Here is a 72,089-nt window from a genome sequence, read left to right as displayed (position 1 = left end):
GTGGTTGATTGAGAGTACATAAATGCTTTTTTTTGGTGACCTCAATCCTAAATAATAGTATAAATTCATTATAACATTTTGAAAATGATTTTATTGAATTTTTTTACTAATTTTAAAAAAATAGTATAATCACAACCAATTGATTAATCGAATATTTAACTAGTTAACCTTTGGATATAAATTCGATTATAATTATTAATTTTTGTATAACCCAATTATTTATGAATTGCTCTAAAGATCGGATCGAAAGTTATGAATCTTGTTGTGAATATAAATGAGTATGGGTCGAGGATATGGATATTTATATATTTAAATACAAAAGGTAATATTAATATATATATTTCTCTCTTTATATATTAACTCATATATTTTTATTTAATATTTTTTATTTTTATTTTTTTATATTAATAAGATTTTTATTATTATTATTTATTTTATTTTATATTTTATCATATATATATATATAATTATATATGGAACGAATAACTTCATCTTCTTTTACATTAATTAATTAATTAATTAATATATATATATATATATATATATATTAATTTCTATATTTTTATTTTTATTATTATTTTTTTTATATTAATTCGATTTATTATTATTATTTATTTTATTTTATATTTTATTAATTATTTTATCATATATATAATTATATATTAATAAATAATTATATATATTAATTATTTTATAATCTATATTTATATAAATAAATAATTATATATATACATAATAATTATATTTATATTAATTATTTTATAATTTATGTAATTATATTATATATAACAACATATTTACAATAAATGTTTTATTATTTACATATTAAATTTGAAAAAAAAATCCAATTGAAGAAAATTTTAAATTAATGAGCAAGAAAATCTACTTGAAAGCCCAAACTTAAATGCATTTTGGTAATGCAGGATAAGCCTGTAAAGGTAGGGCACACAATTTCTTCAAATCCCAAGAGCCCACTAACTTTACAAAATAGTGAAAATACACACACACACACACAAATCTGAAGAAAAATTTAACTTCTCCTTTTTCCTTAGATTATTTTCTCCGAACCCATCAAACTAACAAAAAAAAAAAAAAAAACTTAAATTAAATTTATTTAACATAAATTAATTTTTGTAATAAAAAGTTGCTTATAAAAAATTATTTGAGTAATTCAGAAAAAAAAACTTGAATCCAAACACACATAATATAATTGTAGCTTCACCAAAATTAAAATCAAGAGTTTACGTAAAATTATTAAGTTTACGTAAAATCGTTGAGTTTACGTAAAATCGTTAATCGATTCTAAACTTATAAAATTTAGATTTTACTAGAAATTGTAAAAGTTTAATATGAAAAAAAAACAATAGTTATATATTATTATTATTATTATTATATATATATATTTATAATTAAGTATTTAATACTTAGTCAATTTAAAAAAATTATATATTAAATTAAAAAATATTAATAAGTAAATAATACAATAAAAAAATATACCTATAAAATTAATTATATTAATTTATTTAATTAAATAATACTTTTATTTTTTAATTCTAAATATAAAATTATTTTTAAAACATAAAATCGTTATAAAATTAAAATTATTTATAAACTCTTTAAATTGTAAATTTAAAATCGTAAAAGTTAAATATTTAAGAGTTACTTAAAATCAGACTCATTAACCTAATGTTAAATCAACTCGAGAATTTAACCCGTTTATGTTTAATATCTCAAATAACCCAATTTAAGAAAATAATTTTAAGAGTATATATAACATTAACACTTTACAATAATTAAAATTAGTATTTTCCATTAACCTAAACAATAAATAGTTCATATTTAAATTAAATCCAGTCAATAGAATTCTGTCTTAAAGAACGATAAATCTTATCAACAATAATTTAATGGGTCATCAATACAGTTTGCTAAGATAAAATAAATAATTTTAGAACATGCTTGGTACGTAATTTTTTTACACAGGAATACGAATGCGAATGCGAATGCGAATGCGAATGCGAATGCGAATGCGAATGCGAATGCGAATGAGAATAAGAATGAGAATGAGAATGAGAATGAGAATGAGAATGAGAATGAGAATGAGAATGAGAATGAGAATGAGAATGAAAATAGAGATGGGAATGAAAATGAGAATAAAAATGAAAATGAGAATGAAAATTAGAATAAAAATGAAAATGAAAAGTAAAAAATCAATAATTTTAAATCTATAAGTTAAGTTTTGATGAGAAGTAAAAAGATCAATAATTTATGATTATATAAAACTAGCAGTGCATGCTTAAAAGATAAACAACTACCAAGCTTTGTTAACATTAATGAGACTTTTTTATTTCCATTATTCTAATTCACCTTAAAGCCTATTATCCATGAACTAAATTGTTCTTGTTTTTTCCTCTTATCCTATTTAGACTTCACCTCTTTCTATATTGATATTCGGTATTACATCGTTGAATGGAATTATTTTATGAGATTCTTGGAAATGATGGGTCTAGAAATAATCAGATTTAGAACTAAATCTGAATTTAAACAAAGAAATATGTATAAGTTTATTGAAAATTTTATTTGTTAATTATTTCGTTCAAATATTAATTTAGAAAAGATAAGGTTGGTGTAAGACATAACTTTAATAATATTTTTTGGATCAAATTCAATTTTAACTCTATAAATTGGTTTCGATTTAATTTATTTAAATAGCATAAACTAATCAAACTTAATTTTATTATCTTTTTATTCTTTCTATCATCAAATTATTAATTAAAATTCAAAAATATTATTTATATTAAATTATTAATTTATATTATTATATATTAATACCTTCAATTTTTTTTATAATCATATTTCTCAAAATCATCCACAATAATTAATTTAATACTATCCCATTTAAGTACAATTTGAATAAAAAATATGTCCACCAAAAAAGAATAAAAACAAATGAAAAAAGTGTTTTGATGAGATGACAAAAAATAATAGCATTTCCCAATTTCCTTTACTATTTCTATGTGGTCTATTCCAAGAAAGCAAATCCCCCAATTATGCTCTAATTTGATTAAAAAAATTATAATTTCTTCCATAAATCAATGAGAATGAATGATCAAATAACTAATAGTTAAGTATTATAATAAGTAATAAACTCTGAATTGAATAGAAGCAACAAAATTCTGTCAATTCAACCATAGTTAAAAATGGATATAGCCTAACAAAACACAAAATTACCCATCACAAACTGGTGATGGTTGAGAAGTTGGATCAGCAGACGAGGACCCGACCCGACACCCTTCTAGCATGAAAACAATATCGGACATAATGGGTCGGTCCATGGGATCTCGGGCGGTACAAAGCAATCCCACCTTAACTCCAAGCAAAAACTCCTCCCATTCCGAAGATTCCGGATCAAGTTCAATCAAACCCGGTTCTAGAAGCTCCGAAATTTGCCCTTTTTGCAATTGACCCTTAACCCACTTCACAATATCCTCGTTTTCACCAAACATAGCGGGTCTTTTACCCGTAAGCAACTCTAACAACACAATCCCGTAGCTATAGACATCTGATTCCTTTGTCATTGTAGCCTCGGGCGACATGTATCCAATGGTCCCCAAAGTAGTCTTTGATGTAGATGGTTCGGTTGAAGTTCGATGAACAACGAGCTTATCGAGACCAAAGTCCGATAAATGAGCTTCGAAATCAGCATCAAACAACACGTTTTGTGGTTTAAGGTCCCCATGAAGGGTCCCAGAGGAATGGAGGAACGCCAATCCTTTGGCGATCCCCAGTGCGATCAAATGTCGCATTGGCCAATTCAACACATGCCCGTCTTGATGGGAAGCTTCTCGGAGGAGTGTATCTAGGTTTCCGTTTGGCATGTAGTCGTAGACGAGTAAACGAACATCGGGCGGTCCAACGTAATAACCTCGGAGAACGGTTAAGTTTCGATGTTTCACGTTCCCTAGAGACTCAGCTTCTTTCCTAAACATATTCTCGTCGAATAATCCTTCGGGTAAACGTCGGATCGCTAGAACCATTCCATCGTTGTAAATTGCTTTGAAAACCAAACCGTATATTGATCGGTTTAGAACATTCTCTTCGTCGAATTGTCTCGTGGCTTCGATGGTCTCGGCTAAGGTTATCTTGTTGTTGAACATAATCAATTTCGGTACCCCACTTTCGCTACTAGCCCGACTTCCACTTGTTCGACCCGGGCTAGGTTTCTTTTCATCTGACCCGTTTTGCCTCTTTCTCCATTTTAGGAAGCTAAAAATGTAAAAACAACAACAAGACATAAACAAACAACCCCCGGTGGCAATCACTACAATCAACAGAATAAGCCTCTTTCTACGGCCGCCGGAAGTTCTCCCCTTGCAATTCACAGTCAATGGCCGGCCGCAGAGATTTCTGTTACCGGAAAATTCTGTCGGGTTATTGAATCTTGAACCAAGTTTCAATGGGATCTCGCCTTCAAGGTTGTTATTTGAGACATTAAAGTAGGCCAGACTGGGAATCAATGTGAGGTTCGCCGGAATTACTCCGGTCAGGTTGTTTCCTGAGAGATTTAAAGTGGTGAGGTTTGACAAGCTAGACAGAGGATATGGGATATTGCCGGAAAGAAGATTGGAGTCTAGAAACAGAGAAGATAAAGATGATGATTTGGAGATGTCTTGAGGTATTTCACCGGTCAAGTTATTTTGACCTAAATCAAGCTCTGTCAATTGAGAAAGACGAGAGAGATCAGATGGGATTTGGCCGGTTAGAGAGTTTGACCGGAGATTCAAGATTTGTAGAGAAGAACAGTTCCCAAGCTCCGGCGGAATTGAGTTTGAGATATGGTTGTTTGATAAGGAAAGATATATTAATGATTTAAGAAAACCGAAGTTTGAAGGAATATCACCGGAAAAAGAATTTGATGAGAGGTTTAAATATCGGAGACCCATCAAGCTACTGAAACCTTCCGGAACATCGCCGGAGAAATTATTCTCCTGTAAGGAGATCACTTGGAGATTGGGTAATCCGGCGAGATCAAATGGCAGCTCGCCGGAGAGATTCTGTTTGCTCATGTCGAGCGTCGTTAGCTTGTAGAGCTGTCCAACAGTCACCGGAACTTTATCGGAGAAGGCGTTGGAACTGATATTCAGAGTCGCTAACTGTCTCAAGTTCCCGATATTCGTCGGAATCTTGCCGGTGAAACTGTTCCCGCCGATATTCAACACAGTTAAATTTATCAAGCTTGTGAATTCCTCCGGGAACGATCCGGTCAGGCTATTGTCTCTTAAATTCAAGGTTTCGAGCTGAGTGAGATTGATGAAACTAGATGGAATCGATCCAGAAAACTGATTTCCACCTAAAGAGAGAAACTTTAAACCCTTAAGCTGACTTAGGAATTCGGGTATCTCACCGGAAAATCGATTTGCTTCAAGATCAAGAACATGAAGAGAACGACATTGCGTAATCTCAACTGGAATAATCCCATTAAGTAAATTATTCGCCATCTTTAACTCTTGCAATTTCAGCAAATTCCCAATTCCTCCCGGAATCGAACCGGGGAGATTATTACCCGACAAATCCAAACTTGTTAAAGTCGAAACATTTATAAACAACCAATCAGGAAAAGCGCCATGAATCTGATTCTGCTGAAGATCTAACACTTGAAGAACACTAAAACAAGAGGTTGTTTCAGGTGGGTTAATCTCCGTCAATGCATTAAATCCCAGACGCACGATCCGCAACGAAGGAGATGAAGGCGCATTACAAAACATCGACGACGGGACAGAGCCGGAAAGATTATTGTGAGAGAGTGAAACAACTTGTAAGTATGGAAGGACTCCAATCGCCGCCGGAATCACGCCGCCGATCTGGTTTCCGTCCGCGCTCAAGTGTATAAGCGAAGAACAATTAGCGAGTGCAGACGGAAGTGTTCCTACGAGAAGATTGTTATCAAGATAAATATATTGAAGCTGTTGGAGAAGACCAAAACTCGCCGGTATCTCGCCGGAAAACTTGTTGCTCGAGAAATTAATAATCTGAAGCTGAGATAATCCGGAAATATTCCTGGGTATTTCTCCGGAGAAGTAATTTGACGATATGTCAATGTAACGGAGACTTCGAGGGAGATCGGCCGGTACTTGGCCGGAAAGATGGTTTCCAGTGAGATTAAGCATCTGAAGACTGGTGAGATTGGAGATTTCCGGCGGGATGGCGCCGGAAAAAGAGTTGTCTTGCATCAAAACAGAGTATAATAGATTGCACTGAAATAGAAAACGAGGGATGGTACCATTGAAAGAATTGGAACGAATACTAAACTTGCGCAGCATAGGCAAATAACCAATTTGATCGGTAAGGGGTCCGGAAAGCTGGAGGCGAGGTAGCCGGAGCTCGATGACACGACCGTTAGAGGAGCAACCGACGCCACGCCAGTCGCAGGGAGCCGCTGGCGTCGACGAATCCCAACCGTCGAGGGCTCCAAGTGGATCATGGAGATTTAGCTTGAAGGCCTTCAATACTTCGAACTCTGGCAATGTAATGCCGGCAGAGCATTTTAGCAAAGAATCTGTTAAGACAAGAAGTAGAGAGAGAAGAGTAATGCCGGCCGCCATGGAAGGGGATTACAGTAGTGAGATTTTCAAATTTGGGTAGTTTGTTTTTATTATTGGGTTGCGAAAAGGACCGGCGACATGAGGGCTCCTCTCGTATGTTTCTTCTCTGTAGTGCGCATGCTTTCTCTTTCAATATGAGAGAGAGAGAGAGTGAGCTCTTTCCCCAAAAACCTCAAGCGGCATTTTTTGGTTTTTGTGTTTTCAAAAGATTGGATAAGTTTAGGACCCAGTGTTATTAAGTTTGTTTGGTTTTAGTTTTACTTAAATAAACGGGTTTCAAAAAATTGAATAGATGTTCCGAATTATGATTAGTTTTATTATAATTAAGAGGAATGATAGAGAGCGCGACTCTGAGACAGCGACTGGCAGCGCGATGCCTACGTGTTGTGCTACGTGGGTTGACAGGTAGAATATTCTCTTTTTATTAATTATTTTATCTCTCTTCTTATTAATTAATTTCTCTCTCCTTTTATTAAATAATTTTTCTCTCTATCTCTACAAATTAATTTATCTCATTTATCCATATTCTCACGATTATTATTTTACTCATTTATTTGATATTTACTATCTCTCGTTTAACGATTAAAATAAATCAATAATTTACAACAAATTCTCACATTAAATATTTTAATAATATTTAAAATAAATCAATAATTTACAACAAATTCTCGCATTAAATATTTTAATAATATGTTTAAATAAATTCTAAACCTAAACCTTAAACCCTAAACTCCAAATCCTAAACTCTAAAACCTAAATACTAAATTCTAAACCCTAAACCCTAAACCCTAATTAATATCAATGATTAGTTGAATTATGAATTTATCTCTTTTATTTTTATTTTATTTTTATGATTTTTCAATTCCTTTATTTATCAAATATTTTTTATGGCCTCTTTTTTCTTTTTTTTATTATTTTTTTTATATTGACTTATTAATATTTTTTAGTTTTATTACTTATAAATAAATGTTTATCTAATATTTTTATTTTCACGATTAATTATTTTCTCTCCCGTAACTAATTATTAATAATAAGAGAGAGAAAATAATTAATAAAAAGAGAGAATATTCTACCTGTCAACCCACGTAGGCACACCACGTAGGCATCGCGCTCCCAGTCGCTGTCTCAAGTCGCGATCTCTATCATTTTTCTATAATTAATTACTTCTTTCCCACTAGTTTAATTTAAAATTATTTTATTATTTTTTTTAAATCTACCCAAAATTATATAAATTAAAAATACTTTTTATATGAAAATAAAAATAATTTCGATAAAATAAATTATTAAACAATGAATTTTGGATCAAATTACATATAAATACAAAGTTTTAATTGGTCTAATATTACTTATTATTATATATTTATTTTAAAAAATAAAAATATTAAAAAAAAGTTATATAACCAATTCATTTAAGTTTTCATATTTTTTATATTTATAATCATTTTGATTATTTAATAACCAAATTCGAGAGTGCATTATTAAACATTCGATTGCACTTTTAGGCATAAATCCTTAGTTTTTTTTATTACCAATGTTTTTGTTACTCAACCGACATTCTCTCTATGAACGAACCCTTAAATTTCTTACTAATGTTTGCGTTTCACTTCCGCTTTATTTACCAATGTCCGCACACTCACATATAATAATTACTTCTTTTAGAGGGTTTGAATTCTGGTCTTTAGTATGAAATGTTAACACTTTAACTGGTAGACTATTTATGATTGTTGAAATAATTTTATAATTGTGTATGTATATATATATTTTGTAAGTTAGATTTTGAATAATTATATAAATTATCTATTAGGGTCTAATATTACTTATTATTATATATTTATTTGAAAAAATAAAAACATTAAAAAAATTAACTAACCAATTCTATCTATAATAATTTTGATTATTTAATAACCAAATTCGATGGTGCATTCTTAAAAATTCTTGGGTATGATCATAAGCCCTAAATCATTCTTCATGGATAAACTTTTAGATTTTTTTTCCAATGTTTTATTTACTCTAAGCCGACATTCCCTCCATGGACGAACTCTTAGGTTTTTATCACCAATGTTTTCAAAAATCAACTAATTGTTGTTAATTACTCATATTTAACTTATACATTGACTAAATGTAATTTTACAAACTGTTTTATTTCTAAATGTGTACAGGTGTTGCTGTAATGCGGATCTACCATGCCATGATGATCTTTTTGGACTATATGTTAATGAATGGTTTTAGTAATTTTAATTATTTTATGGACAAGGTTTGAGAATTATATTTTGAAAGTTTGAATTGAATTGGAATTGTGTTTTTATGATGTTTGAATTGAATCATGTTTTGTTAAGAATGTATGGTTAATTAGTACGTATTGAAATTTCTTTTGTATATTATATAGTGCAATTTTCTTTTGCATTTTGTATAGTGCAAAATAGTTTATATCTGATATTACGAATAATATAGTGTAAAATAGTTTATATCTAATATTGCGAATAATCAGTAGAAATATTAAACTGTTAATGGAAAAACATATTACAAATGTTAAAAACACTATTATTGCAAAATCAAGCACGAATACTTTTACAAATGTTAATGCAAACTAATCGTATATATACATATTATTGAATATATTAAAGAAACGATTGCACAAACTATCACAAATTTGAATTTGTTAATGCACATTAATCATATATATATTTATATATATTATTAAAAATATTGAATAAATACTTACATAAACTACTACAATACAATTTGTATTGTATTATTTTCATATATTAAGCATTTGAATATAATTTAGATTGAGTATTGCAAACTCAAGTAAGGATACATTTGCAAGAGTTAATGCAAACTAATCATATAAGTAATATATATATATATATTTATATATATATATATATATATATATATATATATATATATATATATATATATATATATATTGAAGTAATTGTTGTAAAAATACTATGACTTTTAATATAAATATTAACGTAAATGTTATTGCAAAACTTTTTTAACCATGATCAGTTACAGTTTTACAGAATAAGAGAATGTTTTGCAGCATTTTGGGTTTTGGTGCAAAACTTATGGGAACTAGTATTGTAATCGATAATACAAATTTAGTGGACCGTTTGTTGCAAATCGACAAATTTTTTTTAGTATATATACTATAATTTAATGGACTGTCACCTAGAGTTTCCATATTCCAAATTTAGCCCATTATTGTTCAAGTTAATTAGCCAATCCTATTTTGAATGTGTAGTCCCCGCATGTTATACATATATGTTGGTTATTAACATTATAGGCCGAAAGGAATATCAACAATGTTAGATTCATAATACCAATTACAAAATTGAGATATTTGACATTATTCTCACAATATGTTAATGATACCATATTTGCTTCTAAACTACTAATTCTTACAAGTATCATCTATTTTTTAATCGACACATTTTTTCGGAGCAAAATATAAAATACAATTTGTTAATGTTTTCATCCATAAACCTATATATAAGTAGTCTCATTGATCCTTTCAGACTACTCATAATATTTGTCTAAAAATAATTTCATCCAACTAGAGTGAGCTAAACGCATTCTATAAAAAATAATAATATTTTCAATACTTAAACTAAATAGCATATACTACGATTTAGAAAACAAGGCATTATGATATGAGGTATTAACATTTGATTAATCTTCTAAAAGATTCAAATAATAATTTTCTCATCTTAATTTTTTAATGATACCATAACTATAACACAAATAATTAGAATGTAGGACGAAAGGTTATAATGATACTTAGCGTAATGACTCAAAAAGTTTCTTTTAACAACCCAAAAGTCAATTTAACAACACAAAACCCATACTTATTCATTTGTTAGCGTAGCAATACAAAACCCTTATCGACCCATAAGTTAGAATAATGACGCAATGTTCTTCAAAAGTTAGCATAATAGTGCAAAGTTCTTAAGATTTAAAAGTTTTTTTTTGGGAATTAAAGGAGAACTAGCATGACACCCAGAGCCATAGTCCTCCGCTTAAACTCAAAACGCTTCCAGATGGAAAAAGATTCAAAAGTTAGCATAATGACATAACTTATTAATTTGTTAGCGTAGCAATACACAACTTATTCATTTATTAGCGTATCAATACAAAACCCTTATCGACCCATAAGTTAGCATAATGATGCAATGTTCTTCAAAAGTTAGCATAATAGTGCAAAGTTCTTAAGATTCAAAAGTTTTTTTGGGAAATTAAAGGAGAACTAGCATGACACCCCACGGCCATGGTCCTCCGCTTAAACTCAAAGCGCTTCCAGATGGAAGAAGATTCAAAAGTTAGCATAATGACACAACGACCTTAAAGTTCAACCCAATCGTTCAAATCATTACTTAATTTCAGCACAAACACATATACAATAATTTAATAATTTTATCATATCATCAAATACATCACCTATAGTCATATCATCAAATATATCCCATATCTTCAACATTTTATATAATTTAACTTTCATTACCAACACTATAAGAATTCATTATATTGTCAATAATTCTATTCACTAACATTTTTGATCTAAAAGAGAGTCACAACAAGTGTCGCGCATTCCTAAACTCATTTAGTAAATAATGGTCAACACCCCTATTTATTATATATATATATATATATATATATATATATATATATATATATATATATATATATATATATATATATATATATATTATATTTGTTACAATCAAACCTCCTTAGAAAAAGTTTGATCCTCCAAAGTTTACACAATTACATACTCAACCAATTTAAGATACTTCATTTACAAGTTTTTATGTGCCTTTTTTTTCTCAAAATGATTACTTCACTAAAGTTTAACCTAATGGATGACTTGTCGACGAAACACTTATTTCTTTCTGTCCACAATTCAAATTGAGTTCTCCACATATGTTAGATAATTTCCGAGTTTCAATGGGTGTATTCGTTAACATGATTAGTAATAGGAATGTACTTCTTCAACATTGATACATGAAATATATTATGCACTCTAGCTAATTGTGGTGGTAATGCAAGTTCATAAGTAACTTTCCCAATTTTCTTCAATATTTTGAATGTCCGACAAATCTAGAATTTAACCAATCTCGTTACTCCCCTCATTGGTGATATTTTAATAAATACATGATCGCCTTCATCAAATTCAAAATTTCTTCTACGATTATAAGCATAGTTTTTATGTCTGTTTTGGATGAAAGTTGATATTTCTTTAATTACACGCACTTTATCTATCGTTTCTTGTACTATATCTGGTCTAATACATCTTCTCTCGCCCACTTCGTCCCAACATATTAGTGAACGACATCTTCAACCATATAATGCTTTTTAAGAATTCATCTAAATACTGGCTTGATATTTGTTGTTATTGACAAACTCTATAAGAGTCAAATGCTCGTCGTATGACCCCATTAGATTGATGATGGACGCATGAGTGCATGTTTTCCATGACTTAATTGACATTTTTGGTTGTTTGTCAATTTGAGGGTGAAATGCGGTGCTAAATCTCAACTTGATCCCCAAACATCGGTGTAGTTTTTTTCAAAAGTGAGAGACAAATCAAGTATCTCTATCTGAAACAAAATATGACGGGATACAGTGTAATCTTACAATCTACCTAAGGTATAATGATGCTAGATTATCTAATGAAAGTCTCATTGTTACTACCAATAAATGTGTTGATTTAATTAATCGATCAACAATCACCCATATTTTAGTATTTCTCTTTTTCGTTTTCGGTAGTCCCACCACAAAGTCCATAGAAAAGTTATCTCATTTACATTATGGGATCGGTAATGGATGTAACAATCCCAATGACTTTTGATATTCTACTTTTACTTGTATATGTGAGGCATTGAGAAATTAAATCGGTTGTTTCTCTCTTCATGTTGTTCTATCAATAATTTTCTTTTAAAACTCTATACATTTGTATGCTACTAGGGTGAATCGTATATTGCAAATAATATGTTTTCTCTAATAATTTCTTCTTCACGTCTCATCATTCAGAATAATTAATCATATGTGGAATTGTAGATTTCAATCATTGTCCACTCGAAATTAGGTGTTTCCCCTTTTGTTAAATCTATTTTAATATTTGTTAGGTGATAATCATTTTCTTGAGTACTTTTAACCATCTCGATTAGAGAAGGACGAATCATTAAGTTTGAAATCAGAAGATGCTCTACTCTTGGCGATCTCCTACTCAAAGCATCAACAATTACATTGGCCTTTCTGGGATGGTAATTTATAAATAAATTCTAATTTTGAATAAGATCTAACCACCTTCGTTGACACATGTTTAACTCATTTTGAATATATATATATATATATATTTCAAGATCTTGTGATACGTGAAGAATTCCACTACGTACAAGAAATAAAGTCAATTTTTTTTAGAACGTTGGGTTCTGCTTCTCTTTTAGAGTGCGACTAATCCCCGCGGGTTAAACACATAACTTGCAAATCTACTCAACCAATTTAACTAGACAAACGAAACTTTCCGTTTGATGGGCTCAAACCCAGAACCTTAGAAAAGCTAGGGACCTAGGCTCGTCAAATCTTTAATGCAAATATAATTTCTCCTAACTACAAATCATGAGTATGCTAGTTTCGCTCATGTGTCTTTAGTTGTCGAGAGGCATAAGCAATAACATGATCTCTTATCATAAAAACACAACTCAATCCACTATTGAAGCGTAACAATAAACACTAAAGCTCTCATCCTTCGATGGAATGGAGAGTATTGGGGTTGAAACCAATCGCTTCTTTAATTCTTGAAAACTCTTTTTACAGTCTCTATTCGGACTTCACACTATTTTGTGTTAAACGAGTTAATGGGAGTGCTAATTTAGAGAATTCATTAACAAATCTTCTGTAATAACTTGTTAAACCGAGAAAGCTACATATCTTTGTAACCGTAGAGGGTCTTGGCCATGCCTGAATCGCTTCAACTTTATTTAGATCCATATATCCCTTCTTTAAATATGACATGACCTAAGAATGATAATGTTATCCAACTAAATTCACATTTAGAAAATTTAGCATATAACTTATTTTTTCTTAAAATTTGCAGTATTATTTTTATATAACTTTAGTGTTCTTCCATGTTTCTAGATATACCAATATATCGTCGATAAATACTATCACACATTTATCGAGAAATTATTTAAACACCTTATTCATGAGATCCATAAAATTCGTATGTGTATTAGTTAATTCAAATGACATTACTAAGTATTCATAATGTGTTAGATATCTTGTCTTGAATAACAGAAAAATATATACACATACGATGTTACAAATAAATAAAAATAAAATAAGATATACGAAGAACAATATCACCGTATTTGATGGTTGATTCGAGGCATGTGTTAGACACATTTCCCTTAAAACAGTTCCACTGTCTCCCCATGTGTTAGAGCTTATCACAGATGGCTGTCTCCCAGGGTACAACGATCTAGTAGTGATTCAGCACCGAAATCACTACACAACGAGCTTGATAAAGTACCTGAACTATCACCGGATTTCAACGGAAAAATCAAACAAAGAACTCGAAGAACACTCACAAAACAAGAAGAAGACTCTTGGAATTCTAGAGTGAGAAAGAATGAAAATGAAGAAGTTGTTTTTGATTAGAGATGAGAGGTCTTATATTGTTGAAAGTTAAACCATTAAATAAAATCATCATTTGATCCAACGGTTGGCATTGTCTGCCTCTTCATTACCTTAACGTTTTTCTCTTCATTATAGAGTAATTGTTTGCCAAAATAATTAAGGCATTTACAATTCAATACTAACATTACATGGTTTTTCAATTTATTAATAATAATATAAATTATCATAACAAATAATAATAATAATAATAACAAACTCATGTAAGTTACACTACAAATTAACAACATTTTGTTAATTGGTCATCAAGGCATTTTAGATCAATTAATTTAAATTAATTGATTTAAATTATACATTTGGATCAAATTTCACCATTTAATTCACGTTTGAATTTCATGTGAATTTGATTTGATTTTATTATCCATATTCTAATTTCCATTCATTAATGGAATTTATAGAACTAGTTTAAAAAATTCCAACATAATGTTCATACCTTGTTCGAAAAGTTGTCTTAAAGATATTGTTTGGATTGATATTGAGTTGATGATATCCTGATCGTAGGTCAATTTGACTAACGTGAGTCCCTTTTAATTGATCAAACATATCATAAATTCTAGGTAGTGAATATATATATTTTTATAATACTTTGTTAAGTTCTCTATAGTCGATACAAAGACATGCCTCCTATCTTTATTCTTTACAAATAGAATCGGGGCTCCTTAAGAACAAACACTTGACTTAATATATCCTTTTTTTAATAACTCTTTCAATTGTTTGTGCAATTCCTTTCACTCTGCCAGAGCCATACGATATAGATATTTTGTTATCGGTGAAGTCTCTGGTGCAATATCAATAGAAAATTATATTTTTTTTATTATGGGGCAATTATGGTAGATCATTTGAAAAAATATCATAAAATTCGTTCACAATAACCACCTCTTTATAGATTTTGTTAACTTATCAGATCCCCAAAGAGCTACCGAGTATAATTGACGCCATTTTCTTACCATACATTATACTTGTATGGATAAAATTATTTGAGGTGGAGTGATAATACTACGACCCATGAAAAAGAATGTGGGATGTTTAGGAATTTGGAAGATCATTTTTTCTTATTACAATCAATGTTAGCAATGTTTTTTGATAGACAAGTCATTCCCAATATGACATCAAAACCACACATATCAAGTATGATAAGATCTGCAAGTAAGATCTTATTTTCTATACACACCAACAAGACTTTCAAACTAAATTCACAATTATCATTTTATCTAATAAATTTTTAACAATAATATCAATCTTCATATATTCCATAATCCAAACATAATTTTCACGAAAGACAAAGATACACACGAATCTATAGCATTAGAATAAAACAATACTAGGCATAAACTGATGATATAAGAATTGTGAAACCACTAATTATATGCATTCCACATGTTCTTTGCTCATGGAAAACACTTCTACTTTGCTTCTTAATGGTTGTGTTTTCATATTGCTCACGTTCACCCTCTCTCCCCAACTCATTTGGCCTATAACTTCTTGTGAGCGATTGCCGCACATCATTTTTTCTTGGGGACAACTTGCTATGAGATGTCCACGTTGTCTGTAGTTAAAACATACTCTAGAGACTGATCGACATTCATTGGTTTGATGATTCTTTATGCATTGTGCACATTAGAGTGTATAATTTGTGGTTGATGACTCTTAGATCGTTGAAGTATTGATTGAATTTGGGTTGGTTTATTCGACCAATTGGTATCTTAGTTTCCTGGAAAATTGATAGCATTGCTTCGTTTTCTAGAATTTTCATAGTTATCCTTTTGTGCTTTAATTACTTATATCCGTGAGTAATGTTTTATCAATTACATCACCGAATGTTTTCAATTGAAAAAGAGTAATGATTATGCTAATCTCTACCCGTAAGCCAAGTTAAAATTTGGTTGATTTATCCTCTTCTCCACCAGTCTACGATTGGAAAATTTTGCAAGGTGTAAGAATTTAGTTCGATACTCTACCACCATCATGTTTCATTTCTTCAATTCGAAAAACTCCATCTCCTTTTGTTGACGAACACTTGAGGGAAAATACGTAAAGTAAAATTTCTCCTTGAATCTGTCCCAAATGAAAATAACATGTTCTTGTTCATGAGAAAGTTTTCATACTTTTCACCAATCATTTGCATTGCCACATAGTTGAAATGAAGCAAAAAAATTCTCTATGTCTTCACAATCGAGTACTTCAAATATCTTTTCCAATTCGGTCACCCACTTCTCGACTTTAAATGGTCGATTGCATACCCGAAGTAGGATGGATAGTGTCTTGTGAATCACGTCTCCTTCTTCAAATCTAGTAGTTCACAAAGACTCCATTTCCATCCATACCTAAAATCAACATTACATTTATCGTCATGTGTCATTGACGAGTCTTAATAAGGTTATTTGTGAAAGGCATCTATTTGTGAAAGACCTTTGGTTTTGATACTGATTAACTATCACGCCCCGTACTCAAAATTCTATTGTGGACATGTAGTCACCGCATGTTATACATATATGTTTGTTAATAACATGTTAGGATGAAAGGAATATCATCATTGATATATTCATAAATATCAATTACAAAAATGAGATATTTGAAATTATTCACAAAATATATTAATGACACAATATTATCTTCTAGACTACTAATTCTTACCAACATCATATTTTTTTAGTCGATACTTCTTTGGAGTTTATCCAAAATATATATATATATATAAAAAGTACTTATATATAAAAAGTACTTATATATAATATGCTTCGGTCTACTTATCCTTCCATATTACTTTCAGGATGCAAATTTTCACCTCTTCAAATTTTTTTTTTCCATGTTCTCAAAATAATCAAAAATCATTACTATTTTTTATTTCTAAATTTTAATAAAAAAAATCAAATAAGGCATTAGTTTTCTTTCTCTACCCTATTCATAAAAACTCTTCTTCAACTCTGATTATTTAAATAATACAAACTAATAAAACATAATTTCACTCTCCTCTCGTTTATCACCACTCAATCTATTTACCAAATTACTAAAATACCTTATATTTTTTATTTTATTTTATTACTATATTTATTACTATATATATATATATATATATATATATATATATATATATATTTTTTTTTTTTTTTTAAATATCACTTTCTAAAAGTCATTTAAAAAAAATCATTACCATTTTTAACTCTCTAAATTTAAAAAAAAAAATCCAAATCCAAATAATAGCAAATAAAAATCTAAAAATAATTTGTTCTTTCTTCTTCCAACCAATGAAGGTGATGCCAAGTCATTCCCTCACCAAATTCTCTCTCTATCACTCCCCTATATATATATATCCTATTATTATAATTTGTATATAAGATGCAACATATATAATTGATAATTCTCTCTCTAGTTCTTTACACTAACTATAATTTTTAAAATTAAACTAACAATAAATTTAGTAACGGTATTTAAAAAATATTAACACATACAAAAGAAAATGAATAAAGTATTCCATTATAATTTAAATAGTTAACTATGATTATTTAAATCATTTTAAAAAAAATAAGCATATTAATTTATTTAGATAAAATGACTTAAAAAATATAAATATATAATAAAAGATATAATTGTAAAAAAATGTTGTAATTGATAAAAAAAAAATCAGATTTACAATCTAAAATTAATTAGATCAAAATATAAATCAAACTAAGCAAAGCAATATATAAAGATTAAATATGATAGCAATTGTGGATCAAATATTCAATTATTATCAATGAAGATGGACATATTGATATGTTAACAAAATATTTATATTTATAACTTTTTTAATCATCAAAATTGAGACAATATTCAATAATTATAAATATTTGTATTTTAATGATAAATATATAATAAAGTAACAAAAGAAAAAATAGAAGGAAAAAAATGCAATAACTTATATATATATATATATATATATATATTTATAATTAAATTCTGAAAAAAGTTAAGGAAAAAAATATCTATCTAAATAGATTTTTATATCCTAAATAGAGTAAAAAACACAAAATAAAACAAAATATTTCTAGATCTTTTAGTCTGCTCATATCCAATCTTAAGAGCTGGTTTCAACTCTGTTTATTTTCCAATTTTAGGTTAGTTTTTTTAATTTTTTTTTGTTACATTACTCTCATTCTAAATAGGGTGTATTGTTTTGAACCAGCCTGCGTTCGACTTGGACACTCTTAATAATTGTTAGCTCGTGTAGATACCCGTTTACATGTGTGGCGTGGCGTACTTTGATCCGTTCAAAATATCATAAAGCACAAGTTCATTTATGTCGTGTTAACTCGTATCTACTTATTTTTTTGTATCGAGATAACTCGAGCTCAAATTCTTATGTCGTGTGTGTGGACTCATTCCAATATTATTATTATTATTATTATTATTATTATTTCAAATGTATATAATTTTTCTACAAGTATCATATATCAATATTATTATTATTAATATATATATATTTATTGGTTAAATTAACCGATGAAACCAACCTAATCACGATCAAACACTGTTTTAAATTTTTATAAACCTAAATTACAATTATTTTAGATACTTATATGCATTTGGATTATAATTTTTTTAAATTTATATAACAAAGAGACGTTTAATAAGTTTTTTTTCAGTTTTTTTTTTTTGTATATAATAAAAACAGCTTATGAGAAAATATTGTACTCTTTTGATTTGAATGTTATTGATTTTATAAATTATATTTTATTTAAATAAAATAAAGAAAAATTATAAGAAAATAGCTAATTTAAATAATTAATTAATGAGTAATAACTGAAAGCCTAAGGTCATCATTATGAGAGTTTAAAAAAAATAATAAAAAAATATATAAAAATAAAAAAAATTATTACTCATTAATATTAATATTGGGTATTTTGTATTGGATTAGATATAAGAGCAACTCCAACGGGCACGCAAATCCCATTATGCGTGCCCTTTTTCACTCCAACCGGACACCATTCGCAAACCCAAAATGCGTTTGGATGTCTCTCTCTCCTCCAACCAACCTATATTTGGGTTTTTACTGTTCATCCCCCATTTTGGCCATTTTTTTAAAATGGCCCTCAATCTATTTTCTTTTTATTTTTTTATTATATAACCTTATATATCTATAATCAAAATTAAACTTTAAACTTATTTTTTTCTTTTTAAGATAAAAGTTATAATATTTTTAAATGTATAGTTAAATTATTAAATTATATTATATTTAAAATTTTATCTAATTTATTTTATAATTACGAATAAACATATAAATTTATTTTTTTATTAATAATGTTTATTTATTTAAATGTATTATTTAATTATTTTTGTTATGTATGAATTATTAATATATAATTAATTTTATTAAATGAATAAGAAAAGATTGGGGTTAAATATGTGAAGTTGATAAATATATAGATAATATTAATAAGGTTAAAAAGTTAGTGTAAAAAAAGAATATTCTAAGAATATTCTTTTGGGTTTGGAAATGAGTTTTTGGGTTGGAGATGAATTACTGTTTGATGTGACGTTTACTGTATTTTGGGTTTAAGAATGGGTTTATGGGTTGGAGATGGTCTAAGTGGGTGCCTTGGGCAGCACATCAAAAGGGACATCAGATCTCCCCATAAAGTGAGTTGAGAGAGAACTAATTATTTGAATTGAGATTGTTCATTTATATATAAGAATTATAATGTTATTAAAAATATGAAATATGGTTATTAATTTAATTTTTTTTAAAATAATTATGTTGATTTAATATGTTAAGTTTGTTACTTAAAAACATTAATATGTAAATGTGTATGGCAGAGTAGTATAGGAATTTTTATAAGTAATAATTTGAAATGTCACATATAATTATTAAAAATAAATTTATAAAACTTACAAATAGTTAATTCAATTAAATGGGTTAAAATGGTTTAATAAGTTAAATTTTTTGTTTTAATTATTAATTTGTTTATTTTTAATATATAAAATTAGTTAAATATAATAAATATGACTTTATATATAGTTTTAAAATTTTAAAGGTGAGTGACACATAATAATTTAATAGTACCCTATGGCCATGTTTGGTACGGGTATAAAAAATATAACACTATTAGTATAATTTATTATGAGAGATTTATTTTTTTTATTATTATTTTATATATTAAATATTTTATTTTTAAATTTATTATAATATTTGAAATTTTGAAGTTATTAAAATTATTTTTAAATGATTAACCTCGTAAAAGTAAAAGATTACAAATATATAATTAAGTGGATATTTCCTTTGAGAGAAATAACATTATAAGTATGAATTTTATAAAATTGAGATTTAAATTTATTAATTTAATAAATTAGTTACATGTTTTATGAGAGAATACACTCTTATTTTATTGAAACTTGTTAGAAAAATATTAATTTTATAAATAATATTTAATCTTGTTATTTTATTACGGTATGTCATTGGGTGCTAAATTACGATCCAATGTCTCTTGAAACTCGATTATCACTAAAATGAAATGTAACTGTCTAGATGAAAAATAAAATAATCTTAAAAGGGGGTCGGTTAATCTTTATTAAGAGTGTGTTGTCATCTATACCCACATATCTGATGTCGTTATTCATTTTTCCCAATAGTGTGGTTGTGAAAATTGAGAGAATAATGTTTAAATTTCTACGGGGATCCTCTAACTCATCATTTTGTCATTTAGTTAGTTGAGATAAGGTTAAATGTTTTAAAGATCAAAGAGGTTTGGATATTCGAGATCTTATTTCCTTTAATAAGGCTCTTCTATCAAAATGGTGTTATAGATTTGCAACATAACCAAATAGTCTTTGGGCATCGATGATCAAATGTAAGTATGATTACGATTGGTCTAGTTGGATAAAAAATATCTAATTATCCAGAGGGGTGTAGCATTTGGAGGGGAATTTATTCTATGTGGAAAAGTTTTCGTGAGCAATCTAGATTCATTGTGGAGGATGGTTCTTCGATCAGTTTTTGGGACGATAGTTGGTGAAGTGTCAAAATTCTAGCTATGACGTATCCTGAACTTGTTTTCATTACTACATGTAGAAACACCACAATTAAGGACATGTTTGATCATTAGTCTAGATTTCACTAGCCAAATTATATATAGAAGGAGATTAAACAATATGGAAAGTTTGTCTCATAATAGAATTTTACTTTTGGTAGGACGCAAACAAGTGTCCTGTCTGAACAAGATTTTATATGTTGACAAGACATGAATAGTTTTCATATAGGCCATTGTTACAAGTTGTTCGTTAAGATGAGTTCATATAATTTTTGTTGGGAGAAATTTTAAGAGTCAAAGATTTCATCTATGATATTGTTCTTTGGATGGAGCGTTATTCACGGTGGAATTCTTACAGATTATATATGCATGAAAAAAGTTGTATTATGGTTAGTCGTATGTGTCACAAAGAGATTGAATCGACAACTCACTTACTTTTACATTGTCGAGAGATGGCTAGTATCTAGAGTTTTTTGTAGAATATTACTGAGATTCACTAGGTGATGCCCAAGTTTTTGGATAGTTGTTGGGAAATTTGGATTGATACGGCTAATATGACAAGCCTAAATAATTGGATTATCATCCAAATTATTTTTTGATGGACTATCTGGTTTGAGAGAAATCTGTCAAACTTTCATTGATCGTAGTCGTCCGATTCGTATTATTCATAATGTTATTATAATAATATTTTCTGAGATTCATTTCGAAAAGTTGGTAGAGTCCGTTAGGGAGTTAATCGTGTTTTTCGAGGACTAACGAAAATGATAACCTATTGAGTAACGTTTTTTATTATTTTAGTTTTTTAATTTTTAATTATTTTCTTTTCATGTCATGCTTTTATCGTTGTGCTCAAATGATTTTTATAATTTTTAATTTATATGGACCTTTCTTCCAAACAAAAAAAATCAATTTAATTTAGTTTATAAATTTATTAAATAATTAAAAATAAAATAAAATTAATAAAAATTTATATTATGGAGAATCATGTCCTATCAAGTTTGGGTTACTACGAGTGTCTAGACTCATATTTGTGGCTTGTTTATGTCCTGAATTGTGATTGTTTTTGTGATGTGTTTACGTCGATTTGTGTTCGACCCACTATCAAGTGAGATAAACATCGTGATGTCCCGTGTTAACGTGTTAATATCGTGATGTATCATGTTGGGTTGTGCTATTGACTTGTTCATTTTAATTATAATCATCAAATAACTTAATTAATTAAAATATAAAAATATTCTTATTTTATTTTTATTAAATTTATATTTTAAATATAAAAAACTATTTTAATCATTTGTCAAAAACAATATATAATTTTTTGAATAAAATTTAAAAACAAATCATAAAAATCAAGATGAAATGAATTCTAACTTGTTTTTAAATAGTCTTAGACAAGATAAGCATTGTTAGAAGAATCACCATAAAATCAGTTACAAGTTGAAATAATAAATATGTTGAAGTAGTATTGGCATGACTGCAGTTATGACTGACATTTCTTATATATTAATACAAAATGCATTAAATATTTCATTCATTTCACTTGATATAAATATAGCCATTGGATAATATTCAGATAATTTATTGCTAAAGCAAAAGTTGCAATAATGCTATTCCTTTCTAATTTATAGGTGTCATTTTTCTCAATTTATCCCGTATTTGATTTGAGTGGGACTAAATAATATATTTTTTATTTTATTTTTGTATTGTCTTCACATATAATTTTTTTTAAATAATTAATCTTATACTAAATAAATATTAAATATAATTTTAGTTAAAATATTTCCAGAACAGTTCTATTTATTCTCATTGCAATTCATCATATTGTCACTGTTTTTACTCATATTCTGATTTGTTAGGAGGGTATATTAATGTTTTTGTTCTTTCTTTTACTTAGTGATTATTTACCATTTCATTTTTACTTAAGGGGATAGATTTGTCAAAAAGTCCAAGAACCAAATTGCTTTATGTAGAATGCAAAAATCATATAAGTAATAATTTTAAATTGGGGATTTCAAGCTTTTGTGTGTAAATAAATAAAAAAGAGTGTAAAAAAGGCACAATTAAGAACAATATTTATTGACGTATATTTAAATCGCGACTTAAAAAAGTCATTTAAATAAATATTTATCAGAAACTGTAGTGAAGACTAGCGATGAAAGCTATAGCGGCGACTTGCAATATATCCAACTACCATCGCTATTGACTTTTAGTAACGATAATTTGAATAACAACGACGGTATTTTCTCTTATATTAATATTTCATTTATTTTGTTAAATAACACTAAATACTTCGAACTTTGCTCATTTCATCGTTGAATTTTGATTATTTACCTTACCCTAACAAAAAAAAAATGGTTTCCTGTAAACATAATATTATTATATTCACTTCAAAAGGATGTCAATTTTACATTATCAAACAGACTAGACATGGTCAGGCCAAGCCAAACCAAAAATATTTATTTGAACTTTTTTTCAATTATTTTATTGGTAATAACTCAAGTTTATATAAAATGATTAAAAAAGGTGACCTCCTTCCATTTATTTGGTCTTCCTTTATGTGGTAAGAGGGTAAAGATATTTTGAAGTCGGTGCTGACCTAGATAAAGAAGAGATTGGTTGTATGAAAAAAAACAATACGTAGGTTTATATTGTTTAAGAATTCCTTGGCATCTCTTCTCACCTACACATACTTTCTTAATTTATTTCTAATTCCAAAATTTATGATTCTCAGACCGAAAATTTTTGTTGCAGAAATTTTATATGGTAGCTAAAGATGAGATTTTTATGTTCAAATGCTGTCGGAGATTGGTCAAAAAGAGGAATTATTAGTAACCAATCGGGATTTAATAAATATGAGTTGGATTGTTCGGAGTAGTTAACCAAAACTATATTATTAATCCTTATCGAGTTTGGCTTGAAAGAGTAGACAATCTTGTAAGGATATGTCTTCCTTCGGTTTGGGCGAGAGATTGTCCATTGGTCAGGATTCCTGATTTTCATTAAACTCACAAGATCCTCTATAGACATATATGCATGAGTCATATAAGATTAAACACTCCAAGTCACATGTTCTCTATTCTCTAAACAAAATTATTTGGATTTTTAAATATTATACTTTTAGTTACATGGGATTTGCTACACAATTTTGATATATAATATGATATTTATGTTTTATCACTTGCTCTATTATTGAACTTGAGAAAAATAAAATAAATATGGGTGGTCCTCAAGAATTCTAGGCAACATAAGGGGCCGACTATGTATAAGAGAAATTTTATTTTTGTTGGTGGTCTATTATTTGACAAAAACATTTTTCTTAAATGGCTTGAAAAAGTAGGTTAATAGTTAAGTTCGATAGGAGCCTGTCATGATCTTCTAAAGAGCCGTTCGCTTTCTTTCCGATATAGATATTCATTCTTAGCAGTTGTCGTTAGAACAACAACGAGACTATGAGAGACAACGTTTACAACTGGTCATGGCATTTTTGGTTTGTTGTTTATAATAAAGTGTTTTTTTTATAAGTTTATGCCCACTTTTTATTTAAAAAAAATAATAATGTGTGTTAGTTTATCAAATGGTGGGTCAAAATGTGGGGCCTTTTAGAATGAGTATTAAGTGAAATATTAGACCGACCACATGCTTTGTCCAGAAACTTGAATTTATTTTAAGTTGTTTAGGAGGGAATTGATGTCATGATTATACACAACACTCTTTAATTTGAAAGGTTCACAAAAAAATTAGAATTTCTTTTTTTATATAATATTTAAAACTCAGATTTTATTAAAGAAGGGCACTATAGGTGTCACTTCTTACAATACAGATACAATATGAAATATATGTGCAAATAAAACTCACAAATTAGTTCAAATAATTAAAGTAGTTTAGACTTCATATATAAGTTAAAATTTAAAATTCAATTCTAAAATAAACATTACATAGACAAACTAAATAATAACATCTTACAAAAATCACTAAGTACTCAAATCCAACAAATGTTCCACAGTCTCTTGCAATCTTCCTTATACGCGATCTTTACATTAACATCATAGAAACTGAATGTTTTCAATGAAGATTAATACTAAATATTTTATGTCAAGCTTTCTGTCACACCCTAAAATGCATATTTGACCGAATGCCTTCGGTCCTGGCCAAGACCAAACACCTATGTGATTGGAAATTAGGACCGAGGCAAATCTGAGACTTAGGATCGATGATTTATGTGTTAAGACCGATGATTTATGTGTTTGGGCCGAGGAAATATGTGTTAGGCTGAGAAATATGTGTTAGGGCCGAGAAATATGTGTTAGGGCCGAGAAATATGTATTAGGGCCGAGAAATATGGGTCAGGGTTTAAAAATATGTGTTAGGACCGAGTATATATGTGTTAGGAAAGAGCATATATGTGTTAGGACCGATATATATATGTGTTATGACCGTGAATATATGTGTTAGGACCGAGAAGACCGAGGGAAATCTATGTCAAGACCGATAGGGTTTGACCGAGGGAGTCCGACCAAGACTTATACCCTTTCTTTGCTTTGCCACCTCATGCTTAATACACATCATGCTTAGACACCTCATTCTTAAGTACACCTCATGCTTAACCACCTCATGCTTAATACACCTCATGCTTAAGTACACCTCATACTTAGTATACCTCATGCTTAAATACACCTCATGTTTAGCCACCTCATACTTAAATACAACTCATGTTTAATACACCTCATGATAAATACACCCCATGCTTAATACACCTCATGCTTAGTCACCTCATGCTTAGCCACCTCATGCTTAAGTACATCTCATGCTTAATACACCTCATGCTTAGCCACCTCATGCTTAGCCACCTCATACTTAAATACATCTCATGCTTAATTACACCTCATGCTTAAATACATCTCATGCTTAAATACACCTCATGCTTAGCCACCTCATTCTTAACCACCTCATGCTTAGTCACCTCATGCTAGGATCTTACCATGCCTCGTTATCTTAAGTACTAAGTTATCCACCTCATGCTTCACCCACCCATGCTATGACAAGTAGTTGACCAACCCTTTTATTAAACCCATGCCATGACAAGTAGGTGACCATCCCTTTTTATTTAACCCATGCCATGACAAGTAGGTGACCAACCCTTTTTATTAAACCCATGCTTATGACCAGCAGGTGACAAGCCATCTACATTAGTAAGTATCCTCCCTATGCTATGACCAGCCTATTACCAACACCATTAATGATTACGTATCCACCTCATGCTAGATATACCCATGCTTTGCAATCTTAATTAGCAAGATACCACCTCATGCTTCAATAACCGACCTTAGTCTTTATATATATAAACTTCACAATGGATTGATTAAATGATATCAATTCATCTTCCCTCTTCACTAAGAATCATTAGACGTCCGCTAGAAGCCTTGAAGAACAACCACTCTTCAAGCAAGATCAAACCTTAGCATCTTCAAAGTATTAAGGCAAGAAAACCTTTTATATCACTCTTTAGAAACTCACACTTGCTTATATAACTCATGTATATTCTATAAATTATGCATACTATTTTTATAACATGTCTCCCTTGCATATTCATATCTTTATTAATGAACCAAGTATGATCTGTTTCAAAAACACAATCTATTTTCCAAGGTACCATCTATTTTCCAAAGGCTGATCTGTTTTCCAAACAAGGATCCCTTTTCTAAAACAGGGGTCTGTTTTATAAAGAATGAACTGTTTTATAAACAAGGGTCTATTTTCTAAACAAGGATCTGTTTTACAAAGTATGAAACGTTTTATGGAATCATTGTGAACAATGATGTATGAGTATTAACGGAATGGGAGGAAGGCTACTCAGGATGAGCTTTGTTAGTCTGATTCCAAAATATGTGCTGGATGTTTTTATTGGGACTGGACTTCTGGGACGAGCTCTAGAAGATCCTACCCACACAGACAGGTGTCTAACCAGGTTGTGGACTTTAGGGATAGACTCCAAAGAGTTCCCTTCCAACTATGTGCTCAACAGGATTCCTAACTTTCAGGATCAGCTCTGAATTGTAAAGGGTCAATATGTGCTCAAGATCTTACAGTATTTTCACAAATGATGATATACTTTACAAACCAGCATGTGGATCCAAAGAAGCTTTTAAAATATCTTTTCTACAATCTGTTTTATAACTTGCTAAGTCTTTAGGCTCATTATGCTTGTGTGGTGTAAGTACACCGCCATAGTCTTTATTTGACAAGTGAGGGGAGGCTTGGAGTGGGGCAATGTGCGGGGATGTGTGTGAAAGGAGGGACCAAGGTAGAAGACCAAGTCCTTTGTTGGGTCTATTATTAAAAGTCTGTATTTAATAATCAAAGGACCTTGTCTTGTTTTTATAAACCGAAATTTTGTAGCACACTTTTATACTTAAGAAAACGCTTCAGCACATGTTTCTGTTTTTCCGCTTAAGTATGTACGGTCTCAAACATCCCTTACTCGGTCTAAGTGGATTAGGAGTGAGGGGTGTCACAGTTGGTATCAGAACAATGGTCCAGATCCTTAGTACTTTCACACATGCTCCTACAATTGCACCTCCAAGAGCTCACCTTCAGGTTGGTAAATTATTTTAAATAAATTCATCATGAAACTGTTTTCATTAAAACTGCATCAATCGTGCTAAATAATTTTAATTTCGAGGACGAAATTCCTTTAAGTGGGGTAGAGTTGTCACACCCTAAAATGCATATTTGACCGAATGCCTTCGGTCCTGGCCAAGACCAAACACCTATGTGATTGGAAATTAGGACCGAGGCAAATCTAAGACTTAGGATCGATGATTTATGTGTTAAGACCGATGATTTATGTGTTTAGGCTGAGAAAATATGTGTTATGGGCTTAGAAATATGTGTTAGGGCCGAGAAATATGTATCAGGGCCGAGAAATATGGGTTAGGGTTTAGAAATATGTGTTAGGACCGAGTATATATGTGTTAGGACCGATATATATGTGTTATGACCGATATATATGTGTTATGACCGTGAATATATGTGTTAGGACCGAGAAGACCGAGGGAAATCTATGTCAAGACCGATAGGGTCCGACCGAGAGGGTCCGGCCGATAGGGTCTGACCGAGGGAGTCCGACCAAGACTTATACCCTTTCGTTGCTTTGCCACCTCATGCTTAATACACCTCATGCTTAGACACCTCATGCTTAAGTACACCTCATGCTTAATACACCTCATGCTTAAGTACACCTCATGCTTAGTACACCTCATGCTTAAATACACCTCATGCTTAGCCACCTCATGCTTAAATATATCTCATGCTTAATATACCTCATAATAAATACACCTCATGCTTAATACATCTCATGCTTAGCCACCTCATGCTTAGCCACCTCATGCTTAAGTACACCTCATGCTTAGCCACCTCATGCTTAGCCACCTCATGCTTAAATACATCTCATGCTTAAGTACACCTCATGATTAGCCACCTCATGCTTAAATACACCTCATGCTTAAATACACCTCATGCTTAGCCACCTCATGCTTATCCACCTCATGCTTAGCCACCTCATGCTAGGATCTTACCATGCCTTGTTATCTTAAGTACTAAGTTATCCACCTCATGCTTCACCCACCCATGTTATGACAAGTAGTTGACCAACCCTTTTATTAAACCCATGCCATGACAAGTAGGTGACCAACCTTTTTTATTTAACTCATGCCATAACAAGTAGGTGACCAACCCTTTTTATTAAACTTATGCTTATGACCAGCAGGTGACAAGCCATCTACATTAGTAAGTATCCTCCCCATGCTATGACCAGCCTATTACCAACACCCTTAATGATTACGTATCCACCTCATGCTAGATATACCCATGCTTTGCAATCTTAATTAGCAAGATACCACCTCATGCTTCATTAACCGACCTTAGTCTTTATATATATAAACTTCACCCTGGATTGATTAAATGATATCAATTCATCTTCCCTCTTCACTAAGAATCATTAGACGTCCTCTAGAAGCCTTGAAGAACAACCACTCTTCAAGCAAGATCAAACATTAGCATCTTCAAAGTATTAAGGCAAGAAAACCTTTCTATATCACTCTTTAGAAACCCACACTTGCATATATAACTCATGTATATTCTATAAATTATGCATACTGTTTTTATAACATGTCTCCCTTGCATATTCATATCTTTATTAATGAACCAAGTATGATCTGTTTCAAAAAGACAATCTGTTTTCCAAGGTACCACCTGTTTTCCAAAGGCTGATCTATTTTCCAAACAAGGGTCCCTTTTCTAAAAGAGGGGTCTGTTTTATAATGAATGAACTGTTTTATAAACAAGGGTCTGTTTTCTAAACAAGGATCTGTTTTACAAAGTATGAAACGTTTTATGGAATCATTGTGAACAATGATGTATGAGTATTGACGGAATGGGAGGAAGGCTACTTAGGATGAGCTCTGTTAGTCTGATTCCAAAATATGTGTTGGATGTTTCTATTGGGACTGGACTTCTGGGACGAGCTCTAGAAGATCCTACCCACACAAACAAGTGTCTAACCAGGGTGTGGACTTTAGGGATAAACTCCGAAGAGTGCCCTTCCAACTATGTGCACAACAGGATTCCTAACTTTCAGGATCAACTCTGAATTGTAAAGGTCCAATATGTGCTCAAGATCTTACTGTATTTTCACAAATGATGATATACTTTACAAACCAGTATGTGGATCCAAAGAAGCTTTTAAAATATCTTTTCTACAATCTGTTTTATAATTTGTTGGGTCTTTAGGCTCACTATGCTTGTGTGGTGTAGGTACACCTCCATAGTCTTTATTTGACAAGTGAAGGGAGGCTTGGAGTGGGGCAAGGTGCGAGGATGTGTGTGAAAGGAGGGACCAAGGTAGAAGACCAAGTCCTTTGTTGGGTCTATTATTAAAAGTCTGTATTTTATAATCAAATGACCTTGTCTTGTTTTTATAAACCGAAATTTTGTAGCACACTTTTATACTTAACAAAACGCTTTCGCATATGTTTTTGTTTTTCGCTTAAATATGTACGGTCTCAAACATCCGTCACTCGGTCTAAGTGGATTAGGAGTGAGGGGGTGTCACACTTTCAATGACAGAATTATTGTGTTCTGTCCCTATGACTCTATTCTTATAAGTTATAATAATAGTCTTTAGAATATAATAATAAAGAATTTAATAATAACCCTTCTTACTAAGATCCATTAGTATGTAATGCACTTGGGGAGGAGGGGCAAAATAATAATAATTTTTTATTATATAATTATTTTTTTAAATTATACGAAGAGTGGAGGATCTTATCCCGTATCCGAGGGTGCATATCATGTTCATCTATGATTAGAAAAAAAATAATGCTCATATATGATATCTAACACAAGTTGCAACTACTTATACTTAGATGAGTAGTCAAGTGACAATTTGATGTAAATAGTGTTTCTATTTATTAAAAATTGATTTACCACAATTATATTAATACAATAATTGTTATTCATAAAAATAAAATAATACGTACTCAATAAAAATGTAAGTACAGTATAATGACTCAATAGCAAAGCTATTAAAGTCTCAATTTTACTCTTAAAGTTTTATAATTTTACGATTTTAGATAGAGTAAACGAATCTAATTTTAAGTAAATTTTTAAATAGGTCAACTCTTATAATTTTAAATTTACGATAATAAAATTTTACGGTTTTATTAGTTTATAAATAATTTCGATTTCACGATTTTATTAAAAAAATAAATTTATATTTATAAATTAAGAAAAAAGTTATTATTTATTTAAATAAATAAATTAGTACAATTAATTTTATAAATATAATTTTTTTAGTGTTATTTATTTATTATTATATTTTAATTAATTTTATATTTAAATATATAAATATTGAAAAATGACTAAGTATAAAATATTTAATTATATATATATAAATAATAATACACAATTAATATTTGTTTCAAATTAAACTATTACAGTTTTAAAAGTAAATTTTATATTTTACGAGTTTATATTTGTGCAACGATTTTAAGTAAGTTCTCAATTTTGACAATCTTAATCAATATAGCTAAATCAATATAGCTAGAGAGTATTATATCTCAAAAAAAACTTTGAGAATTTTAATTTGAGGCCAGTAGATTTCTGGGCGAAACTTAGTTATTGGGCCAAACCCATGTGTTGGGCCGAGACTATAATTTGGACCCATCACCCTTTCCAAAAAAAATTTATGCTTCTTTCTCCTTTCTATTCTTACCTCTATTCAACTTTAGCTATGATAGTGGATTTAACTTTTCTACATTTTTAACATGATAGCAAGTATAGTAACCTAATCAATTTTATATTTGATGGTTAATAATCAAATATTATCATTAAATATAAGTTATCTTCTATGCAGTGGCTGAACCAAACTCCTAGAATAGGCTTACTCCGGTAATATTAAGATAGAGAGAACATGATAAGTTTATGTAGCATCAAGTAGTTGTAGTATAGTGAGGATCGGTCCTGGGATAAGCCCGGCAAGCCTTCGGGCTAGGGTAGCTCACTCCTTAAGACAGCTCATTTATTAAAAATAGTAAGGTTTTAATTAAATATATTGTAATTTTCAACCTAAGATATTATAGTTTAGTGGTTTTTAAGAAAAACTTAGAACTTTTATTTGGTTATGGGTTCAATCAAACCTTACCAAAAACCATTTTTTTATTAAATTTTTGTAACTCAACGTAGGGCAACAAAAAGTATCGAGCTTTTTTCTTACGGGGTTGGGGCAGCCCAAAACTCGGGGCCGGTTCAGTGTATAGCGATAATTAATTTTGTTTGTCTGTCAGTCGAGTGACCTAGGTTTTTCCCCTAGCAATGACATTTTTTTCAAGCCCATGTTGAAATTTCTATGAATTATGTTTATTTGTATGAATAAAACGTAAGAATATATTTTTGATAAAACAATTTTATAGAATAACGAAAAAAGTATACACTTGGGAGAATCGAACTCACACCATATATACCGTTTATTTTAAAGATTACTAAATAGAAGACTATTATTATTTTTAAAATACTGGAATACAAAAATGTTCGGTAAATAACAAGTTTTGTATTTTTTTTTTTGCTAAAATGAAGTCGAGTACAAGTTGTATAACCTATACATAAATTGTCTCTGTCAAAAATAACGACAAATAATCAAATTATACTGTAATCCTGTATTTTCCTACTATATAAGTGACTTTCTCATGATTTACCATTATAGTAGTAAGAATTCTAAAATAGAACCCAGCCGAAATGTATCATAATTTAGCTAATTGTCTTCCCTAATATACTGAAATTCTAAGTTGGAGCTAGGTTAAAACGAATATATGTATAATTTATATATGTTTTATAATTTTATCAAATTAAAATCAATATTTTATAAGAGATACTCCCAGAAGAAGAAAAAAATTGTAAATAAATTTCTAAATTTTTACTCTTCTTTTTCAAGCTCCTCATGTTATAAGCACGTTTATAATTATAAGTTTCTCTTATTTAATTAGAAAAGTACTCATTACATATATCTATCTGATGTACAAAAGAAAAGAAGTGGTAAGAATTAATTAATATAATATAGTAATAAATTATGATACTTGAGTTATACAAAACTTTATAAACAAATAGATGAAGCTTGTCATATATTACCATTCCGTACGTATAAGAGAAGATAAAGTCTTCATGCGTGTGATTATGAAGTCAGAGCAATAGTAAAGATTTATGTACAATAATAAATTTGTGTATTATTATAAATGTCTCAAATTAATAATTAAATATTAAGATACAATTTCATAATATTTAATTTATTTGAACAATTAATACGAATGCATTTAATCACACTCTAATTTACTAAAATGTTGGGTTGCCCAGATGGCGACCGTGTAGGACCACTTAAAAAAAACACAAAATCTCATACCAAGATTTGAACCAACAAGACTACAATATTTTTTTTAAACTATAATACAAAATTTATATTAATATTATAAAATATAGCTAGATAAATAATAATAAACCTTGGGGTATAAATTTGATTTTATTTATTCACTAAAACTAATGTATATAAGAACTTATCGAGTATTCAAGCTTATAATAATTAACTTGAATCATTCTATATTCTTTTTCCATCGTCACTTAATTATTTATTGATCATTGATATTTTTTTTAACAAAAACTCATTTCATTTTATTAAACAATGAAAAAAAAATATTTAAAAAAAAAATCAAGAAATCCGAATACAAAAGTACCCACACTCGAACCATTGTTCATAGACATTAAAATCTGATTTCTTAATTTTGGAGGGGTGAAGGAACCATCCAAGAACTTTCTCAGTGTTTGGATGGTTATGAAACTGACAATTAATTATAATAAGTTCACTAAGTTAATAAGTAGTAAACATAACTTCAAAAACACTATAATTGCAAAAGAATTTGCCTGGAAGGTTCCTGTACGTGAAAGCTTGATTAATGCAACTCATGAAAAAACTCCTCCTTTGTATATAAATCCCCATTATCCGTAGCATTTCTCCCACCAACCCAACAAGAAAATCATACTAAGTAATTGTTGTTCATCATCAACTCGTTAAGGAAGAAAATGGAAATCCAAGAAGTTGGAAAGTACGAGACTCTTCCACTTCTGTCGCTAAACCATGTTTCCTTGTTGGTTCGGTCTGTTTGGGACTCTGTTCGGTTCTATGAAGATGTTCTTGGTTTTTGCCTCATCAAACGCCCTTCCTCTTTCAAATTCAACGGGGCCTGGTCAGTTTCATTACTTTGGGACTGATTTCATTTTTATTAGTAATTGTTTGTTAATGCATGCAATTGTAATTTTGATTAATAATTAGGTTATACAACTACGGCATAGGGATACATTTCATTGAGAACGAGGCACTAGACGAATTCGACACGATAATGGAGCCTCGTCCCATCAACCCTAAAGACAATCACATCTCCTTCCAAGTAATTAAATACTCATCATTCATTTCTCTTAGTTATAACGAATTGTTTATTTAATCCATTCATTTCAATAGAGCTCGGATGTGGAGGTGGTGAAGAGGAAGCTCGAGGAAATGGGGATGAGATACGTGACAGCATTAGTGGTGGAAGATGGGATAGAGGTGGATCAAGTTTTCTTCCATGATCCAGATGGTTACATGATCGAGATTTGTAACTGTGACAAAATACCGGTTCTACCAATTTCATCGTGCCCGCTTAAGACGAACATGGGCATTAATATGGGAGATGTTTATGGAAACAATGTTTATAATACTAGCAACAACAAGTTCAACAACAAGTATATTAAGAATATCAAGTGTGGAGTTATGGAGGCTGTTATGATGAAGCTGAGCATGGATATGATGAATTTCTCCTTTTAATATTTATATATATATATATATATATCTATTCTTAAATTTACTTTTATAACCAACACTTTCAAAATCCATTGGCAATTGCTATTATTATTATTTGGCCATAATTAATTATATATGTATAGTGAGTGAGTGCTTGTATATGTGAATCATGCATGTAATTGATTCATATATTAATGTGTGATGGCTCTCACTTGATCATTTTTATTTTACTGATTTTCAATTAATTAATTGTGTGAAATGTTGTTACAATTTATATACAAACCCTTCAATCTCATTCTTATTTTCTTTATTTGAAAAGGTTGATTTATTATTTCTACAAGTCTTTTATTATTATTATTATTAATAATTTTAAGAAAGTAAATAGTTATGTCCAATTTTAAATTAGAACATCAACAATAATAAAACAAAATATTATAACTTATAAAATGGTTTACAAATGTATTTGTAAAACTCATTTGTAAACCATTTTATCATTTTATAAGTTAGAATGGTACTTTTGTATTATTAATGTTGATTTTTATATACTTTCTTTGTTATATATATATATTATAAAAACTTCATTATATATGAGGACACGGTATAGAAGTTTCCCCTTCACCTCAAGAGAGTGGCAAACAAATGTACATGTACTTTTGTTTGGAAATTGTTTGGAAAGTAATTTGTTTTCTGTTTTCATAATTATATGTAAGCTTCCTTATATAATATCAATTAATACATTTTGTTAATGTTAATCTTATTTCTTAATATTTTACACATCAATAAAATTACTCCAACAAATATAAATAATGGGTTCCTCAACATGAGCAGTCCAAATTTAGGTTAAATTTGTAGAAGTTTGGATTATAGATTATTCCATCTAAAGTAGGAAACACCTTAATCCACGCTGTGAAATTATGCCAACCTTCTTAATAATCCCATGAATGAATAATGATACTAATGATTCATTATCTATCGAAGTGGAGACTCACGAGGAAGGCCATGAGACAGCATAGAGTCTGGACTATGGCTATGCTCAGTCAAAATTAACTTTAACTTGATTTTGATCGAGTTGTAACCGAGCTCAAGCCGTCTCGTTCAATATTCGAGTCGAGTTCGAGCTCATATAATACTTGTTCGATGGTTTGTTAAGCTTTTTCGAACCAAATAATATATAATATGTTAATTTTATTCATTTTTAATATTAAAACCTAAAACAAACCTCTTTTTTAAATTTCAACTCACCCCAAATCCGACCTATTTGAAACAATTTATAAAAACACAAAAATATAATAACATAAGAAGACACAGATTTATAGTGGGCACTCAAAATGAGCTACGTCCATTTCAGTCATCACCTGATTTCACTATAAGGGAAAATGAATACAAAGTTTGTCTCACACTATTTATCTCTCTTAAATTATGTATTTTTATATAAAATCTTTAACAATAACATATTTATAAGACAAACATTAATACAGTAAAACATAAATAACTTTTGGTCAGGTCCAAGTCCAAACTCAATAAACTTTAATTAATTTTTAAGAGTTTATTATAAGTGTATGTTTTATAACTCAACAATTTTGCACTTGGAAACTAAATTCACCATCTCTCAACCGGTAGCGGCTCTCCATTAGGTGTCTTAACAAAGAAGGTTAATTGAAGTTACACATAACTTAAGTTTCTCGTTTGTCAGTTTTCGTTAGCATATCAGCTGGATTCTCACTCTCGAGAATTTTTTCACAAGATAACACTCTATCTTCTAAAGCTGATTGGATTAAATGATAACGAACATATATATGCTTCATCCTTTCATGATAAACCGGATTATCTACCAAATGAATAGAACTCTAACTATCGTATCACAGCACACTCACTCGTAGTCTTGATCCAAATCTCGTAAAAAGAGTTGCAACCACATCATCTCCTTGTCAGCCTATGTCACAGCAACATAGTCTGCATCGCAATTAGAAAGAACAACAATCTTCTGTAGTTTTAAAATTCAACTAATTGCAGTACCTCACAAAGTATTGATATAACATTTTGTGCTCTTCCTATTATCAACATCACAATCATTGGCAGTATCAACATATCATTCCAAACTCATATTAGACTTTTGAAAACACAAATCGAGACCAATACTTCCTCTTAAGTATCGTAGTATACACTTTACTGTTTCTCAATGTTGTCTACCCGGGTTGCTCATAAATCTACTAACAACTCACACTGGATGTGTTATGTCTAGTTGTGTATAAACCATCGCATAACTAATACAACCAATGACAGATGTATACGGAATGGTGACCATGTAATTATTCTCATCCTCTATTGAAGACGACTGAGTTTTAGATAATAGCTAAGGGGGTAATAACTGATTTTTTATCGTACAAGTTGAATTTGTTGAGAACTTTCTTTACATATCCTTCTCGTGAAAGTTTGATAACTTCTTTATTCAAAAAAATTATCATCCCAAAGATTTATTTTGCACCACCCAAATCTTTCATTGCAAATTTCTCAAACAACTCTTTTTTTTACTTGTTAATCTCATACAAACTTGTTTTAGACTCATCTTTCATCGTAGACTACCACTTAACTAATTCATCATATTATATTGTTTCCTCATAGCATTTAAGTTTGCCTTTATCTATCAACACGATGTATATCAGAGATGAGAACTACTCGACTGATTTTCATTTTCTTAAAAATCTTCTCAATTGTATAACCGGTGTTTGTTGACTTTTCTCTAGAGCTCTCAACGATTTCTTCTTCAACAACACATTAGTCTTCTTCGACAGTAAGTATATGTTCAACTGAAAAATCTCTCAAATCGACTGTACCATTCTATTCCATTTTTGAATCATCATTTGATGTTTCCAAATACAATCATTATAAAGAACATGTTCATTGAAGATATCGTTCCTGATAAGAATGATCTTTCGATTTTGATTATCCTATAAACGATAACAAACTCAATATCACCATAACCAATAAAAAACACTTATTAGACTTTAGATAAAGTTTGGTTCTACACATTCATTAATATGTACATATGATAAACAACCAAACACTTTCAAATAAGAAAAATTTACCTTTTTATGGCTCTAAACTTCTTCTGAAATTCTGAATTCAAGAGGAATAAAGGGTCATCTATTTATCAAGTAAGCAATAGTGTTAATAGCTTCTGCCCAAAAGGTTTTAGGTAGCCTAGTGTGCAATCTCATGCTTTTAGGACGCTTGTTCAATGTTCGATTTATCCGTTCAGCTACTCCATTCTCTTAAGGCGTTCGGGAAACAATGTTTATCAAAATGATCTCATTCACATCATAATACTCTTTAAAATTTGAATTGATGTACTCACATCTATTGTCGGATCTCAAACGCTTAACATTTTGATTTGTTTCATTTTCAACCAAAATCTTATATTTGTTGAAAACAACAAATACATATGACTTATTTTTCATAAAGTCGAATCATTTATAAACGTCACGTAGTAGTGTGATCCGTCAATAGAAGAAATATGTATAGGTCCCCAAAAATCAGTGTGTACCAACTTTATCCTCTCTTTCTTAAGCTCATTTCCAATCTTTAAGAAACTCACACATTTTTGTTTTCCAAAAATACAGTTTTAATAGAACTGATACTCAAGAGACTTCAATACTAGAATCTGAACGCTCTTCAATAGAATTTGCATCCCCTTTTTGCTCATATGGCCTAACCTACAATGCCATAACTTAGTGTTCTTTGAGTCATCAACAATAGTAGTAATTGTGTCTCTATATGTTGACGTCATATATAACGTTCTAGTTTTGTGACTTCGAGCAACAATTATTGCTCATTTAGTCACCTTCCACATACCCGTTTACATAACTAAAAATGTGACCTTCGTCATCATGTTTTGTAACAAAAATAAAGTTACACATTAAACTTGGAATATGTCTCACCTTACTAATCTTTTAAACAAAACTATTTGACATCTTCAATTTGATGTTCCCATGCCTACAATATTCAGTGATTCACCATCTACGAGATAAACTTTCCCACAATTTTCAGCCACATAGTTCTCATTAATTCTTTATGGGCAGTGTCTAGGAAAGACGCTCTCGAGTCCAAGACCAATGAGTGTATCGAACTATTAACTGACAGAAGCAACGCATCAATGACAATTTTTTTAAACTACGTTGACTGCGTCATTTTTTTCATCACCGTTTCTCTTCGGTGCTTTGCAGTTCCTCTTCAAGTGACCCTGCTTACCACAATTCTAACAGTTAAATGTTCGTCCACACTTGGATTTACTCCTCTTGTTCCTCGACATAGATAGATCTTACCTTGGTTAAAAGTTCTATCATTATATTTGCCCATATTTTCAACATTCAAAGCATAATTTTTGAATGTTTCTGTCACACCCAAAGTTTCATTTTAGACCGAGTAAAACTTCGGTCTTGGCAGAAACCAAAGGCCTAGGTCAAATCGGGGCCATGGCCGAGGTTATATCTATGTCACGACCGAGGGGGTCCGACCGAGGTTATATCTATGTCACGACCGAGGGGGTCCGACCGAGGTAAAATCTATGTCACGACCGAGAGGGTCCGACCGAAGGAAAATCTATGTCGCGACCGAAGGGGTACGACCGGGGAGTCCGACTGTTTATATTTTCCAGCGCTTTTTGTTTATGGCAAGCAGGTGACGAGGCCTTTTTATTATTATATTATTTAACCTAAGTGATGACAAGCAGGTGACCAGCCCTTTGTATTATTATATTATTATACTTAAGTGATGACAAGCAGGTGACCAGCCATCTTTGTTAGCCCATGCCTAAGACAACCAGGTGACCAGCCCTTTGTATTATTATATTATTATACTTAAGTGATGACAAGCAGGTGACCAGCCATTTTTGTTAGCCCATGCCTAAGACAACCAAGTGACCAGCCCTTTGTATTATTATATTATTATACTTAAGTGATGACAAGCAGGTGACCAGCCATCTTTGTTAGCCCATGCCTAAGACAACCAGGTGACCAGCCCTTTGTATTATTATATTATAATACTTAAGTAATGACAAGCACGTGACCAGTCATTTTTGTTATCCCATGCCTAAGACAAGCAGGTGACCAGCCCTTGTTATTATTATATTATTAAACCCAACAGGTGACAAGTAGGTGACCAGTCTTCTTTTAGTACTATATATAGGGCACCCCTTCCTTCATTATATTCTTTTCCACCATCTCTCTACTAAGAAACCAGAGGCACACTTTTAGAAGCAAGACCATAGTACCTTTAGGAGCAAGATCATAAACATAGCAGCAAGATCATCTTATAAGGCAAGCACTTTTCTCAACTCATCTTTAGAAACCCACACTTGTTTATATAATCTGTTTCTACAAAGTATATTCTGTTTTCAAAGGTATGATCTTTTTCAAAGGTAAGTTCTGTTTTTCCAAAAGTATAATACGTTTTTGTGGACCATGAGTTATGAACTAGATGGATTTGGGCAGAAGGCTAGCCAGGTTGAGCTCTGGTAGTCTGAAGCCAAAATATGTGCTGGGGGTTCTATTGGGACTGGACTTCTGGGACGAGCTCTAGAAGATCCTACCCACACAGACAAGTGTCTATTCAGGTTGTGGACTTTAGGGATAGACTCCGAAGAGTGCCCTTCCAACTATGTGCTCAACAGGATTCCTAACTTTCAGGATGTTTCTGTTCTAACCATTTTATAAACAGTTTTATAAAGGCAACACATCAATATCAGTCAGCTTTTACTTGTTTTTTTATATACTCTTCAAAATATGCTTGCTGGGTCTTTAGACTCACTATACTTGTGTGGTGTAGGTACACAACCACATCAGTCTGTTGATCCATGAAGGGAGGCTTGGAGGGTGTGTAGGGTGCAGGGGAGGCGTGTGTGTGGGAGGAGGGACAGGTGTATTTCAAGTGCTTTTAAGGTCTGGCACCTAATGACCCAACGTTTTATATTTCAAGTGCTTTTAAGGTCTGGCACTTAAAGACCAATGTTTTGTATTAAGGAACCAAGTTGTAAATATTTTTAAGGAAAAGGGCTTTGTTCTTTTTAAAGGGTCTGGTTTTGTAATGACAATCATAATTTTATAACTCTTCCGCAAATGTTTCTGTTTTCCACTTAAATATATATGTTTTTAATAATCCAGCACTCGGTCTAAGTAAAGCGAGAGTCAAGGTCGTTTACAGTTGGTATCAGAGCAATGGTTGCGAACCTTTGTACTTCCACACACATGCTCCTGCAACTTCAACTCCAAGGGCTCTCCTTCAGGTTATTAAGTGTTTAAATAATTTGTTAAACTGATATTAAGTGTATAGCTTTGTTTCCATTAGAAACATGAGAAGAGGAACAAGAGGAAACGCATCTGCCCCATCTGAAGAGAATGAGCAGAATAATGTTATGTCCGGTCTTATTGATGCCTTGCGGGATCAAAACCGGATCCAAAACGAGCAAATGAGGGATCATAACCGAATTCATAATGATCAGATGCGAGAAATGTTCCAAGCAAATGGGTCTTATCCGAATCATACTAACAACAACCACGAGGGAGGAAGCCAGCAACCAGCATACAAACACTTTATGAGCTTCAAACCATGCGACTTTAAGGGAAGTACGGATCCCATGGTGGCTGAAGAGTGGATACGTTCATTAGAAACAATATTCGAGTTTATGCAATGCAACAACTCGGATAGGCTGAGGTGTGCCACGTTCATGTTCAAAGACGATGCAAGAATCTGGTGGCAAGGAGCCAAGTCCACCCTCAATCTCGATACAGCAACCTAGGAAGAATTCAAAGCTGTGTTCTATGGCAAGTACTTTACCTTGAGCACCAGAAATAAGTTGACCAGGGAGTTCCTGGAAATTCGCCAAGGTGATCTAAGTGTGGCTGAGTACGTCAAGAAATTCGAACGGGGTAAGTATTTCGCGCCAATGATAACGGGAAGCAATGACATCGAGCTGAACCATTTTCCGGAGGGTCTTAATGCAACAATCGGTCGTGATGTGAGGCTGAGCAATACTGCAACAATGAGGGAAACGATCGATAGGGCGTTGATGGCAGAAAAGTATAGTCAAGACATTGTAAGGGAGGCGCAGACCAAACGATCTAGCTATCAAGAGAGGGATTCTCAAGGGTCGGCTTCAAAACGGCCCTATCAACAAAACTTTAATAATTAATCAAACCACCAGCAGTCCAGAAACATATAGAACCCTCAACATCAACAACATCAGCAACAACAACAGCAGCAGCAAAGAAGGACACCTTATTCCAGACCAGCAAACCAGGCCAACCTGCCGGCTTTCCCCTGCAATCTCTGTGGAATCATTCATACGGGGCCGTGTCTGCAAAGTTCTAATGTTTGTTTCTAGTGTAAAAAGGTGGGACATTACAAGCGAGACTGCCCACAATTAAGGAGGGTCATACCAGGCAGAGTCTACTCCATGAATCAAAAAGAAGTGAACCCAAACTCCACTATTATCATAGGTAACTTGCTGATTGCTAATAAGTTAGCCATTACCTTGATAGATACTGGGGCAACAAATTCTTTTATTTCTGCATTCTTTGTTCAACAAGTTGGCTTAAAACCAGTGGAGTCCATGGTTGTTTATAAAATATCTCTACCAGCTGGACCAGGTCTTAAAACTAATAGGTTTGTTAAAGATTGTGAAACCCAGCTTCAAAATCACAAGATGTTTGTAGATCTTGTGGTGGTGGAGATGTCGGGGTTTGATGTTATTTTAGGAATGGACTGGCTACTCCGTCATGAGGCACAAATTAATTGCAAAGATAAGTCTGTGACCCTAGTTGACCATGATGGGAAGGCCTTTCTGTTTCAAGCCCAACAGTTACCACAGATAGCGGTTCCAAGTGTGTTGGCTGCTGCTCATGTTAAGTTGAATGAGCAGCAACCAAAGTTAGAAGATATCTTGGTGGTAAGAGAGTATCCAGATGTGTTTCCAGCTAATGTTTTCGGGCTTCCACCAGTTAGAAAAGTAGAGTTCAGCATTGTGATCAAGGTTGGTAGTCTGCCAATCTCGAAAGCACCTTAACGTTTAGCACCCACCGAAATGAAAGAGTTGAAGGACCAGCTGGAAGATTATTTGAGCAAGGGGTTCATTCGCCCAAGTGTGTCCCCTTGGGGTGCACCAGTTCTGCTTGTGAAGAAGAAGGACGGGTCCAGGCGGTTATGCATTGATTATAGAGAGCTCAACAAGGTAACAATCAAGAATAAGTATCCTTTACCAAGGATCGACGACCTGTTCGACCAACTCAAAGGGGCTTCGGTCTTCTCCAAAATCGATCTAAGGTCCGACTATCATCAAATCCGGGTCAAGGAGGAAGACATAAAGAAGATAGCATTCAGAACTCGTTATGGGCACTATGAGTTCTTAGTGATGCCATTCGGGTTGACAAATGCACCAGCAGTTTTTATGGAGCTCATGAATAGGGTCTTCCACCCCTATTTAGATCAGTTTGTTGTGGTCTTCATTGATGACATCTTGATCTACTCTAAAACAGAAGAAGAGCACCATCAGCACTTGGCCTTAATTTTGTAGGTTTTATCTCATCATCATCTCTTTGCAAAACTAAGCAAGTGTGAGTTCTGGCTGAGGGAGATAACATTCTTGGGCCACATTGTTTCTGCCAGGGGCATTGAGGTTGATCCAACCAAAGTAGAAGCGGTGAAGGACTGTGCGACACCAGCAAGTGTGACTGAAATCAGAAGCTTTCTGGGTCTGGCTGGCTACTACAGAAGGTTCATCAAGGGCTTCTCCAAAATAGCTTTACCCCTTACAACCCTGACGCGCAAAGATGAAAAGTTTGTATGGTCCGAGCAATGTGCCAACAGCTTTGAAGTGCTGAAGAGAAGCTTGATATCCGCCCCTGTTCTTTCAATTCCAACCGAGGTAGGCAACTTTGTTGTGTGCACAGATGCTTCCAAGAACGGCTTAGGTGTTGTGCTAATGCAGGAAGGGAAGATTGTGGCGTATGCATCCAGACAATTAAAGATCCATGAGAGGAATTATCTAACTCACGGCCTGGAGTTAGCTGCTGTAGTGTTTGCTTTGAAGATATGGCGCCATTACCTCTATGGGGAAAGGTGCCAAATCTTCACAGATCATCAAAGTCTTCACCCAAAAAGATCTCAACATGAGGCAGAGGCGCTGGCTGGAACTCGTTAAAGACTACGACTGCGAAATAATCTATCAACTAGGGAAGGCCAACGTAGTAGCTGATGCACTTAGCCGAAAATCAATCACCCTCAATCAACTTACTGCTCAACCAAACCTGATCCTGGAGTTCGAGAGGCTGAATCTGGTGGTGTTGGAGCAGCATCAAGAGTGCATCCTGGCGACTTTAACATTAGTTCCGGACCTACTTGAAAGAATTCGGTTGGGGCAGGCGCAAGACCCACAACTGACCACATGGAGGCTAAGGGACGAGAAGAAAGGTACCTCTTTGTACTCAACTAAAAACGATCTGGTGTATCACAAAAGCAGGCTTTGGGTACCATCTGTGGACTCCTTAAGGCAAGAGGTTATGGCTGAGGCGCATTCAACACCCTACTCTGTCCATCCAGGAAGCACCAAAATGTTCAAGGACCTACAGACTTTATATTGGTGGCCAGGAATGAAGACCGGCATCATGAAATTTGTAAGTGAGTGCTTGACATGCCAGCAAGTGAAGATTGAGCACCAAAGACCAGCGGGGCTGCTATGTCCTTTGCCAATTCCAGTTTGGAAATGGGAAGACATTGCTATGGATTTCATAGTCGGCTTGCCCCAGACCGTGCGAAAGATGAATGCCATTTGGGTCATTGTGGACCGTCTCACCAAGTCAGCTCACTTTCTGCCAATTCGCACTACCTTTTCAATGACTCAATATGCTGAGTTGTATTTGCAAGAGATAGTCCGGCTGCATGGTATCCCAGCAAGGATAGTTTCTGACCGAGACCCACGTTTCACTTCTCATTTCTAAGAGAGTCTTCACAAGGGTCTTGGGACAAAACTATCCTTCATCACAGCTTTTCATCCTCAAACCGACGGCCAATCTGAGCGTGTGATCCAGACACTAAAGGACTTGTTGCGGGCCTGTCTTATTGACTATGGAGGCAATTGGGAACCCAGACTGCCTTTGATTGAATTCGCTTACAACAACAGTTTCCAATCTTCCATTGGAATGGCGCCCTTTGAAGCATTATATGGGAAGAAGTGCAGGACACCACTACATTGGGACGAGGTAGGCGAGAGGGTTATGATTAGGCCAGAAATTGTATCCAACACTGTGGCCATGGTGGGCAAGATTCGGGAGCGGCTGCTTGTAGCTCAAAGTAGGCAGAAGAGTTATGCTGATAAGAAGCGCCGGGATATAAGTTTTAGTAGGGGTGACCACGTTTTCTTAAAGGTCTCTCCTTGCAAAGGTATCATCAAGTTTGGGAAAAAGGGCAAGTTAACCCCAAGGTACATCGGCCCCTTTGAAATTCTGGAGGAAATAGGTGATGTGGCTTACAGACTTGCCCTGCCCCCAACCCTTGATACAGTTCACAACGTTTTTCATGTTTCCAATCTAAGGAAATACATTCCAAATCCGACCAATATCATCCATCATGATGTAATGCAATGGACACCAAACTTGACCTATGAAGAGGTCCCAACAGAAATAATTGCAAGGCAGATCCGAAGGCTGAGGAATAAAGAAATCAACATGGTGAAGGTACTCTGGAGCAACCATTCTGTTAATGAAGCCACTTGGGAAGTAGAAGAAGATATGCAACAGAAGTATCCCGATTTATTCGGTATGTTTTAATTTCGGGGTCGAAATTCTTTTAAGTAGGATCGAGCTGTCACACCCAAAATTTCATTTTAGACCGAGTAAAACTTCGGTCTTGGCAGAAACCAAAGGCCCAGGTCAAATCGGGGCCAGGGCCGAGGTTATATCTATGTCACGACCGAGGGGGTCCGACCGAGGTTATATCTATGTCACGACCGAGGGGGTCCGACCGAGGTAAAATCTATGTCACGACCGAGAGGGTCCGACCGAAGGAAAATCTATGTCGCGACCGAGGGGGTCCGACCGGGGAGTCCGACTGTTTATATTTTCCAGCGCTTTTTGTTTATGGCAAGCAGGTGACGAGGCCTTTTTATTATTATATTATTTAACCCAAGTGATGACAAGCAGGTGACCAACCCTTTGTATTATTATATTATTATACTTAAGTGATGACAAGCAGGTGACCAGCCATCTTTGTTAGCCCATGCCTAAGACAACCAGGTGACCAGCCCTTTGTATTATTATATTATTATACTTAAGTGATGACAAGCAGGTGACCAGCCATTTTTGTTAGCCCATGCCTAAGACAACCAGGTGACCAGCCCTTTGTATTATTATATTATTATACTTAAGTGATGACAAGCAGGTGACCAGCCATCTTTGTTAGCCCATGCCTAAGACAACCAGGTGACCAGCCCTTTGTATTATTATATTATAATACTTAAGTAATAACAAGCAGGTGACCAGCCATTTTTGTTAGCCCATGCCTAAGACAAGCAGGTGACCAGCCCTTGTTATTATTATATTATTAAACCCAACAGGTGACAAGTAGGTGACCAGTCTTCTTTTAGTACTATATATAGGGCACCCCTTCCTTCATTATATTCTTTTCCACCATCTCTCTACTAAGAAACCAGAGGCACACTTTTAGAAGCAAGACCATAGTACCTTTAGGAGCAAGATCATAAACATAGCAGCAAGATCATCTTATAAGGCAATCACTTTTCTCAACTCATCTTTAGAAACCCACACTTGTTTATATAATCTGTTTCTACAAAGTATATTCTGTTTTCAAATGTATGATCTGTTTCAAAGGTAAGTTCTGTTTTTCCAAAAGTATAATACGTTTTTGTGGACCATGAGTTATGAACTGGATGGATTTGGGCAGAAGGCTAGCCAGGTTGAGCTCTGGTAGTCTGAAGCCAAAATATGTGCTGGGGGTTCTATTGGGACTAGACTTTTGGGACGAGCTCTAGAAGATCCTACCCACACAGACAAGTGTCTATTCAGGTTGTGGACTTTAGGGATAGACTCTGAAGAGTGCCCTTCCAACTATGTGCTCAACAGGATTCCTAACTTTCAGGATCAGCTCTGAAACGTAAAGGGCCAGTATATGCTCAAGGATGTTTCTGTTCTAACCATTTTATAAACAGTTTTGCAAAGGCAACACATCAATATCAGTCAGCTTTTACTTATTTTTTTTATATACTCTTCAAAATATGCTTGCTGGGTCTTTAGACTCACTATACTTGTGTGGTGTAGGTACACAACCACATCAGTCTGTTGATCCATGAAGGGAGGCTTGGAGGGTGTGTAGGGTGCAGGGGAGGCGTGTGTGTGGGAGGAGGGACAGGTGTATTTCAAGTGCTTTTAAGGTCTGGCACTTAATGACCCAACGTTTTATATTTCAAGTGCTTTTAAGGTCTGGCACTTAAAGACTAATGTTTTGTATTAAGGAACCAAGTTGTAATTATTTTTAAGGAAAAGGGCCTTGTTGTTTTTAAAGGGTCTGGTTTTGTAATGACAATCATAATTTTATAACTCTTCCGCAAATGTTTCTGTTTTCCACTTAAATATATATGTTTTTAAAAATCCAGCACTCGGTCTAAGTAAAGTAGGAGTCAAGGTCGTTTACAGTTTCACTATAATCAATAGTACATACTTCTTCAGCAAGATTACGATCTCTAACTTCAATAAATCTCAATTTAGCATTTCCAACTGAATTATTAATTGATGCTCTCATAGGTTTCCAGCTATTTGGTAGATATGCTAACAAAATCAGGGCACTAACTTCATTTCAAAATCAATCTCAACATATATCAATTGATTCATAATTGTATTAAATTCATTCGAATGAGTAGTGGGAGACGTATCATCAAACATTTTAAATTAAAAAAACATTTTCAATAAATATATCTTGTTATTAGCAGATGGTTTCTCATACATATCAGAAAGAATTTTCATCAGACCAATGGTGATCTTCTCATTTGCTATGTTGTGAGCAACCGTCTTGACTAGCATCAATCAGACAACTCGCAAAACTTGTCTATCAAGGATTGTCCATTCAACTTCATTCATCTCCTCTAGTTTCTCACTCAAAAGAACATGAAGTTTCTTTCCGTAGAGATAATCTTCAATCTGCATCCTCTAGAATGTTTAATTTGTTCCATTGAATCTTCTAATGCAATTTCTTATATTGTTCTCTTTTATCATCGTTTCAAATGTTCCGATCTAGCCTAGCAGCTCTAATGTCAATTATTAGGATTTGGGTGTCCAAAATTTGACATTTTTAAAACGATCTGTAAAAATGTATGAAGATAATAACACAAGAAGACGCATATTTATAGTGGTTCACTCAAAATGAGTCACGTCTACTTCAGTTGTCAACTGATTTTACTATAGAAAAAAAAATAATACAAAGTTTTGTCTTATATTCTTTATCTCTTTAAAATTATGTCTTTTCTTGTAAAATTCTTAATAATAACATATTTTAATATTTTAGGTTAAACATTAATGAAATAAAACTTAAATAACTTTTTGGTGAATTCTATTATTAATTCTTTAGTTTTAAGGTGCTTAAGAGAGGGGATGTGACCTTATTAATTATTCTACCTCCGCAGTATCTAAAATCCCTGAAAAAAATTCCGTTGTTTTCTCTTCTCCTTGAGAATCCTTATAATTGTTTGAAGTTTGATACATGGATTAATTAAGTTGAATTTTGGCCGAGTTATGTTAAATAAATTACCACCAAAAAAAATTAAGATAAAGGTTTTGCCGACATAGGATATTTTACTATAATAATTATTTAAGTAAGGGATGTTTGTATTTAATCCAATTTCGGATTGTGCACAATGCACATGGGTGGGCTGTCTTTATAATTGTATTTGAATATTTGTTTATTGAATTTAAAATTTGGCCTTATCCATTTTGTAAAATATATTATTTTTGGATGTTAGGTTTTGTTTGATAACCATTTCAATACACATGCACATATCACATACGCACTATGTCAAATCATTGTAAAGAATTAATTAATTAAATGAAATGCTAATTTATAATTATTTGAAATTGAAATTTAGTTTATTTTTATGAAATGCATTAGGTGCTGGTCGTCTCAAAGATAAAGGAGATGTGTATAAACAAATTGATTCCATATCATATATTTCATCTATCAAGTGATTTTAGTGATAGATTAATTGTTAGGTAAACTAGAAAGTCTGTATTTTACCAACGACTTCAAGGGTATTAACGAATAATTTAACTTAAATATTTTAAAAAAATTAATTTTATTTATCAAATACAATTTAAATTTAATAACTTTTAAATAGACTAAAATAACCCACTATATATAAAAAATTTAATAACTTTCAAACAAGTTATATGTATAAAGTAAATCAACAAAATCGACAGAACAAGACTAAACCGATTAAATCAAATCAAGAAATTCAAATCGAATGCCAATGATTTCTAGTCCCTTAATCTACCCGAGCAATTCAAACTGCACTATCAGCTGGACCAATGATGTTAAAATTGAGATTGAAACCTTAAACCACAACCTAACCAATTAAGTCAAGATCTAACCATTAAATCATAAGAAATATTTAATAAATAAGTAATAATAATAATTCAAGAACACAAGATACTTCAAATACAATTTTAAAGTTATATTTTTCATGTTACTAAGAATCATTTGACTTTCCAAAGCTATTCCAAATTCCCACAATTTACCTTCTTAACAATATATTTTTTAATTAAAATAAATTAAATTACAAAAATAAAATTGAAACAACTAAATACAAATCTAAGTGTTAAATAATATAACATATTTAAAATAATTAAAATTCTAATGAAGAAAATTGAACAATCTTGTAATTTCTTCAAGGTGACTCCAAAGATCCGTAACAATGAGGGATGACGTAGAGTAAATCGAAAAAATCATTTAAACGGTGTCAAAAGAATCTCTATCAAATATTATGAGCGGTAATAAAAATTGTTCTTGACCAAGGGTTGGTAATCAACCTCGGAAAAAGTTATTTCAAATGATGACGGGTCATTTACATATACGGTCAAAAACGTTAGAAACCAAATAATGGGAAGATACATGTAAGAGGCTTCCAACTGAAAGGTCCGTTTAAGTGACTCTTCATTAGAAAAATAAAAACAACTCTAGATCCGGTAATTTTATCTCCTTTGTGCTTGAAAGTGACGAACATGGACTCGAGAAATGATCATAAAGACAATCGTAGGGTATGAACAACAAACGACCCACCAATTGTTGATAATGTTATTTAGATTATAAAAAAATATAAATGAAAAATCTGATCCGACTAAACAAGATGCTGAATCGAACAAAACATAACACTAACTCAAATCTGAATTGTAAAAATAAAACGAGACACCCTCCAATGCTAAAATAATCATAAAATAAAAAGACTTTTCAACTGTTTAAGATTTTTTGTTAAGAGAAATCTTATGCTAATTTATCAATATTCATTATATATTACTCAACTTTTAATTTATTATGAGCCCAAACGATGAATTCATTAAGTGTTGAAATTTTAAATTAATTCGAAAATGTGAATTTGGATAAATAAATTAAATGTAATTTAATTCAAATAAATATAAATTAATACCAAATTCAAATTTAAATTTTTGGTGAAATTTAATGTTGGATAAGATCGAATGCGAAGAGTTTTGAAATGTCAAGAGTCTAGGAATGACAATCGTTTGATGAATTATCGGTCGTTGGATTGATAAATGTATTTATTATGATGGTTTAATTTTCAGCTATAAATATCCTCTCATGTTCGAACTCTTTGTATGTCTTATATCTCTTATTCACTCATTTAATTATCTCTTTAGAATTCGAGATATTTTTTTTGTTTTTTTGAGTGTTTTCGAATTCTTCACTTAATCGAGTGTTCTTTGAGTTCTTGACTCGTTGTATTTCCATTGAAACCCGGTGATTGATTCGTGTAATTTGTCAATTTCGTTACGTTGTGATTTCGACGCTGAATCATTACTAGATTTGTTGTACTCTAAGAGATAGTCATCTGTGATAAACTCCAACACAAGTGAGATAGTAGAACTGTTTTAAGGGAAATGTGTTAAGCACATGACTCGAATCAACATTGTATTCCGGTGATTTAATGCTTTGTATATTGTATTTTATTTAATTTTCTTTGTAATATCGTTCTATTATATATAGACCTTCCTAAACAGGTGTATTTTAGGGCTAGCTTTACCAAAAGCCTCATCTTACACTTTCTAGATTATATGTGCAAACAGAGGGTTAATGGATTTATAAAATCGTGGATCTTGTTCTTGTTTGCATGCAAAAAGATCAGCTTTTGACAATAAATTCATTTCGGGTTCTAAACCGCAAACTCATCCATCCCTAGAAAATACTTTGAGTTTCTTATTTCTTTTGTATAAAATTGGGTTCTTAATGTGTAAGTAAGCTCATTTATGAAAGCTAAGTCATAAAATTATGCTTCCTTCCATAAAATTAATAATTTATATCTTTCAATTTTAAATAAATTTTTATTTTATAGTAATGATAATTTTAAAGAAAAAAATAACTTTTATAAAAATACATATAATAGTAATAGAGAAATGTCACAAAATTTTATCACTTCATCTTTTATTATTTTTCTAATTAATAATATAATGACAGTCATATATTCTTTTAAATTTCTTCACTCTATTACTCATCATAATAATATATAATGATAAAATACCTTTTTTTTTAAATAAAATATAATTTATACTTTTATTAATAAATTAAATAATATATGACTATAGTAAATTTAAAAAAACATGAATAAAAAAATGTTATTAAAAAAGAAAAAGGAGAAAGAGAAGAGGCGTGAAGGATGAAGCAACGAGGAACAGAGAGGAAAAATGTTGGGAAATGGGGCCCACATAGGTACGAAAATTGATGGCTGAGAATAATTGTGACAGAGCTTTCATGTCGGGTCAGCATTGTCCTTTTCAAATCGTGTGGCCAGGATCATTTTCTCTCTCCAAATATCTTCATTAAAATACACGCCCTTTCTCTCCAACCGCTTTAGCTTACTTTTATGCATGCTTTGTTATATTTGGCAAATTATAACTTAAATTACTTCTTAAATTAATTAATTATTGGATTCTCTTTATATTCAATCTAATTATTTATGTACAAGTTGGTATTAAAATATAATTTTTTTATTGTTCAAAATTTTTGTATTATTAAAAAGTTTCAGGAGGTTGAGTGAGGGTAGCCTCATTCAAAACCCATCATAAATATCAACCTATACAAAATGTACGACTAACGTGGTTTTAATTTAGAAGCAGATTATTATTATTATTATTATTATTATTATTATTATTATTATTATAATAAAGCTTAATCATTTATTTTAATATAAGGCCGTGTTTAAATATGATTGAGACAAACTGTTTAATTAATACAATAATCAATAAGAGTTATTAATTATTTTTATATGATTAATCGTATTTGTAAATCCGAAGAGAAAAAAAATGCTGATGATTTTGTGAAATTTTCTTGATAAGAAAAACCTAGGTTGGTTAAGCATTGGAATGCACTTTTTAGGTCTTATTCGAGTCAAAAAAGATTATTTGTTCTCTTTCCAGGAAGGAGCAAAATATTTTAAAAAATAATAATATAAAAAAAAAATATGACTATTTTGCTCTTTATTGTAACATAGATCCCATAATCTTTTCTATATTCAATGACCAAAATAAAAAATAAACATAAAAATAAATAATTTGGATCCGAATAAATTTTATTAATATATAATAATAAAATTAAAAAATAGAATGTCTTTTATTATTTTAGTTAATGGATCGACGAAGACGAAGAAAAGTGTATTAAATTTATTCCCAACAAAAAAAAATGTTAAATCAATACGGACAACAAATTGTATAATTATATTATTTTAACAAAAACTAATAAATAATGATTGAAAATTGATAATAATTATTTAAGACAAGTTGGGAGATGGAAATTGGAATCCGATACATGTCTTCTTCATCATCGTCTAAACTCGAATGTCATCGTCTCTGAAGGTCCCCCTCAATCTCCGCCCCCGCATGACCAGTAGCACACTCTAATCATCAATCAATCGCCTTTATTGATCCGGATTTTAAACCTATAATCTGATCGAATATGCGGTCGCTTTGTGATTCATGCGAAAGCGCGGCGGCGATTCTCTTCTGCGCCGCCGATGAGGCCGCCCTTTGCCGAGATTGCGACGACAAGGTTATATTCTATTTTATTCTATTCTATTTCGATCTATTCTATTATGTTTATTATTTATATATTGAAAGAAAGAAATAATACTTTGAACAGATCCATACATGTAATAAGCTTGCAAGTCGGCATATTAGAGTCGGACTTGCAGGTCCTTCCAACGTTCCTCTTTGTGATATTTGTGAAAATGCTCCTGGTATAAACAAAACCCATTTCTTTTTTTATATTATTATTAATTAATTAGTTTCAATTTTATAACTTCAAAATTAAAATTAATATATATATTATCTGCAGCATTCTTTTACTGTGAAGTAGATGGGAGTTCGTTGTGTTTGCAATGTGATACGGTGGTTCACGTCGGTGGTAAAAGAACTCATCGGCGATATCTAGTGCTTAGACAGAGAATTGAGGTTTTTTATTTTTATTTTTTAATAATTATTGGTGGGGAAAAGAAAAAAAAAAAAAAAAAGTTAACCAATTTTGGATTGTATTTTAATTTGCAGTTTCCAGGAGATAAAGTGAGAATGGAGGAAGAACAACAGGAAGGAATTAAAACTGAAACAGCAGCAGCTAAGTCGATGGTGGTTAGATCAAACAATAATAATAATAATAATATGATTGATCTGAATATGAAGCCGAATCGAATTCCTGGAATAAATGAGAAACATCTTCAATGAAATCAGGTTAGGCTGTTTATGATCCTTAATTTGATTGATGAGACATGTATTATTTACCTTGGATTCCTAGGTTATGAAATTATACTCTGGATAACACTATAGTAATAATAATAATGATGATGTCTAGAAATTGATTATGCTTGCTTGGTGTTGGCCTATCTAAGTATTTTATTTTTTATTTTAATTAAAATTAATAACTTTTAATTGGTGGAATTGATGTAATATTTTTTTATATTTATTAAAAAAAATGGTATTGGTTAAGAAATGAATAACTGTTGTGTTCTGTAAATGAATTATACCTAAAATTTATTTTGAAATACAAATAACTATATTTATTATAGTTTAATGGTTGAAAATTTAATTATTAAGAGAAATATTTAATTTTTATGTATATATTTTAAATTTTAACAATTTTATTGAGATTGAGATAAACCCACCAATTGAATTATTGAGATCAATTTCACAATTTTATAAATAATCAAATGTTAAAATGTTCTAACATCAAATGTATATAGAAGAAAAAAGATAACCCATTTATTGTTTTCAAATAGGTTATTTGAATCCATAATGTTATTGCCATTTGTCGTGTGAACGTGTTTTCAAATAGGCTCATTTTACAAACTTCAAATAGGCTCATTTTACAAACGTTTGACGGGTTCTTGTTGGAATCGAATCACAACTACAAATTTATTTAAAAAATCATCAATTTGCTTTTAATGATGAAGGAAATTAGGGTGAAATCTCCATCAATCAACAACCATATTTTATTTTCTTGAAACAGGATGTCTAGACTTGGACATCAATTCACAGGATAAAAAGACCAAGGCAAAGACAGTACAAAGATGCAGGTTGAATGGAAATTGTAGCTAATGCTTTCATTTTTAAACCTTGGTTTGGTGGGCTTCTATGTATAATTAATTCCTCATGTTGTAAACATCTTGCATTTACTGGAAATAAGAATGATTGTTTTGGATCATATACTTTACAAGTAATTTCAGAAAGACATGTTATTTATTTAGAAATAAATAAATCCATGTTGCAGGAGTCAACTGTACAAAGGGTGAAATGTAGCATTCTACAACTTCATCATACTATGCGTGGGTTGTTTCCAAGTTTATGTGAAGAGAAGAGGATGATGATGAATACTTTGATTATGACTGGAACAGGGTCAAGGTTGCAATATAACCATTCTTCATAACCTACCATAGAACATAAATGAAAATAAGAATTCTCTTTTTATTCTTTGGAGAATAGTAAGTTCATTGAAAACTAATAACTTACCTCAAATGCCACATCCTGATAACCATAGACAAAAGTAGAGCCAAAAGGATTGCTGGCGGATCCTTGTGTTTGTATAGCTGCACGGCCACAGTCTCCCAGAATGTCCTAATAAAATGTTCACATAATTCGGTGACCATTTTGCTTTACAATATGAAAGAATTTTATCTAATATTCGATTCTCACTAAAAGTGCCCCAAATTGAGGTGAGGTGCATAACTAATAGGGAATCGTGTTAACTTCCTAAATTCACAACAAGAAAGTACATAACCACACAATATTTTGCTTTTTCTACTCTAGGAAAGAAGATAATAATAAAATCTAATTTATGTAGGCTGTAATACTAGCTTTAGAAGCACTATTGCGAATTGCAAAAGTTAAAATTGAATTATAGAGTAATTTGTGTTGTTTCGGTTGATATGGCTAGCACAATTACCCACTTCAACTGAGGGCATATTTAGTGAAAATCGATCTTTAGACTTTTGATCTTTTAGGCAAGACTCTTTCTACGAGCTATCTTAATGAGTTGACAAACACATCATTTTCTAAATCATTATCTAAGTTACTATATAATTTTTTGCTTAATTTGGTACAGGAATTTTTTTTTTGAACATATATTAGTCTATTTTTTAAAATCACTTTTATTTTTTTAATAAGTGTAGATATATCCAAATGATCAGCATGAAGTTTTTTATATCAAAACATCTCAATTGTCATTAATTTCATGTTCCATTTCCTAAAATGCAGATAATTGTTCACTTATTCACATCAAAGTCAAACAAGAGCCTACTTGGAAATACCTATTTGTCACAATATATGTAACAAATCCCATAGAAAAATTGCCAAAAGTTAAAATTTAAAAATGATTTTTTATTTTTTCGTTTTGGTAAAAGATTTTTTCTGGATGATGATCTAAATTATAGTGTGATTCTTTTATTCCAGAGATTTTTTTTTTCCTTTACTATATGATGAGACAGATTATTTTCAAATGTAGATTTTTCCAGAAGATATTTACCTTGACTTGCTCCCATTTTGTGCTTGAAGTAATGCAGTTCTTTGAAGTTTTTCCTTCAGGATTGCATGAACCATCAACTGCAAGAAAAAACCAAGATAAAGCTTGCTAGTTTCCCAACCTAACAGTAAACATTTATCGATAGAAAGAAACTTACAATCCGAACTATGGAGAATGAAATTGCATTTCATGTAAGTATTAAAATCCGCATGCCCTGGATAGTTAGTATGCAATACAAACTTCTTGATCTTGTGGGTCTGCAAATAAAATCGCAAATTAGTTTCCTTTGAAAGGAATACTGTTTTATAAAATTAAAGACATCACCTGTCCATCAAACAATATATCCAAGCCGCGGCTGAAATAATTGTAGAAATAGTCGGCACAAAGGGTAGTCCTTGGACGAGGATCAGTGGAAGAATGAATCACCATCTGGTCTACCTGTATACATCAAAAGTTATGTCTTTCAATGTTTGTTATGAACCCTCTAAAAGAGCATTATTAGTGCATCTTCACAAGTCCAAAGGAAAACCTTCATATTTGTTGTGAAAATGGGGAATTAAGAAAAAAGGAAATAGAGCTTGTTTGATGCAATTAATCTCTTTCCCATCATCAACCAAAATACAAAATTACCCTTTATTTTTTATAACATTTTAAATATTAAATACAAGAAGATTTTAGACATTCAACCCAAATATTCCACTTTTTCATCCCATATCAAACAAGCCCTGTTGTTTTTGTTTATGTATCTAGAATTGGAAATGAGATTTAGTCACTAGAAAATTCATATATTTAATTATGATTTGTATTTGAAACGGATCCATATACAGAAACAATAAGTGTTTCCAAATGGGACGCGCCACAGTTATGAAGACGCACCTGTTTCTGATGAATCCCACAAGGGCGACCTAACTCGGTCCATACATCCTGTATTAAAGCAAAAATTAAGTTGATATACACATAGCTGATAAGACTCTCCTCTAAGATAAGGTCATGTTTAAAGAATTTCAGCAAAAATTTGGATTTTGGAAATTTATCATATCTTCACCTTTCCACTAGAAATTTATTTACTCTATCATTTGCATCACTTCTCTTATCGGATAAACTACGACGGTAGGAAATGAGTCATTCTGAGTTGTACCTTTACACCAATGATTCTTAATGTTTTTTGAGTTTTTTTTTAACTTCAAAACAAAGTCATGAAACTAGCAGTTACAAGGTTGATCGTCGATTTCTATTATAGGAGATGCGACTTTAGCGTTGACTATGGTTATGACGAAGTTATCATTTAAATGATGGTTCACTTCACGCATAGTAATATAGCAGAGAGAAATTCCCTACCTGTGGTGATGCACCAAATGGAAGATGCTGTCCACCAACAGTAAACCGTAATTCATTCCCAAGCTGGAATCACAGAAAAAAGGTTCAGGGTATGCATTCAAAATACAGCATATTTCTATAATATGAAAGTATCCCCAAAACAAGCAACTTGCTATTCATATATCGATTAAATATTCATGGATTAAATTTACATCTAAACAATGTATAAATTGACAACATACTGCTTAGTTTGAAGATCAAGATCAAGTTCCCAAATGATGTGGGATAAAACTCAGGAGAAAAAGAATAAACAACACATCCTCCTCAAAGCTGAACCAAAAGGAGAACTAACCTTGTAGACCAAAAGTCTCAGGTATGATTCCCACTAGGAACGTTCTGATTAAAAAGGGATCATGACTACAGGGGTCGTACTAGCCAACCTTGGGACACAAAGAAAAAAAGAAAGAAGAGTGAACTAACCATAACATGTACTTCTTCCATGTAAAGACTGCCTGCAGGCTGCAGAGGAACAGAAGCCTTGTCCATTAAGGAGCCTACTCCAACTTTGCTGCCTGCAGAGCTATCATAAATAGATACACGGCACGTAACTGGAGTAGTGCCATCAGGAAATTCCAACGGTAGTTCAGCTATAATAAAAGCAAAGAGATCAATAAGTATAGGGTAGACTTATAATTCTCATAAGAAGGATCAACTCAAATCAATTACCTTCTCCGCTAAGACAGCAACCCATATATTGGGTAGGAATAGGAAAGGCAAATGATAACCCCTGAAATAAAAGACATTAGCATCTGGAAGCAGGAAATCTCAGTCTTCCATTTTGCATTGATTAAGAAAACAACTACCCAAAAGGTATATGAGATAAATGTACATACAGGATAAAAAAGCGTATAAATGCCTCTATCATTGTCATACATTCCAGGAAACGTGGGTCCGAAAAGAGCATAAACGGCTACAAAGGTTGCCAGAGTTGACGGCCCCCTGAAGTACAAATGGAATTTAAGATTAAGAAATAAATGCAAAATGTAAAGTACCAAAAATAGTTATTAACTTACCCAATGAGAGAAGAGGCGTATCGCATTTGTAATCGTTTGACATCAAATACTTCAATTAAGCGTAACCTCTGAGAAAGGAAGATATAATAGTTATCAATACCATACTCCCCAGAAGGATATCTACTAGGCATCTCGTTTCTAAGCAAATGCTGAAGATTAACTTTTTGATATGCTTTCCAAATTTAATAAAATGATCCATCTTATCTAATACTACTGTTGAGGTATATTCACTGTAAATAATGCCATTCATATTATATTGGAAATAAAAGGGAATATATATACATGAACTTTCTCAAAGGGAATATACCCGCAAATTCTTTAAATAGGTGAAACATTACACAGCTGTTAGAATTTCTCTTTTTCAGTTAATGAACTATTGTGAAATGTTGTACCCATTTAAAGAAGTTAATGTGTATATTCGTCTATTTATGCATTCATGAGTATATTTGCCGCTTTTAGGAAAGTTCATGTCTAAATATACCCATTTTCCAATTATACACATATCTCATGAACTTCTCTAGGCAGATTTCCCTTACACACGTATGAGAACATATCTATAGTCTCAAGACTTATGATAGAGAACAGAAAAAATATTGACAAGAAATTGTAAGGAATGATGTGTCATCTTTAAAATGGATTGAAAATTTAATAGGAGAGAATTTTCAGATTTTCAATCAACTTAAAAGATGACACGTCATTCCCTACAATTTCTTGTCAATATTTTTCTCGCTCTCCATCATTTCTCTAGTCTCAAATAGATTTACAAAATGGTATTGAGTAAAAACGCAATCCTGTGTAAATTAAGATGATTCTAGTCATATATTTCATGTGCAACCCTATTATAAACATGAAAATCAAGATGCACAAAAGGATATCAGAATCAAAACATTCAAATAAAATATCTGAATTCTTCTACTATAGGAATAAAATTGAAATTCTAAGTAGTAAGTACTAAATCTAAGCTATGAATGAGGGGGTACCTGTGACCAAGGATCAAAACGAAGATGAAAGCCGTGGTCTGGGAAGCTTAAAACTATATCGAGCTTTAAAGGCTCCTGTTGAATGAAACCAAGGTAATCAAACGGACAGCATGTCTTGAAAAAATAACAAGAAAAAACAGTGGAAGAATGCTACAAGTCACAATATCATCCATATTTACAATTACACGAGTATAATCTATAAAAAGAGATATGATAAAAGAATACAACAAGCAGAAAGGAATCAATTGCCATTGTTTATTTAGCACCATAGTTTTTGATACTTGGATGATGGCTCCAGACAATTTCTCTAGTATCTATTCCCATTTTCTGACCTTCTAGTATAAAAAATGGGGTGTTATTTATATATTAAAGTAGGTAATAAGGTGGCTTCAAACATGGAAATAAAGGTATCTGTGTCAAGAAATTTCTCTTAGACAAGATATGGTTTAATGGCAAGTTGGGAGATTCTTGATTTCCAACTCTTGTTTACTATTTGTTAAATAAATAATAAAAGTAACTCAACTATTAATTCACTGCTGATCTCTCAATTTAGATACAAGAGATTTCAACGAATATGACTAAATTCAGTTCCTTAAGAGGTTATCTCTAGAAGTTTCAAAAGTGAAAGGTAATGTAATGTTTTCTAATAGCAAAAGGGTTTCATAAGAAATCAAATAATCCAAAGAAACTAAGTGCAACAGGTGGTTAGCCTCAAACCTCGTCTAGATATTTCATATGAACAACATCATAGATGTTAGGTTGTTGCTCAATCTGAGCAAAAGCTTCAGATATCGGCATTCCTGAAACAAATAACAAGCAAAAGCAGATTAAAAATCAACAGAGCATAATCAAGTTAACTGATCATACTTAAAGTAACAGAATTCCTATTTTTCATTGTATGAATCATCGACAAAGCTTCTTTTCCCAATTAAACTCAATAATAATCAAACATCATCTGTAGAAAGCCCCGATGATACCTAGATATCATTCTACCGATGAAATCTCCACCTAGTAATATGGAATTTTGACATCAACCCTCTGTAATTCTCTAATTCAATAATCAGGCAAATACCAAAATCAACATCGATTTTAAATCCCTACTATATTACTCAAAAAACCCAATGATCTATATATACATACCTAGGGAAAAAGGTCCAATTCCGAAACCGGGACGAAGATCCAATACGATGGCACCCATGGCCATGCCCTCGCACCTACGTCGGGGTTTTTGCAACATATCTTCTCCGTTCTGGTTTCGTCGTCAGTCGCCGTATTATCTACGAATTCTTCGGATGCTGATTGTTTCTTATACGACTTCAAATCCGATTTACGAATTCTTCTTCTTCTGATGATTGTTTCTTATACGACTGCGAATCCAACAAACGATCTCTTACGAAAAACGTTACCCTCTTCTCCTGTAAAACCTTTTTTATATGCGATTCAAGCTAAATGATTTCAATTATTTTATGAATCAAGATACTCTTTTTATTAATTTATTTTTAACTTTTTTCATTTTATTTGTATTTATAATATTTTATTTATTTATTAACAGCTGTTTAGGTACTTTTTGTTATTTTACCAAATTTATTTATAAAATTTTAATATTTTATTCTTAATTCTTTTTATTTAAAATATTTTAATAACTTATTTTTCTTATTCAAATAACAGCTCATCCAAATTTAAATTAAATCAAAAAATTAATACATTAATTATTAAGTTTAAATTTATTTTATTATATTTTCTTATTAGTTAGTTTTAAATTATTTTTTATTAATTAACTTTTCAATTATTTTTTATTAATATAAATAATTTAAAATTATATATATTATTATTATTATATATATATATATACATAATTTATATAATTTTAAAATATATTTATTAATTTATAATTTACAAAATTTAATAATAAAATGTGAGCACAAATTTAGTTATAATTTATAGTAAAATACCTTCATTTTTATAAATATAAAAATAATAATTGAGTTGGTATTTTTATAAAAGAGTCAAAGACTACCTAGTAACACTGGATCCTTTTAATCGATCAATTATGACATTTAGTAAACTTTATTTATATGAGTTTGTTCGTTGATTCATATGAAGCATACTAACATGATCTTGTATAAACTATATTATGTCTCTTTTCACTTACTTTTTTTCCGGCTTCTTCCATCATTATAAACTATATTATGTCTTGTCAAAATCTCCACATTTTCTATGTTCATTGGTAGGTAACGGGACTCTATATGGGTTTGAATCGATAAAATTATTTCATTAATGGTTTTGTAGGTTTGGATTTATTAAAATTTTAAAATAATTTTAATAATTAAATAAAAATGAGAATTTGAGTGATTGAATTAAATAAAATTTAATCAAAATAATATAAATTCATATCAAATTCAAACGTCAATTTTTGGTGTTAGTGGATAAGATCGAATGTTAATGGATAAGATTTAATGACAAGACAGGATGAATAATAGTCGTTGAATTAATTAGTAGTCGTTGAATTGTTAAATTAATTTATTGTGATTGTCTAATTTAGAGCTATATATAATTTACAAGATAATTGTTATGGAACAACTCTCCTATAAAGAACGATTTACACGTTTATTGTTGTGAAACAACTTTAGCTTTACATGTTTGCTGCTGTGAAACAGCTCTCTTGTAAAACACGTTTTACATGATAGCTACTATAAAACAACTTAATGTAAACCGTAATTTACATATTTGCATTTTACAACAGCTTAATTCTTGTGAATCGTTAGTTCAAAGTCAGTTTAAAGTGCTCTCTTGTAACCCCACCAAGGTAGCCCAATGGTAAAAGTCGATTTAAAAAACTGAAAAATTACGGGTTCAATTACATCTTGAAGCGTCTTGAGTTTAAGCGGGGGCCATGGTTGTGGGATGTTAATATTAATCTTAAACTTAATATTAACATATATTTTATTCTTTCGGCACCCATTTAACCCCTCAATTGACCCTCATCTTGTGACTCACACTTTTTCATATGCATTTTTTATCCCCTCGGCAAACCACCCACCAATCTTAGTCGACCTCAATTGATGACACGTCTCTTATATCTCGTTAAACTCAACCACTAACCCTCCAATTTTGACCTTCATCTTGTTACTAACACCTTTTTATATGTCTCTTTATACCTTCGACAAACCACCTCACTAACCCTAATATTGTGACTCACACTTTTTCATATGCCTCTATTCCTCGACAAACCACTCACTAATGTTAGACAACCTCTATTTTACTCCACTTCAACAAATTAACAACCAATCTCAATTGATCACAAACCTCTCATCCAACGTCAAACCAACCACTAACCACCACCCGACATTTATATTGTGACCTCATACTTTTAAATGCTCGACAAACCAACCATTAATTCTAACCTCACACTCGAAAAATCACCCACCACCCGACCTCCATTTCGTGACCTCATAATTTCAAATGTTCGCCAAACCACCCACTAATTCTGACCTTACACTCGACAAACCACGCACCACCCGACCTCCATCTCGTGACCTCACATTTTCTAATGCTCGTCATAACAATCACTACTTCTGACCTCACACTCGACAAACCACCCACCACCCGACTTTCATCTCGTGACCTCACACTTTCAAATGTTTGTCATACCAACCACTAATTCCGACCTCACACTCGACAAACCACCCACCACCCGACCTTCATCTCGTGACCTCACACTTTCAAATGCTCGTACCAATTAGTTAATTTTTATATTAATATAAAAATTATTTATACTCATAAAGAAAATATGATAGAAAAATTAAGTAGATTAATTTTAAACCGGCCACACATTACGATTTTTGAATATTTATTCTAAATAATCAAAAAGGGAGAAATTGATAGAAAAATTAAGTAGATTAATTTTAAACCGGCCACACATTACGATTTTTGAATATTTATTCTAAATAATCAAAAAGGGAGAAATTGATAGAAAATAATTGTTATAACTTATGAAAAGTTTAATGAATAGATAAAACTAAGTTCAAATATATATGTTAAACCGCTAAGTTATATCAAGTATATTAATTGGTTTAAATATAACAAGAAGATGTTGTAGCGTAGTGGTAAACGCCTCTGCCTGTCACACAGGTGACCAGGGATCAAATCCCACTGGCTGCAAATTGAGCAAAATCCATTCGCTTGGAAATATATATACCGTTTGGTTGTTTGACTTCGGTTTGTAGTAAAAGCAACCGGTTTGTCCAAGAAGTTGAGTCAACCGGTTGGTCATAAATGCTCCGGTTGATTAAATGCAGCCGCTCAGTCATAAATGCAGACAGCCGGCTAAGAGTTGCCATGTGTCCAACATGCAAACCGGTTAAGCGCATGTCTGCCATGTGTCCAAATTGATCTGTCCAAGAAGGTGAAGCGTGTAAGCTACCTCTCTGCACCGGCGTGATAACAATCAACCAATCCAAAGGAGAGAGAAGAAAGTGATCGTTGGCTACTTTCAGCTATAAAAGGAAGATCAAACGTCTTCATTAAATGCAAGTTACGAACACAATTTGTGAAGTTACGAATCACGAAAAACAAATTAGTTAGAGAGATAAACTCTTATATTCCAAACCGGTGTGTCTAAAACCGGAAGCTTTTTGTGTGTTGTTGTGTTGAGTTGTTGTATTACATCAAAGTGTGAGTTTGGTGTAACCGGCGAGTAGCGAAGTTGGGCTCGACCGGCAGTATTGTTGTAACTCTAAGAGTTAGTGGAGATCCTTCTCATAACCTGAGAAGAAGGGGTGACGTAGGAGGGTTTGCTCCGAACATCCATAAACAAATCCGTGTCTCGTGTTCTTTCCTTTGCTTTTATTATTTAGCCTAACCTCAAACTAATCATACTCCTAAAACCGGTCACTCATATCCATAAAATCGACTCCTTCTAAAACATCATCTAAAGTCGTATAAGTTGCTTCAACCTGAAACAGACATTTCCGCCCTTGAACCCGGTTCAAGAGTCTGTGACAGTTTGTGCAGTGCTGAGAACGGTTTTAGTCTCTAACCGGACTATCACCAAAGTGTGTGTGTTGTAAGCGGCCACCCTTCCCCGAAACCGGAAAAACACCCCGGTCCTCCAAGGGCGTCCCCGATCCTAACAAGTGGTATCAGAGCGAGGTTCTTAGCACTCAAGCAACCGAAGAAGTTGGGAAGCATGACCCACAGCGACAAGCCGCCAATGCTAAACAGTGAAGCGTTTAGCGGCTGGAAGGTTCAGATGTATTTACATCTGATCACGTTGGATGATGAAATGAGCACTATCCTAAAGGAGGGTCCGATAAAGATTAATAAGGAGACGGAAGAATGGACGACTGAAGATAGGAGAAGAAGTAACATAGACAACCATTGCATGAGACATATTTTCAAATCTTTGGATAACAACACTTTCGAGAAAGTCATGGAATGCGAAACGGGAAAAGAATTGTGGGAAAAGTTGATCCAACTGTTTGAAGGTAGTGATCAAACAAAGGAGAACCAGTAAGAGCAGAAGGCTCTAATGGCTGTTGAAGGCAAGGAAAAATGGGCCGATAGCGATTCGGACGACTCATCATCCATCGACAATGATGATAAAGCTGAAATCTGCTTCACGGCTAAGAAAGAATTTGAGGTATTTGATCTCTCTTTTGATGATTTTACACGAGATGATCTAATTGCTGCACTAAATGACATGGTCATTAAGTATAGAAAACTGTCAAAATCCCTTAATCAAACTATTTCAAAAATTAAATCTGATAGTTCAAAATGTTCATCTCAAATCAAAGAGGTTGATGTTTCAATAAATGAGATCTCATCTGTGAATGAGAAGCTTAAGGAAGAAATTATAAGCTGTAATGTTTTAACTTCAAAGGATGAGATGATTTATGTAAAACCAACTTCAAGCTGGCTGAAACCTGAGAGAAGGGAAGCCAGTTTGTATGGAAAAGAAAAATTTGAACGAAAGTTTAGAGATGTTTACCGAAAAACATCTTTTAAAGTTAAATCATCATCAGGTAGATATACTATACATACACACAACGGAAAATCCATCAAAATAATCAAAGTATGGATTCCCAAGGGATTAATAAGCCACGGACCCAAAGAAAAATGGGGACCAAATTTTCTATTGTCTATGAATGCAGGTAAATCAAGACAGAAGCTTGGAAGAGACAGCATGGCATCCGGACAGCCGGCTACTGACGAACACATCATTTGAAGGGAACAAGCATGAAGTGGCTAACATCCTCACAAAGCCACTTCTCGAGTCTAAGTTTTCTTCCCTTAGAAATATTTTAGGATTGTTAGATTACAAAATTTGAAGAAAATTTGTTTAAAAAAAAAAAATTTTCCTTAAACCAAACCGTTTTTCCAAAAACCGGCCAAACAAGTGTAAGCTCTTTAAAACCGGCCAAACAAGTGTAAGCTCTTTAAAACCGGCCAAACAAATGTAAGCTCTTTAAAACCGGGCAAACAAATGTAAGCTCTTTAAAACCGGCCAAACAAGTGTAAGCTCTTCAAAAACCGGTCAAACAAATATAAGTTTTTTTTTTAAAAACCGGCCACACATTACAAGTTTTGAATATTTATTCTAAATAATCAAAAAGGGAGAAATTGATAGAAAAATTAAGTAGATTAATTTTAAACTGGCCACACATTACGATTTTTGAATATTTATTCTAAATAATCAAAAAGGGAGAAATTGATAGAAAATAATTGTTATAACTTATGAAAAGTTTAATGAATAGATAAAACTAAGTTCAAATATATATGTTAAACCGCTAAGTTATATCAAGTATATTAATTGGTTTAAATATAACAAGAAGTTGTTGTAGCGTAGTGGTAAACGCATCTGCCTGTCACATAGGTGACCAGGGATCAAATCCCACTGGCTGCAAATATTATTTAAAGTTTTGCTATTTCAGGGAAATTGAGCAAAATCCATTCGCTTGGAAATATATATACCCGTTCGGTTGTTTGACTTCGGTTTGTAGTAAAAGCAACCAGTTCGTCCAAGAAGTTGAGTCAACCGGTTGGTCATAAATGCTCCGGTTGATTAAATGCAGCCGCTCAGTCATAAATGTTCCGGTTGATTAAATGCAACCGCTCAGTCATAAATGTTCCGGTTGATTAAATGCTGTCAAGCTCCGGTTATTAAATGAGCAATCCAAATCCAGAAGCAATATCCAGGCAGCAGGTAGCTGTCAGGCATGCTTGTCCAAATCCAGAAACAATCTCCAGGCAGCAGGTAGCTGTCAGGCAGGCGGCCGGCTAAGAGCTGCCATGTGTCCAACATGCAAACCGGTTAAGCGCATGTCTGCCATGTGTCCAAATTGATCTGTCCAAGAGGGTGAAGCGGCATGTCTGCCATGTGTCCAAATTGATCTGTCCAAGAGGGTGAAGCGTGCAAGCTACCTCTCTGCACCGGCGTGATAACGATCAACCAATCCAAAGGAGAGAGAAGAAATTGACCATTGGCTACTTTCAGCTATAAAAGGAAGATCAAACGTCTTCATTAAATGCAAGTTACGAACACAATTTGTGAAGTTACGAATCACGAAAAACAAATTAGTTAGAGAGATAAACTCTTATATTCCAAACCGGTGTGTCTAAAACCGGAAGCTTTTTGTGTGTTGTTGTGTTGAGTTGTTGTATTACATCAAAGTGTGAGTTTGGTGTAACCGACGAGTAGCGAAGTTGGGCTCGACCGACAGTATTGTTGTAACTCTAAGAGTTAGTGGAGATCCTTCTCATAACCTGAGAAGAAGGGGTGACGTAGGAGGGTTTGCTCCGAACATCCATAAACAAATCCGTGTCTCGTGTTCTTTCCTTTGCTTTTATTATTTAGCCTAACCTCAAACTAATCATACTCCTAAAACCGGTCACTCATATCCATAAAACCGACTCCTTCTAAAACATCATCTAAAGTCGCATAAGTTGCTTCAACCTGAAACAGACATTTCCGCCCTTGAACCCGGTTCAAGAGTCTGTGACAGTTTGTGCAGTGCTGAGAACGGTTTTAGTCTCTAACCGGACTATCACCAAAGTGTGTGTGTTGTAAGCGGCCACCCTTCCCCGAAACCGGAAAAACACCCCGGTCCTCCAAGGGCGTCCCCGATCCTAACAAAATATTATATATATATATATATATATATATATGAGAGAAAAAATGTATGATAAAAGATAAAATGTATTTATATAAAATTAATGATGAAAAATAATATAATATATGTAAGGTAACAAATAAATATAAAATTATGAAGGTAGGTGTATTTGTAACAAAAAAAAAGTTTATATATATGTATATATAAAATAAATATAAAAATTATGAAGGTAAGTGCATTTATAACAAAAAAAAAAATTGTTTATATCTTGAATTAATATTAATATAGATAATTTTTTAGATGATATATGTTAAGAAAATATATATATATATATATATATATGGTAATGGAAAACAAAATTTAATAAACAAAGAGAGAGTAGGAGAGAGAAGGGAGAAAATACATGATGACGTGGATTATATACATGATGACGTGGATTAATGTGATGCTTGTTGATTTTAAACATTAATATATATATAGATTACTTGACTAGAACAACTAAGAGAAAACCTATTTGAGCCAAAAAAACTAACAAAAAACTTTTATATTTTCTTATATTAGTAATTTTTGGTACAACGTAACACCAATTGAAAGTGGCTTGTTGTCAAATTTTTATACTTTTTGTACAATCATATTTATACAAACAACATAAAAATGACCGGAAATGATTAACGGAAGGAATATATAAAAAAACAGAGTTATTGATTATTAGTGAATAAAGCATAAACTATAATTATTATTTGAAAGTTTTACTTACAAGGTCGGCATAATTGAGTTATTTTTTGATATGTTAAAGTTAGTCATTTCATGATCGAGTTTGCTATTAAAGTAACTAGGATCATGTTTTTCCAACACTTGTAAATAAATTATAAATATCAATCACATGAATGTTGAGTTGAGTATAAAACATAAATTATTCGTGAAACATAACTTACATAGGACAATGTCGTGAAACAAATTATTCGTTTATCATGCCTTGGTTGCCTTTTAAAATTCATTTTCAAGATATTATCCCAAGCATCAATTACTTCACTATCAACATGCATATTTTCTTCCATTGTTGTAAAACTTGAAGTGATAAAGTGGAGTTTGGGCCGATGTAAAACAGCTCCCTACAAAGCACATTAAGAACATATATTACTTGATATTACAAAATTCTAATAAATAGATGTTTTGAGAAAAACTTTACATGGGATTCAGTTCTTGACAAAATACAAGACCCGCCATTAGCTTTTCGTTGATTGATATTTTTCCAAGCTTCTTGACGATATTTTCCACATAAGGGCTTCGAAGGACCAACGAAAGCTTGGTAATATTTCTCTTTGAATAGTCTTTAATATTTACGCAATTTGTCTCTTCATCATTGTCACTCTCGACCATTGGATGGTCTTCATTCCTCTCAGCCATCGGACTTTCATTATCCTCTTAAGCCTTTGGATGGTCTTCAATCAGGGTCAACTCTGGGGGTAAGGCAACCTATGCAGTTGCATAGGGTCCCCCACCTTTATAGGGCCCCCATTTTTCAATATTTAATAGTATTATTAATTATATATTATGTTATTAATCTTATTTTTCTCTTTTCATATTAAATATATATTATTCAATATATATATATATATATAACTTTTTTATCTCTACTTTTCATATTATAATACATTAACCATTTATATCTCATTTTATATTATTATAATTTAAAAAAAAATATTTACAATTTTAGGTGCCACAAAATATATATTTGCATTGGGGCCCCAATTTTCAGGGTCGGTCCTGTCTTCAGTATGTACATCATCGGACTCTTCATTGATATTAGCAACTGGGGGGACTTTTGTTTGAAATGTCTTCTTTTTCAATGTCCCTTTCTTGAAAGTGAGTCTTTGAATGGTCTTCAATATGTACATAGATATTGACAATTAGGGGGACTTCTGTTTGAATTGTTATCATTTTCATTGTCCTCCATCTTGACATTGAGCCTTTGGATGGTCTTTAATATGTAGACCATCGGTCACATTGATATTATTTCTCCAACTCTCCACATATTTTTGGTAAAAAATGGACTTGGTAAAATTGTGGATACCGGTAGGGGTGTTCAATATCTGGTCTGAACCGAATATCCGACCAAATTCTAATTCACCGAATTCGAATAAACCGAATTCGAATTTCATTTTCGGTTTTCGAATCGAATTTAAAACCAATTTGAATTCAAATACGGTTTTCGAATTGGTTTTCGAGTTTGGGTTTCAACTCGAAAACCAAACCGAAAACCGAATTCATTTTTTATTATTTATTTTTTCATTTTTTATTATTTATTTTTTCAAACTTATCTTAAGAAAAAGTTCAAAATAATCAAATTATAATAAAAGAAAAAAGAAAACAAAAGCATCAGTGGTCTAGTGGTAGAATAATACCCTGCCATGGTATAGACCCGTGTTCAATTCCTGGCTGGTTCAATTTATTTTGAGTTATGCTAGTTCTAAAAATTAAAAAAAAAACGAATTCGGTTCGGTTTTCGAATTGGCTAAAAAAATAAAAATTCGAATAAATCGAACCGAAGAACTCAAATAACCCGAAAACCGAACCGATGAACACCCCTAGATACCGGCATAAAAAATAGGGTTGGGATCAATGTCGTGTTCCTCCAACTCATTTGATAGATCAAGTAGATTTTGTGTTATATGCTTGAAAGCATCAACCACTTTGGACGTTAATATATGTACTTGATTCTCACATTGAGCCTCTGCCAAATCCTACATTTGATTCTCATGAGGATCCTCTCCCAAATCCTTATCTGGAATCTCAGGATGATTCTCTTCCAAATCCTTATTCGGCATATCAAGATGATGCTCAGGATAATTCCCTTCAAGAATTGAAAGGCGTGCAATATGTCTCCTACGTCCAAAACCATCTTCTTGAGATTCTACTAAGATTCTCTTGAACACTTTAACGTCATTCCAACATTAGATGATTGGAAACGACTTTTGATGTGGTTGTAGCATGTTTTCAACAACAACCCCATCGATGTAGATGTAGCATAACTGGAAAAAATATATGAAACATGTTAATGAAATCTATCAAATATAAATAAGAGAATACTTATATGTTAATAGATATTACCATTAGAAATTTTAGAGGTCCATGAAAGAAGGAACCATTGTTCGTTTGCCATTTTTTGGCGCTCTCAACCAATCCTATCATTGTGAACTTGCACCAGTTGGAGTTCTTTATGTTATCAACAGGATTTTAGAATTTTAAAATTTCATTAATAAAATAGATATATAAGTATTCACGAATACAAATATAAAGAAAGAAGAGAACATATGAATAAAAGATTGTATACCTGGATTGTGTATTTTGTGTTGTAAAAAGAAAAACTTGATACAACATACACAACGAAGTCAATTTTAAAATTGTTGTTTGCACTTTTGTTTTCTAAAATTGTATGTGGCAGCATTTATTTTAGGACCTCCCTTGCTATTATTGAAAACCCATCTACTCCTCCAATGGATTAGGAAATCATTATATGTAGTGTCTTTTGGATCGTTATCAAGGGACTCAACAAATTCCAATTCCCCTTAAGGATGTTCAACACAAATTAGACAAAATTTTCATCAATCGAGATCTCGTCACCATTGTTTAATACAATACATCTCTTATTGACGTCAAAATTGCTCACGTGGTGTTTGAAAAAGTGAACTGGGCATTTTGAGATGCCCAGTGAAAGAAGAGAACCAAAACTGATGGTATTGACGACTTCCTTTTGTTTCCCGGAGAGGTTTTAAATCAGGTTAAAAGTTGTTCATGGAGGTTTTGGTTTTAAAAGTAACCTTCCTTCTTTTGGGGAATTTGGGATTTTAGAATCAGTAGTTGCACAAGAAGCGAGCAGAGATAAGCCTTCAACATTTTTCAATGATTCATCATTTTCAGGAGTAGACTTAGATTGAATCTTTCTCTTCCTTTGATATTGTTTCTTCATAACTTTACCTAACCAAAAAAATTATAAAAAAACATTCATTTTTCATGTGAAGCACGTTATACAGCAACCATCATTATGAATTTGAAATATTAGAAACATTGTATTAATCAAATACGTTATCTCACATCATTTTTGTCGATGTTTGATAGCACAGGAATTTCATTGTTGGATACCGCGATGATTTGATTGTTTGTTTCCTGAATATTAACAAAACACTCAATATGATTTTCCAAAACCAACCAAAATAAGGTTTTATTTTATGCAAATAATGTTAAAAACGTACTATTTAGCAAGATATGGAGGTTGTTTTTGACGAAAATTTGAGATGTGAAATAGGGTTAGAAATCATAAAAAGTAGAGAGCAAGATGAGCTGAGGAGAGGGAAAATATTATGTTATTATTAACTAATGTAAAACTTCTGTAAAGCATATATATCATGTAAAGCGCAATTTACATGAGAGTTGCTTCACATCAGCTATCATGTAAAACATGTTTTTACGGGAGACTCACTATCGTGTAAAACGCGCTTTACATGTGAGATACTTCAAAGCAGCTATTATGTAAAGTGCGCTTTATATGAGAACTATTGTGCAACACTCTACTATAAAATTTGCTTTACATTGTTGTGCAGCGCTCTACTATGAAACGATTCACACTTCATGTGAACCGTTAGTTTG

The 72,089-nt window shown here is 31.9% G+C and overlaps 5 protein-coding genes across 6 annotated transcripts; 3 read left to right on the top strand and 2 right to left on the bottom strand.

The window, feature by feature from the left end:
• Positions 1–3,161: 3,161 nt before the first annotated feature.
• Positions 3,162–6,702, bottom strand: LOC124918847 (probable LRR receptor-like serine/threonine-protein kinase At4g36180). The gene has a single exon (XM_047458909.1). The coding sequence runs from the start codon at positions 6,597–6,599 to the stop codon at positions 3,225–3,227; it is 3,375 nt and encodes a 1,124-aa protein (XP_047314865.1). The 5' UTR covers positions 6,600–6,702; the 3' UTR covers positions 3,162–3,224.
• Positions 6,703–33,851: 27,149 nt separating this feature from the next.
• On the top strand, positions 33,852–34,974 carry LOC124921384 (glyoxylase I 4-like). Its single transcript, XM_047462039.1, has 3 exons — positions 33,852–34,086; positions 34,173–34,287; positions 34,359–34,974. The coding sequence occupies exons 1-3, from the start codon at positions 33,923–33,925 to the stop codon at positions 34,701–34,703; spliced, it is 624 nt and encodes a 207-aa protein (XP_047317995.1). The 5' UTR covers positions 33,852–33,922; the 3' UTR covers positions 34,704–34,974.
• A 7,311-nt stretch (positions 34,975–42,285) lies between these two features.
• On the top strand, positions 42,286–42,738 carry LOC124931518. The gene has a single exon (XM_047472003.1). It carries the CDS (start codon positions 42,286–42,288, stop codon positions 42,736–42,738), a length of 453 nt encoding a protein of 150 aa, XP_047327959.1.
• Positions 42,739–52,766: 10,028 nt separating this feature from the next.
• LOC124918844 (B-box zinc finger protein 18-like) lies at positions 52,767–54,627 on the top strand. 2 transcript variants are annotated; one of them, XM_047458902.1, is made up of 5 exons: positions 52,768–53,003; positions 53,094–53,190; positions 53,289–53,404; positions 53,498–53,677; positions 54,453–54,627. In XM_047458902.1, the coding sequence occupies exons 1-4, from the start codon at positions 52,911–52,913 to the stop codon at positions 53,669–53,671; spliced, it is 480 nt and encodes a 159-aa protein (XP_047314858.1). In that variant the 5' UTR covers positions 52,768–52,910; the 3' UTR covers positions 53,672–53,677; positions 54,453–54,627. The 2 variants fall into 2 exon arrangements, with proteins under 2 accessions (XP_047314859.1, XP_047314858.1); XM_047458903.1 differs by lacking the exon at positions 54,453–54,627 and having other exon boundaries at positions 52,767–53,003; positions 53,498–53,808.
• A 33-nt stretch (positions 54,628–54,660) lies between these two features.
• LOC124918842 (PHAF1 protein At3g51130) lies at positions 54,661–60,747 on the bottom strand. The gene is made up of 14 exons (XM_047458901.1): positions 60,472–60,747; positions 60,049–60,131; positions 59,332–59,406; positions 58,352–58,419; positions 58,172–58,277; positions 58,005–58,065; positions 57,759–57,925; positions 57,300–57,362; positions 56,838–56,885; positions 56,286–56,399; positions 56,119–56,218; positions 55,965–56,041; positions 54,953–55,057; positions 54,661–54,870 (listed from the first exon to the last, which is right to left on the bottom strand). Exons 1-14 carry the CDS (start codon positions 60,566–60,568, stop codon positions 54,823–54,825), a joined length of 1,212 nt encoding a protein of 403 aa, XP_047314857.1. The 5' UTR covers positions 60,569–60,747; the 3' UTR covers positions 54,661–54,822.
• Between the last annotated feature and the right edge of the window lie 11,342 nt (positions 60,748–72,089).

The sequence above is a fragment of the Impatiens glandulifera genome, chromosome 1 (genome assembly GCF_907164915.1).
Source record: "Impatiens glandulifera chromosome 1, dImpGla2.1, whole genome shotgun sequence".
In the NCBI taxonomy this organism is placed as follows: domain Eukaryota; kingdom Viridiplantae; phylum Streptophyta; class Magnoliopsida; order Ericales; family Balsaminaceae; genus Impatiens; species Impatiens glandulifera.
Note: the sequence above shows the minus strand (reverse complement) of the source record. Positions and strands in the feature narration are given on the sequence as shown.

What these genes read in the sequence shown, in the direction of transcription:
- LOC124931518 (XM_047472003.1), top strand. Translation starts at nt 42,286, where the DNA reads ATGGTTGTTTATAAAATATCTCTACCAGCTGGACCAGGTCTTAAAACT.
- LOC124918842 (XM_047458901.1), bottom strand. Translation starts at nt 60,568, where the DNA reads ATGTTGCAAAAACCCCGACGTAGGTGCGAGGGCATGGCCATGGGTGCC. An exon ending in GTTTTGATCCTTGGTCACAG is followed by an intron (nt 58,420 to 59,331) that starts GTACCCCCTCAT and finishes TTCCTTTCTCAG; the next exon opens with AGGTTACGCTTAATTGAAGT. An exon ending in GTGGGATTCATCAGAAACAG is followed by an intron (nt 56,400 to 56,837) that starts GTGCGTCTTCAT and finishes TGATGTATACAG; the next exon opens with GTAGACCAGATGGTGATTCA.
- LOC124921384 (XM_047462039.1), top strand. Translation starts at nt 33,923, where the DNA reads ATGGAAATCCAAGAAGTTGGAAAGTACGAGACTCTTCCACTTCTGTCG. An exon ending in TTCAAATTCAACGGGGCCTG is followed by an intron (nt 34,087 to 34,172) that starts GTCAGTTTCATT and finishes ATTAATAATTAG; the next exon opens with GTTATACAACTACGGCATAG. An exon ending in ACAATCACATCTCCTTCCAA is followed by an intron (nt 34,288 to 34,358) that starts GTAATTAAATAC and finishes TCATTTCAATAG; the next exon opens with AGCTCGGATGTGGAGGTGGT.
- LOC124918844 (XM_047458902.1), top strand. Translation starts at nt 52,911, where the DNA reads ATGCGGTCGCTTTGTGATTCATGCGAAAGCGCGGCGGCGATTCTCTTC. An exon ending in GCCGAGATTGCGACGACAAG is followed by an intron (nt 53,004 to 53,093) that starts GTTATATTCTAT and finishes TACTTTGAACAG; the next exon opens with ATCCATACATGTAATAAGCT. An exon ending in TGCTTAGACAGAGAATTGAG is followed by an intron (nt 53,405 to 53,497) that starts GTTTTTTATTTT and finishes TTTAATTTGCAG; the next exon opens with TTTCCAGGAGATAAAGTGAG.
- LOC124918847 (XM_047458909.1), bottom strand. Translation starts at nt 6,599, where the DNA reads ATGGCGGCCGGCATTACTCTTCTCTCTCTACTTCTTGTCTTAACAGAT.